General features: G+C 46.0%; 1 protein-coding gene across 1 annotated transcript; it reads right to left on the bottom strand.

The window, feature by feature from the left end:
* Nucleotides 1-39719: 39719 nt before the first annotated feature.
* Nucleotides 39720-50265, bottom strand: IL26 (interleukin 26). Its single transcript, XM_086937818.1, has 5 exons — nt 50083-50265; nt 49300-49356; nt 48595-48726; nt 41083-41148; nt 39720-40993 (listed from the first exon to the last, which is right to left on the bottom strand). The coding sequence occupies exons 1-5, from the start codon at nt 50263-50265 to the stop codon at nt 40898-40900; spliced, it is 534 nt and encodes a 177-aa protein (XP_086793944.1). The 3' UTR covers nt 39720-40897.
* Between the last annotated feature and the right edge of the window lie 21824 nt (nt 50266-72089).

Genomic DNA, 72089 nt, shown 5'->3' with positions numbered 1-72089 from the left:
AAGCCCGTCTGCGCCCGTCCGCGCCAGGCCGGGCCCTAGGGCACGCCACGCCGACCATCCTATTTCGTACTCATCTCAATCCCTCAGAGATCTACAACATATTGCCACCCCGCCATCCCCAACTGCCATCCGCCGCATACTCACAGCCGGCCTTAAGCGCCCTGACCAACACCATCTATGCGGACGCACACCATTAGCTACGCGGATCAGGAACACCACGTCCATCAGGGTGTCATATCTGAACACTCGCTCTTTAGTGAAACACTCTGAGGACATCTTCATCCTGTTATCTAATACCAATCCTGACATGCTCCTGCTCACGGAAACTTGGTTAACATCAGAGTCCCTCCCAGATATCCTGGCTGCCCTCCCCCCTGATTATTACATTCTTCACGCCAATCGCCCCGGTGATCGGCCCGGGGGTGGGGTGGCAGCCATCATATCTAAACGCTTGAACTCTATCTCCTCTTATTCCCTCCCCCTCCCTGAAGTGGAGAACTTACTCTTCAGTGTGCAAACCGATACTGGCACCCTTACCCTCCTCCTCTTATATCGGCCTCCTCATCCCATGCCATCCTTCTCCACCATAATGAGTGAACAGCTGTCTAATCTGCTAACGCTGCACTCTAGCTTCGCCATCTTCTGCGACCTAAACTATTGGTTCAACGACACCAACGCCGGCCCCCATGCCATAGAGCTCTTCGAGACTCTTAATAATCTGAATCTTACTCAACAGCTCACCCAACCCACCCACAATAAGGCCATATCCTGGACCAGATTTGGACTTGCAATCTGGCCTTGTCTCCTCCAGACATACTCCCCTGTGTCTGATTCGACCATTACCTAGTTGACACCACCATCACTGTCGCCGGTCAGATTCCTGCCCCCCTGATGGCTGGTGGCCTCTCATGGAAATGGAGTACATATGACTCTCAGGGCTTCCTCACTGCCCTGGCCAGCACCCGTCCAGCCCTTCACCCCTCTAATGACATCGACGGACTAGAACACAACATCCGCTCATGGCTGGAATCGGCCAGTGACCTGTTTGCTCCCCTGGTCAAATTCCCCCGCACTAGGCATCGTAACTCCCATAGGTGGTTCTCTGACGACCTTAAGGTTCAGAAATTAAAAACGCGCCAGTTAGAACGCACCTGGAGACGCGATTATTCCGATTCAGCCAGACAGTCCTATCTGGCCGCGCGTAAAGAATACAAAGCCGCCATCAGACTAGCTAAAATGGAACACTTCTCCAACAGGATCTCGTCGGCGGTCGACAAATCTAAGGAGGTGTTCAGAGTCTTGAACGAACTTACTACAGATGACAGAACCCTCCCAGCCCAGACCCCCACTCAAGAGGCATGTGACACCCTCAACTCTTTCTTCTTGGAAAAAATCACAAAAATTAAAAAGTCTATCCCTCCTCCTCCCCAGTCACACCCACCGGATACTTCCTCTAACAACCCCTCGACTTTCACCACTTTCCCCGCTCTAGACCCCATTTCCTTAGCGGAACTCGCCACCCGCGGGAAATCTGGCTCTCCGAACGACCGCTGCCCGCCCTTTGTCCTGCAGAGTATATGCCTCAACCTGCCAGATTGTATCCTACCTCTACCTAACGGGTCACTCAGCAGCGGCATCGTTCCTACTTCTTTCAAGGAGGCCATCCTAGTGGCCCTCCTTAAAAAACCCAGCGCCGACCCCGCAGAGCCGTCGAATTATCGCCCCATTTCCCTCCTCCCGTACTTCTCAAAACTAATGGAGGCCCACGTCACCCGGTGTTTGTCAAACTTTATTGAATCTTCCTGTCATCTTGAGCCTAATCAGGCTGGCTTCAGACCTGCCCACTCTACTGAGGCCGTCATCCTGGCAGTTCTGGACACACTCAGGAGCAACGCGGACGCTGGGTCTCCCCAGGCCCTCGTTCTCCTGGACTTGTCGGCCGCCTTCGACACGGTGGACCACAACATCCTTCTCCACCGTGTCGAGCAGGCAGGCATCCAGGGGACCGCTCTTGAGTGGGCCAAGTCCTTCCTCACTGGAAGAACACATGCGGTCCGCCTGGGACCCTACACTGCAAAAAAAACTCCCATGTCCTGCGGAGTCCCTCAGGGCTCCTCCCTCTCGCCGCTCCTATTTAATCTATACCTCCGGCCACTGATCCAATCTCTCCAGAAATGGAACATCATCGTCTACAACTACGCCGACGATTTACAGATCATCCTTTCACTCAATTCACCACATGCCATCAATACGTTCCACGCAGTCATGATCCACATCCAACTCTGGATGAACCAGAACCAATTGAAGCTAAACCCCGGGAAAACTGAGCTCCTCCTCCCTGGACTCAGTCACACTCACTGGGGCCCGCAGTTCTGGCCTCCGGAGCTAGGCTCTCCCCCAGTCCCGGCAAAAGCAGTAAAGAGTCTGGGAGTGATCATTGACGCCGAACTCTCCCTCAGAGCCCAAGTGGGAGCGGTAGTCTCATCCTGCATGTACCAGCTTCGGAAGATCCGTAAAGTCCACCACTTACTTCCCCCGGCTGCACTTACCCAAGCTGTCATCTCACTTGTGCTCTCCCGTCTGGACTTTTCTAATTCTATCTACCACGGTCTTCCACAATTCCTGTCACACCGCCTCCAAGTTGTTCAGAATCAAGCGGCCCGCTTAATTCATAAAACCCCCAGATAGCAATCGGCCAAACCTCTACTCCACAGCCTTCATTGGCTCCCAATAGACCAAAGGGCAGCCTTCAAGGTCGCATGTCTCACATTCAAAGCCCTCCGCTGTTCCGGCCCCGCATTTCTGAAATCCCTTATCCGTCCTCACTGCCCAATACGAAACCTCCGATCAGCCCATCGTCATCTGCTAGTCACTCCCAAAAACAAAACCAAGAAATTCGGCGGTCGCCGTTTTTTCCTATCTAGCTCCCGGGCTTTGGAACCTCCTTCCTCATTCAATCAAATCCTCCTCTTCCCTTCTGAATTTCAGAAAATTACTAAAAACTCACCTCCCCTTAGCTAGAATTCCGCTACTCACGCTTCCTCCTCACTCACTCTGTCTTTCAGCGCCAGGAAGCTTCGGCATCAGTGCGCTTTACAAATTGCACCTAAGATAAGATAAGAATAAGGTAACTTCAATGTTATCCTACTGGAGAAGCAGGACTTGCAGTAGTAAAAAATTAATTAAGGAGCTCTTCGCTACCAGGACATTACACCTTGTCGTGTGGGCTGTTTAGAGACTACCATCGGGGGTTACTTATATGTATTAAAAAGGGAGGTTTGAGCCTGGCAAAAAGTTTATTTTTCCAGCTTGAAATGGCAGTTTAAAACTGCACACACACGTTGCAATGGCAGGCCTGATGCAGGTTTGCAAAACTACTTAAGTGGGTGATGCAACAAGTACTGCTGGCCCACTAGAAGCATTTAATGTACAGGCCCTGGGTACATTTAGTACTACTTTGCTATGAACTTATAAGTACATAAGAAATGCCAAGTGGGTGTGAGCCTCTTCGACCATGGTCAGAGGAGAGAGCCAAGCACCTGTTAGCAGTGGTAAAGTGCACAGAGCCTTAAGGCAAAAAAACCGAATTCAGCAAAAAGTAGAGAGCAAAGGCAAAATGTTTGGGGTAACCCTGCAAAGAGGGCCAGATCCAGCAGTTTTGCTATGTAAACTTGCACCATGTCAACACCTAAGAGTGAATTGAACCTTAATATGGTCCAATTTACATTATTTATTTATTTATTATTTCTGCTTGTTTTTGTTAACTGTAACCATACATCACGTGTAAGGACAGACATATGCATCTTCACAGTGGAGCCGGGGAGTTATTGAGACTCTGAGTCCCTGCAGCAGCCCTGATTGTTCCTCTTCCAAGCCTTAAGGTCATGTAATTGTACCAATAGACTCAGATTTGTATGCCACAGAACTTTAGCGATTGGTTTGAAATGCACAAAATCCCCAACATGATAGCTGCTGTCCATGGTCTCTCCTGAACTGCCACCCAATCATCCCTGTAGTACATTCAGGCAGTAAGGTGGGCTTTATGGAGGTACTGGGAACAATGCCAAACTGAGCATAACATTGATCTAGAGACAGGTACATTTTAATTTGGCGTAGCAACAGTACTTCATTTTAGTTATAGTTAGTGCTTCATGTTTTCCGCAGTGAGATTCTGATTTGCTGTGACAATGGGTGTTCCTAGTCCCCTATGGTGTGAGGTAACTCGGTGGATAATACTCATGTTGTAAGCAGAGAATTTTGTGTAAAATCAGTGGGTGTCTGTTTTATAGGTTGGAGGGTTAATGCACCTGGTCTATGCCATTGCATCTAATATAAGTCATTTGTGCTCTTTATGATAAGTAACCCTACAGCACCCAAGGCATCAGCATCCTGTTCTTACTGTATCTAATAAAGTCTATATAACATGTACCTGCAGCCTGTGAGGTGCTATATATTATATCTGTACTCTGAGGTGACAGGGCCATGTATTTGCAATTTCGTGTGTCTCTGTACACAATGCTTCATGTTGTGTATGTATATTAATCCAAGAAGTGCGTGCACTTTCTGTGCAGCCTATAAGATTCCTGTATACATCAAATGCCTGTATACCACCTGCAGCCTGCTAGACGTGCATACATTGGGACCAAATAAAGCACAATTAGGGTATCTATCATCTGAGAAAACTGTGTTATCACCTGAGATCATTCTCTAGGGAAGGATATTCTTGTACTGCTAGTCAATCCATAACCTGGGTTTGTAACTCTCACCCACCCATGGGTGGCATGTTTCATCTTGCGGCTCCTCCTTGCTCCAGAACCAAGGGTTCTGTGTGTGGGCTACTATAACCCCTTAAATCTGAGATGAGCTCTTGGGGGTGTTTTTAAAAAGAATAGAGGTCCTATGAGGGTCAAAGGAGAAGGTGAGGTATGCAGAGAGTGGGGAAAGATAAAACAACTTCTTGGTGGGCTGAACAAGTTTTATTCTGGTGCTCCCAAGGGATAAGTTATTACTCAGAGGGGAGTGAACTTTAGCCCAATTGGAGAGGGGTCAGCATGCTTCCATCTTGCTCGTGACTTTACACGCAGGTTCTGGGCATTCTTCAGGACCATTAATTTAGGAGAACAGTCACTCTGACAAATACTGGAGTTGAAGTGTGGTGTGAAAAATTAAAAGGTATTAACGCCAGTGATCCACAATAGTTGTGGTAGATGTCTACTGTCGTATTTACCCACAGAGGTTCAGTATTGTTGGGTACTTAGCCTCAAGTCAAGTTTACTTCCACGAACCAGAAATCAAGGCTGCTACTATCCGTTGATGATCCACTGGTGGATTGTGCCACGAGGTCTCCAGCCCCTGTGGGTAAATGCGATGGTGGGCACCATTCAATCATTACGGGGTGAACTTTGTTGTTTGTCCCAATGTACCTCTCTGGCCGCACTAGGTCCTACTGGTGAACTATTGTAAGCCTTGCTGCTGTATTCCTTATGATTTCCTGTGAAGGAAGAATTTAGTATATATCTTGGAATGAGTGTTTTCTCTGAAAATGTTTTTTCAAATTGTCCACTCTGAAGTAACTTAATGACCCACCTAACACATTATTAAACTCCTAAAAAAAAAATCACAATACACATTTTTGCTGTATAATGTAGAATTGTTTTGTTTTTCATTTAGTCGAGAGATCAGCAGTTGAGGCATAGGACTAGGAACTGAGGCATGTACATTGTGAAGGTATGTGCCTCAGTCTTGGAGGCACTTTCAGTCTTCTATGTAAGAGGCTTCCGAAACTCAGTCTGTGGATCAGTGGGATTCATTCTTTGGGTAATGCTACACACAGAGATATTGACATGAAAACTACCAATGGTCTGCAGTAAAAGGACATACTTCTTGAATGCTTCAACCATCAGCTTACACTTAGAGCACCTGAATTTCTGAAGTTATTTAAACACTGCATCCTTGGTTGTGGTCCATCATGAGTTCTTTCAGCTACAACAGAATTTACTCTAAACCCTTCATATGTGTTTTCCGTAGAGTATATATGTAGTTGCAGCCTAGCCTACTGATGGATTCAGTTCAGATTGCAAGCTACTCTTCTATGAGGCTATTTAATGTCTCAAGTAGTTGAAAAAGTGGCTTTTGTAATTATCATTGTCTTTGCCCTAAGCAGAGGAATGCAACAAGAGATTTGAATAACAATACAAACATAGATGTTTGAATGGCCTTGGTCTGCAGAAACCTGACAACAGAGTAATAAATGACTCCTTTCAGGTAAAGTCGAAAACCACAGGGACCAGTCTTGATCCAACCAATAGCTTCTACCCCAGGAAGTTACATCACTCAGACGATCTGCCATATCTGGGTTTAGTTACTAGTTTAGGGACAGGTGTCTATGAGAAGTCGCTCCTTACTGTCTACAAAAAGGGAGAGGGAGGAATTTATTGGACACTAACTTCAAGATGGGGGACAAAGGCCCTGAATCTGCTCCTTTAGGTGTTTCACTTCAGATGGAGTGAAGGGGGAGGGAGAAGAAGGGTCTTGTAGGGGTTTTGTCCCTATTATTATGAAGAGGTTCAAAGAAAGTATTGGGGGATATTCTTACAAGCTTAGGAGAGTGTGGTGTCCAGTGCCTCAGAAAAAGCAGGGGAGCCCAGCAGTCTTAAAACAGTGACTTTTCCATGCATGGAGATCTAGCTCAGCTGAAGCAGAGGAACAAGACAGGATCTTCTTGACCAGATTTGGAAGATTATAGCTCAGATAGTGCACATGGACAGACAGGTCTTGAAAAACAGGGAGAAGGTCGATTTGGTTTTTAAATAATATTTTGGTTTCAAATTACTCAAAACTAACACCTCTAATGCATCCCTGTTAACCACCCAATCAGCTGTACCAGCTGCATCTTGCTCTTTTAGTTGGGTACACCAAGTACCTTGCTGGGAAATCTCAAACTCCCAAATCCCCCTCCCCCGTCTTCCCCACCCTCAGCAATATTGCCTAAGATACGCTCTGCCTTTGCTCACAGACATCAAGTAACAAACGTTTCGATTAGTTTTCCTTAGAACGGGTGTTGTATTCATTTCTGAGAACAGAGCAGTGCAGGCTGTACTGAGGAGGAGGTTGACTCTTTGAGCTTTATTAGGTCTCGCAGAGAGACCTATTGCAACCAAACCACAAAACTGACTTTTTACGATGAGGATTTCCAACAGTTCACTTAAATCACGTGACCACAAGCTCCTCGTGCACGAGCTCGCATTCGATCATCAAAGGCAGCCCAGCCTCCCTCACACAAGCTTCTCCCAGCAGGCCGTCCACCCCCCTTCCTCTCCATATGGTCGCTCGAGTTGCAGGCAGCCCACCCCCTCCCTCTCCAGCGCCTGCCTTCCGTGACTCGCATTCCATCATCAAAGGCAGCGAGAGCTTCAAAGGCATCATGATTCCCCGCCCACTGCTTCACACTTCACGGCCGCCAGGCCGTGACTTGTTTTACTTGTTTAAGCTTTGCACTATTTAGGTACTTGTGAATAAAAAAAATATCAACGTAATGTTGCCTCAAAGACCCTCTGATATGTCAAGGTGCCTTCCTGTTATTTCACTTTTTAAAAGTAGACATAAAGCATTTTATCCACATTTAATGTAACCAGCAAAAACCCTCTGTGCTCCATGTTTTCTTTGGTGCACTACCACTTCGGAGCCTCGTCTGGCGTGTATGCACCTCACTCTGCCAGCCAGTGTGGGGGTGCCAGGGTGTTGGCCAAACATTTTCTATCCACAGAGCTTGTCCACCCTCATCCCTTTCTTACCAAGTCAGTGCTTTGAAGCTGTCTTAGTGTTAGAAGAGGCGCTATAAAAACTACACCAATAACAGTAAACAGTGGCCCTGTTCTGTATTACACAACTTTCAAAAATTGTGCAAGGATTTCCACTTTATTGCACCAGTGTAGAGTTTCTGTGATACAGAGTCGACCCTTGCTTACAATTCCTTCTTTTATTAGTTGTCACGTGCCTCTGGATTCATTGGCTGCTGGGCCCGGGGCGCCTATATTGCGCTTAGAGTCACTGGCGTGTTTCCCCGCGCTACAGTTTTCACTGTGTGCTAAAGGCGCATTGCTTGTTATTGCTCCGGAGGAATGGCATGACTTCATATTTTCCAAAACTCCGAAAGTGGATTTTTGTTGTCATTCCGTGACTTTTTAAAGCGCAGTTCTTCAAAAAAAGGTCAGAGTGCTGGTTTTCCGTGTGTGTTCTCGCAGTCCTTGCCTCCCGTGCTTCCCACCCGAGCATCTGTAAATAAACACTGCCCGTCTCTATGTGATCAGTGAAACTATAAACAGTGCATGAAAGAAGCGCTGAGCAAGCTGCACAGTGAGCTGGGGATGTTCTCGGACAAGAAACACGCCTATTTCTGGCATATCTGCAGAGGCATGCGTGGCTGTGTGACCTTGTGCTCTGTTGTGCACACTGCATAGTGATAACACTCTCCCGCCCCCGCTCGTACTCAGGTTTTCCCTCTCACTCGACTGTAATGAACCCGCCTCCCTCCCGGAAGGCACCTGTCATTCTTTGCATATTACCGAGGGATTCCCTACTCCCACGGGTGCCCAGAGTCCGCAATCTGGGAGCTATGTATATTACCGTATGTCTCTGGGGCTGCCGCATTCGAATGTGTCAGACAAGGCTCGGCAGAGACCCTACACACAGAATGATGAAAGTGAAGTGAAACATTCTTTATTGTATAGTTAATTAAAACCATCACAATGTTCCAATACATAAGATCCAATTTCTCTGCATTTTAAAAATACCCCAATGTTAAAAAGGTAAGGTAAAAGGAGGGGTGAGTGTTAACAAATAGTACACCGCATCTTTCTACAATACATTAAAATTTTGATTCATTATTCCTTTTTACAACTGTCTAACTCTTAAAAGACTGAGAGGGGCAGCTAAGTGATGGTTGTGGCCTGTATCATTCTTTCATTAAGTTCTCAAAACAGGTTAAAATGTTTATCAGTTGGCAGATTATTCGTGGATCCTTTAAGTCCAAACTTTTTAGTATTGCGGATCTGCAGGTGCGGATACCTCTTTCATTAAACTCCGCAAATACCGCCGGTGGTACCCTAACACGGGGCAAATACAGAATGACGGAAGACCACATGTTCAGGAAAGCGCCGCCCCTCAACCTCACTTCTTTCCTTGCCAAGGACCACTGGGGGTTCACACCTATTATGAGATTTGCATTTTTAATTTCTTCGGTAATACATCAAATTAAAACATATTATATCCTCAGTGAAGCCATGCCGGTCAAACATAAATGGGACTGGACTGTTAAGTGCATCACTCACAAGAACAGCAAGCATTTGCAATGCAGTAGGTCTCGCATTTGCAAGAGTTTGAGCTATTGGCATTGCCATCCCAGGATGCTTGTTTCCTGTCTGGGGAGGACCTGGCTTGGCATTTCGGGCTGTACTGTTCCCATGAGGCACAGGTTCAAGACTAAGTAAAACCACAATAACCAGTTTGTAGCTGGAATGCCAGAATTGAAACACCTCACATCTACAATTGGGACAGTAGCAGAATTCCACTATATGGTTGACTGGTAATGCGTGACAACGTCAGCCTGGCTTTAAGCCAGCAGCAAGTTGAGGTCTATTACTTGCAGTTTTACTTTTAAAATAACCAGTTTGCTAAAATATTGAAAGGTCTGACTGAAAGTGCCATTTACAGCTTTTCGGCTATCACTGGGCCAAGCGTGTTCCTGAATTAAAGGGTGTGCTCCTTTAATTCTAGACACATCTTCAGCGCCTGGATACCCTACTGGGTGATTAGCCGCTATGCCGTCACTCCACCACCTTCACTCTACCACTCTACCGCCCTCACTCTACCGCCCTCACTCTACCACTCTACTGCCCTCACTCTACCACTCGACCTCCTCACTCTACCATGCTCACTCTCCGCTCTACCGCCCTCACTCTACCGCCATCACTCTACCGCCCTCACTCTACCACTCTACTGCCCTCACTCTACCACCCTCACTCTACCACTCTACCGCCCTCACTCTACCACTCTCACTCTACCACTCCACCGCCCTCACTCTACAACCCTCACTCTACCACTCTACCGCCTCACGCCCTCACTCTACCGCCCTCACTCTACCATTCTACCACCCTCTCTCTAGCACTCTACTGCCCTCACTCTACCGCCCTCACTCTACCGCCCTCACGCTACCACACTCACTCTACTGCCCTCACGCTACCACCCTCACTCTACCACCCTCACTCTACCACCCTCACTCACTCTACCGCCCTCACTCACTCTATCGCCCTCACTCACTCTATCGCCCTCACTCACTCTATCGCCCTCACTCGATCCATCGCCCTACCTCTATCTATCTATCGCCCTCCCTCTATCTGTCGCAATCCCTCTATCTGTTGCACTCCCTCTATCTATTGATCACCCTCCCTCTATCAATCGCCCTCCCTCTTTCTATCTATCGCACTCACTCTATTTATCGATCGCTCTCCCTCTATCGCCCTCCCTCTATCTATCGCCCTCCCTCTATCTATCTATCGCACTCACTCTCTCACATCACCACAGCATCACTCAGCACCACCACAGCATCACTCAGGGGCACAACAACATCACTATGCGCTACCACAGCATCACTGAACGCCACAGCATCAATCGTCGCCACCACAACATCACTCATCGCCACCACAGCATCATTCTGTGCAACCATTCAATAACAACTGGTTCAAATATGTTCTCTTAATGTTTCAAGCTTTATTACAAATGCCACAAAAATATGTTAATATTTAATTTCTGTTCTTGGATTTTCGTCAGAATAAAATACACTGAACATAATCTTCACAAAAGTTATTTACAAAAGTTTAAGCTATTGCCATTATAAATTACAAGAACTTTTATTTAAGTATTAATTATTAAGAAAAATGAAAAGCCATTGTTATTTGTAATATCAATACATCTAAGTCACGTAAATACGACACATATTGCATTACAAATGCTATAGGTGTCACATTTGCGAAAGTTAAAACTATTGGAAATGTAAATGACAAAGCTATTAATTTAGCTATTTTCAAAACCAACACATAAATACAATATTTGTCATTAACAATACCAATAGCTCAAACTTTCCTAATGCGAGACCTATTGCATTGCAAATGCTTGTGATGAGAGGAGCCATGCGTCTTGTTTTCTGGTGAGTGATTCTAAAATGTTCTACGGTGTAGCACAATCGAAAAGGCTTACAGGCAAGTTGTTGGTCCCGGTTAATCCTGGACAAACTAGAATCTGTATTTGTGTATTTCACAATTCTACAAGCCACCGCCCAAAGGTTCTGTCAGACTGCCATAGGAGATTCATAGCAAGATGTGAGAAAGATTATAAAAGTGCTTGCTGTCCTGCCCCCCCTCGTTGCTCGTGGTTGCTGTCCTGCCCCCTCGTTGCTTGTGCTTGCTGTCCTGCCCCCCCTCGTTTCTCGTGCTTGCTGTCCTGCCCCCTCGTTGCTTGTGCTTGCTGTCCTGCCCCCTCGTTGCTTGTGCTTGCTCTCCTGCCCCTGCCCCCTCGTTGCTTGTGCTTGCTCTCCTGCCCCCTCATTGATTGTGCTTGCTGTCCTGCCCCCTCGTTGCTTGTGCTTGCTCCCCTGCCCCCTCGCTGGTTGTGCTTGCTCTCCTGCCCCCCCTCGTTGCTTGTGCTTGCTGTCCTGCCACCTCGTGCTTGCTGTCCTGCCCCCTCGTTGCTTGTGCTTGCTGTCTTGCCCCCTCGTAGCTTGTGCCTGCTGTCCTGCCCCCTCATTGCTTGTGCTTGCTGTCCTGCCCCCTTGTTGCTTGTGCTTGCTCTCCTGCCCCTGCCCCCTCATTTCTTGTGCTTGCTCTTCTGCCCCCTCGTTGATTGTGCTTGCTGTCCTGCCCCCTTGTTGCTTGTGCTTGCTCCCCTGCCCTCTGGTTGCTTGTGCTTGCTCTCCTGCCCCCCCTCGCTGGTTGTGCCTGCTCTCCTGCGCCCCCCCTTGTTGCTTGTGCTTGCTCTCATGCCACCTCGTGCTTGCTGTCTTGCCCCCTCGTTGCTTTTGCTTGCTGTCCTGCCCCCTCGTTGCTTGTGCTTGCTGTCATGCCCCCTTGTTGCTTGTGCTTGCTGTCTTGCCCCCTAGTTGTTTGTGCTTGCTGTCCTGCTCCCTCGTTGCTTGTGCTTGCTCTCCTGCCCCCCTCATTGCTCGAGCTTCCTGTCTTGCCCCCTCGTTGCTTGTGCTTGCTGTCTTGCCCCCTCGTTGCTTGTGCTTGCTCTCCTGCCCCTCATTGCTTGTGCTTGCTCTCCTGACCCCTTGTTGCTTGTGCTTGCTCCCCTGCCCCCTCGTTGGTTGTGCTTGCTCTCCTGCCCCCCCTAGCTGGTTGTGCTTAATCTCCTGTCCCCCCTCATTGCTTGTGCTTGCTCTCCTGCCACCTCATGCTTGCTGTCCTGCTCCCTCGTTGCTTGTGCTTGCTGTCTTGCCCCCTCGTTGCTTGTGCTTGCTGTCCTGCCCCCTCGTTGCTTGTGCTTGCTCTCCTGCCCCCTCGTTGCTTGTGCTTGCTGGCCTGCCCCCTCATTGCTTGTGCTTGCTGTCCTGCCCCCTCGTTGCTTGTGCTTGCTCTCCTGCCCCTGCCCCCTCGTTGCTTGTGCTTGCTCTCCTGCCCCCTCATTGATTGTGCTTGCTGTCCTTCCCCCTCATGGCTTGTGCTTGCTCCCCTGCCCCCTCGTTGCTTGTACTTGCTCTCCTGCCCCCTCGCTGGTTTTTCTTGCTCTCCTGCGCCCCCCTTGTTGCTTGTGCTTGCTCTCCTGCCACCTCGTGCTTGCTGTCTTGCCCCCTCGTTGCTTGTGCTTGCTGTCCTGCCCCCTCGTTGCTTGTGCTTGCTCTCCTGCCCCCCCTCGTTGCTTGTGCTTACTGTCCTGCCCCCTTATTGCTTGTGCTTGCTGTCTTGCCCCCTCGTTGCTTGTGCTTGCTGTCTTGCCCCCTCGTTGCTTGTGCTTGCTGTCTTGCCCCCCCGTTGCTTGTGCTTGCTGTACTGCCTCCCTTGTTGCTTGTGCTTGCTCTCCTGCCCCACCTCGTTGCTCGTGCTTACTGTCCTGCCTCCTCGTTGCTTGTGCTTGCTGTCTTGCCCCCTCATTACTTGTGCTTGCTGTCCTGCCCCCTCGTTGTTTGTTCTTGCTGTCCTGCCCCCCCTTGTTGCTCGTGCTTGCTGTCCTGCCCCCTCATTGCTTGTGCTTGCTCTCCTGCCCCCCCTCGTTGCTCATGCTTGCTGTCCTGCCCCCTTGTTGCTTGTGCTTGCTGTCCTTCCCCCTCGTTGCTCGTGCTTGCTGTCCTGCCCCCTCGTTGCTCGTGCTTGCTGTCCTGCCCCCTCGTTGGTTGTTCTTGCTGTCCTGACCCCCCTCGTTGGTTGTGATTGCACTCCTGCCTCCCCCATCGTTGGTTGTGCTTGCTCTCCTGCTCCCCCTCGTTGGTTGTGCTTGTTCTCCTGCCCCCCTCGTTGGTTGTGCTTGCTCTCCTGCCACCCCATCGTTGGTTGTGCTTGCTCTCCTACCCCCCTTGTTGGCTGTGCTTGCTCTCCTGCCCCCCTTGCTTGCTGTGCTTGCTCTCCTGCCCCCCACGTTGCTTGTGTTTGCTCTCCTGCCACCTCGTGCTTGCTGTCCTGCCCCCTCGTTGCTTGTGCTTGCTGTCCTGCCCCCTCGTTGCTATTGCTTGCTGTCCTGCCCCCCCTCGTTGTTTGTGCTTGCTCTCCTGCCCACCTCGTTGCTTGTGCTTGATGTCCTGCCCCCTCGTTGCTTGTGCTTGCTGTCTTGCCCCCTCGTTGCTAGTGCTTGCTGTCCTGCTCCCTTGTTGCTTGTGCTTGCTCTCCTGCCCCCCTCATTGCTCGTGCTTGCTCTCCTGCCCCCCCTTGTTGCTTGTGCTTGCTGTCCTGCCCCCTCGTTACTTGTGCTTGCTGTCCTTCCACCTCGTTGCTGGTGCTTGCTGTCCTGCCACCTCGTTACTTTGTACTTGCTGTCCTTCCCCCTTGTTGCTTGTGCTTACTGTCCTGCCCCCTCGTTGCTTGTGCTTGCTCTCCTGCCCACCCTCGCTGGTTTTGCTTGCTCTCCTGCGTCCCCTCGTTGCTTGTGCTTGCTCTTCTGCCACCTCGTGGTTGCTGTCTTGCCCCCTCGTTGCTTGTGCTTGCTGTCCTGCCCCCTCGATGCATTGTGCTTGCTCTCCTGCCCCCCCTTGTTGCTTGTGCTTACTGTCCTGCCCCCTCGTTGCTTGTGCTTGCTGTCTTTCCCCCTCGCTGCTTGTGCTTGCTGTCTTGCCCCCTCGTTGCTTGTGCTTGCTGTCTTGCCCCCTCGTTGCTTGTGCTTGCTGTACTACCTCCCTCGTTGCTTGTGCTTGCTCTCCTGCCCCCCCTCGTTGTTCGTGCTTACTGTCCTGCCTCCTCGTTGCTTGTGCTTGCTGTTTTGCCCCCTCATTACTTGTGCTTGCTGTCCTGCCCCCTCGTTGTTTGTTCTTGCTGTCCTGCCACCCTCGTTGCTCGTGCTTGCTGTCCTGCCCCCTCATTGCTTGTGCTTGCTCTCCTGCCCCCCTCGTTGCTCGTGCTTGCTGTCCTGCCCCCTCGTTGCTTGTGCTTGCTGTCCTTCCCCCTCGTTGCTCGTGCTTGCTGTCCTGCCCCCTCGTTGCTCGTGCTTGCTGTCCTGCCCCCTCGTTGGTTGTTCTTGCTGTCCTGCCCCCCCTCGTTGGTTGAGATTGCACTCCTGCCTCCCCCCTCGTTGGTTGTGCTTGCTCTCCTGCTCCCCCTCGTTGGTTGTGCTTGCTCTCCTGCCCCCCTTGTTGGTTGTGCTTGCTCTCATGCCCCCCATCGTTGGTTGTGCTTGCTCTCCTACCCCCCTTGTTGGCTGTGCTTGCTCTCCTGCCCACCTCGCTTGCTGTGCTTGCTCTCCTGCCCCCCACATTGCTTGTGCTTGCTCTCCTGTCACCTCGTGCTTGCTGTCCTGCCCCCTCGTTGCTTGTGCTTGCTGTCCTGCCCCCTCGTTGCTTTTCCTTGCTGTCCTGCCCCCCCTCGTTGTATGTGCTTGCTCTCCTGCCCCACCTCGTTGCTTGTGCTTGATGTCCTGCCCCCTCGTTGCTTGTGCTTGCTGTCTTGCCCCCTCGTTGCTTGTGCTTGCTGTCTTGCCCCCTCATTGCTAGTGCTTGCTGTCCTGCTCCCTTGTTGCTTGTGCTTGCTCTCCTGCCCCCCTCATTGCTCGTGCTTACTCTCCTGCCCCCTTGTTGCTTGTTTTTGCTGTCCTACCCCCTCGTTGCTCGTGCTTGCTGTCCTTCCCCCTTGTTACTTGTGCTTGCTGTCCTTCCCCCTCGTTGCTGGTGCTTGCTGTTCTGCCCCCTCATTACTTGTGCTTGCTTTCCTTCCCCCTTGTTGCTTGTGCTTACTGTCCTGCCCCCTCATTGGTTGTGCTTGCTCTCCTGACCCCTCGTTGATTGTGCTTGCTGTCCTGCCCCCTCGTTGCTTGTGCTTGCTCCCCTGCCCCCTTGCTGGTTGTGCTTGCTCTCCTGCCCCCCCTCGTTGCTTGTGCTTGCTGTCCTGCCACCTAGTGCTTGCTGTCCTGCCCCCTCGTTGCTTGTGCTTGCTGTCTTGCCCCCTCGTAGCTTGTGCCTGCTGTCCTGCCCCCTCATTGCTTGTGCTTGCTGTCCTGCCCCCTCGTTGCTTGTGCTTGCTCTCCTGCCCCTGCCCCCTCATTGCTTGTGCTTGCTCTCCTGCCCCCTCGTTGATTGTGCTTGCTGTCCTGCCCCCTTGTTGCTTGTGCTTGCTCCCCTGCCCTCTGGTTGCTTGTGCTTGCTCTCCTGCCCCCCCTCGCTGGTTGTGCTTGCTCTCCTGCGCCCCCCCTTGTTGATTGTGCTTGCTCTCATGCCACCTTGTGCTTGCTGTCTTGCCCCCTCGTTGCTTTTGCTTGCTGTCCTGCCCCCTCGTTGCTTGTGCTTGCTGTCTTGCCCCCTTGTTGCTTGTGCTTGCTGTCTTGCCCCCTAGTTGTTTGTGCTTGCTGTCCTGCTCCCTCGTTGCTTGTGCTTGCTCTCCTGCCCCCCTCATTGCTCGAGCTTCCTGTCTTGCCCACTCGTTGCTTGTGCTTGATGTCTTGCCCCCTCGTTGCTTGTGCTTGCTCTCCTGCCCCCTCATTGCTTGTGCTTGCTCTCCTGACCCCTTGTTGCTTGTGCTTGCTCCCCTGCCCCCTCGTTGGTTGTGCTTGCTCTCCTGCCCCCCCTAGCTGGTTGTGCTTAATCTCCTGTCCCCCCCTCATTGCTTGTGCTTGCTCTCCTGCCACCTCATGCTTGCTGTCCTGCTCCCTCGTTGCTTGTGCTTGCTGTCTTGCCCCCTCGTTGCTTGTGCTTGCTGTCCTGCCCCCTCGTTGCTTGTGTTTGCTCTCCTGCCCCCTCGTTGCTTGTGCTTGCTGGCCTGCCCCCTCATTGCTTGTGCTTGCTGTCCTGCCCCCTCGTTGCTTGTGCTTGCTCTCCTGCCCCTGCCCCCTCATTGCTTGTGCTTGCTCTCCTGCCTCCTCATTGATTGTGCTTGCTGTCCTTCCCCCTCATTGCTTGTGCTTGCTCCCCTGCCCCCTCGTTGCTTGTACTTGCTCTCCTGCCCCCCTCGCTGGTTTTTCTTGCTCTCCTGCACCCCTCTTGTTGCTTGTGCTTGCTCTCCTGCCACCTCGTGCTTGCTGTTTTGCCCCCTCGTTGCTTGTGCTTGCTGTCCTGCCCCCTCGTTGCTTGTGCTTGCTCTCCTGCCCCCCCTCGTTGCTTGTGCTTACTGTCCTGTCCCCTCATTGCTTGTGCTTGCTGTCTTGCTCCCTCGTTGCTTGTGCTTGCTGTCTTGCCCCCTCGTTGCTTGTGCTTGCTGTCGTGCCCCCTCGTTGCTTGTGCTTGCTGTACTGCCTCCCTCGTTGCTTGTGCTTGCTCTCCTGCCCCACCTTGTTGCTCGTGCTTACTGTCCTGCCTCCTCGTTGCTTGTGCTTGCTGTCTTGCCCCCTCATTACTTGTGCTTGCTGTCCTGCCCCCTCGTTGTTTGTTCTTGCTGTCCTGCCCCCCCTTGTTGCTCGTGCTTGCTGTCCTGCCCCCTCATTGCTTGTGCTTGCTCTCATGCCCCCCCTCGTTGCTCATGCTTGCTGTCCTGCCCCCTCGTTGCTTGTGCTTGCTGTCCTTCCCCCTCGTTGCTCGTGCTTGCTGTCCTGCCCCCTCGTTGCTCGTGCTTGCTGTCCTGACCCCCCTCGTTGGTTGTGATTGCACTCCTGCCTCCCCCCTCGTTGGTTGTGCTTGCTCTCCTGCTCCCCCTCGTTGGTTGTGCTTGCTCTCCTGCCCCCCTCGTTGGTTGTGCTTGCTCTCCTGCCCCCCCCCATCGTTGGTTGTGCTTGCTCTCCTACCCCCCTTGTTGGCTGTGCTTGCTCTCCTGCCCCCCTTGCTTGCTGTGCTTGCTCTCCTGCCCCCCACGTTGCTTGTGCTTGCTCTCCAGCCACCTCGTGCTTGCTGTCCTGCCCCCTCGTTGCTTGTGCTTGCTGTCCTGCCCCCTCATTGCTATTGCTTGCTGTCCTGCCCCCCCTCGTTGTTTGTGCTTGCTCTCCTGCCCCACCTCGTTGCTTGTGCTTGATGTCCTGCCCCCTCGTTGCTTGTCCTTGCTGTCTTGCCCCCTCGTTGCTTGTGCTTGCTGTCCTGCTCCCTTGTTGCTGGTGCTTGCTCTCCTGCCCCCCTCATTGCTCGTGCTTGCTCTCCTGACCCCCTTGTTGCTTGTGCTTGCTGTCCTGCCCCCTCGTTACTTGTGCTTGCTGTCCTTCCCCCTCGTTGCTGGTGCTTGCTATCCTGCCCCCTCGTTACTTGTACTTGCTGTCCTTCCCCCTTGTTGCTTGTGCTTACTGTCCTGCCCCCTCGTTGCTTGTGCTTGCTCTCCTGCCCACCCTCGCTGGTTTTGCTTGCTCTCCTGCGCCCCCTCGTTGCTTGTGCTTGCTCTCCTGCCACCTCGTACTTGCTGTCTTGCCCACTCGTTGCTTGTGCTTGCTCTCCTGCCCCCCCTTGTTGCTTGTGCTTACTGTCCTGCCCCCTCGTTGCTTGTGCTTGCTGTCTTGCCCCCTCGTTGCTTGTGCTTGCTGTCTTGCCCCCTCGTTGCTTGTGCTTGCTGTACTGCCTCCCTCGTTGCTTGTGCTTGCTCTCCTGCCCCCCCTCGTTGCTCGTGCTTACTGTCCTGCCTCCTCGTTGCTTGTGCTTGCTGTTTTGCCCCCTCATTACTTGTGCTTGCTGTCCTGCCCCCTCGTTGTTTGTTCTTGCTGTCCTGCCACCCTCGTTGCTCGTGCTTGCTGTCCTGCCCCCTCGTTGCTTGTGCTTGCTGTCCTTCCCCCTCATTGCTTGTGCTTGCTCTCCTGCCCCCCTCGTTGCTCGTGCTTGCTGTCCTGCCCCCTCGTTGCTTGTGCTTGCTGTCCTTCCCCCTCGTTGCTCGTGCTTGCTGTCCTGCCCCCTCGTTGCTCGTGTTGCTGTCCTGCCCCCTCGTTGGTTGTTCTTGCTGTCCTGCCCCCCCTCGTTGGTTGAGATTGCACTCCTGCCTCCCCCCTCGTTGGTTGTGCTTGCTCTCCTGCTCCCCCTCGTTGGTTGTGCTTGCTCTCCTGCCCCCCTCGTTGGTTGTGCTTGCTCTCATGCCCCCCATCGTTGGTTGTGCTTGCTCTCCTACCCCCCTTGTTGGCTGTGCTTGCTCTCCTGCCCACCTCGCTTGCTGTGCTTGCTCTCCTGCCCCCCACATTGCTTGTGCTTGCTCTCCTGTCACCTCGTGCTTGCTGTCCTGCCCCCTCGTTGCTTGTGCTTGCTGTCCTGCCCCCTCGTTGCTATTCCTTGCTGTCCTGCCCCCCCTCGTTGTTTGTGCTTGCTTTCCTGCCCCACCTCGTTGCTTGTGCTTGATGTCCTGCCCCCTCGTTGCTTGTGCTTGCTGTCTTGCCCCCTCGTTGCTTGTGCTTGCTGTCTTGCCCCCTCATTGCTAGTGCTTGCTGTCTTGCTCCCTTGTTGCTTGTGCTTGCTCTCCTGCCCCCCTCATTGCTCGTGCTTGCTCTCCTGCCCCCCTTGTTGCTTGTGCTTGCTGTCCTACCCCCTCGTTGCTCGTGCTTGCTGTCCTTCCCCCTTGTTACTTGTGCTTGCTGTCCTTCCCCCTCGTTGCTGGTGCTTGCTGTTCTGCCCCCTCATTACTTGTGCTTGCTGTCCTTCCCCCTTGTTGCTTGTGCTTACTGTCCTGCCCCCTCGTTGGTTGTGATTGCTCTCCTGCCCCCCCATCGTTGGTTGTGCTTGCTCTCCTACCCCCCTTGTTGGCTGTGCTTGCTCTCCTGCCCCCCACGTTGCTTGTGCTTGCTCTCCTGCCACCTCGTGCTTGCTGTCCTGCCCACTCGTTGCTTGTGCTTGCTGTCCTGCCCCCTCGTTGCTATTGCTTGCTGTCCTGCCCCCCCTCGTTGTTTGTGCTTGCTCTCCTGCCCCACCTCGTTGCTTGTGCTTGATGTCCTGCCCCCTCGTTGCTTGTGCTTGCTGTCTTGCCCCCTCGTTGCTAGTGCTTGCTGTCCTGCTCCCTTGTTGCATGTGCTTGCTCTCCTGCCCCCCTCATTGCTCGTGCTTGCTCTCCTGCCCCCCCTTGTTGCTTGTGCTTGCTGTCCTGCCCCCTCGTTACTTGTGCTTGCTGTCCTTCCACCTCGTTGCTGGTGCTTGCTGTCCTGCCACCTCGTTACTTTGTACTTGCTGTCCTTCCCCCTTGTTGCTTGTGCTTACTGTCCTGCCCCCTCGTTGCTTGTGCTTGCTCTCCTGCCCACCCTCGCTGGTTTTGCTTGCTCTCCTGCGCCCCCTCGTTGCTTGTGCTTGCTCTTCTGCCACCTCGTGGTTGCTGTCTTGCCCCCTCGTTGCTTGTGCTTGCTGTCCTGCCCCCTCGATGCATTGTGCTTGCTCTCCTGCCCCCCCTTGTTGCTTGTGCTTACTGTCCTGCCCCCTCGTTGCTTGTGCTTGCTGTCTTGCCCCCTCGCTGCTTGTGCTTGCTGTCTTGCCCCCTCGTTGCTTGTGCTTGCTGTCTTGCCCCCTCGTTGCTTGTGCTTGCTGTACTGCCTCCCTCGTTGCTTGTGCTTGCTCTCCTGCCCCCCCTCGTTGTTCGTGCTTACTGTCCTGCCTCCTCGTTGCTTGTGCTTGCTGTTTTGCCCCCTCATTACTTGTGCTTGCTGTCCTGCCCCCTCGTTGTTTGTTCTTGCTGTCCTGCCACCCTCGTTGCTCGTGCTTGCTGTCCTGCCCCCTCATTGCTTGTGCTTGCTCTCCTGCCCCCCTCGTTGCTCGTGCTTGCTGTCCTGCCCCCTCGTTGCTTGTGCTTGCTGTCCTTCCCCCTCGTTGCTCGTGCTTGCTGTCCTGCCCCCTCGTTGCTCGTGCTTGCTGTCCTGCCCCCTCGTTGGTTGTTCTTGCTGTCCTGCCCCCCCTCGTTGGTTGAGATTGCACTCCTGCCTCCCCCCTCGTTGGTTGTGCTTGCTCTCCTGCTCCCCCTCGTTGGTTGTGCTTGCTCTCCTGCCCCCCTTGTTGGTTGTGCTTGCTCTCATGCCCCCCATCGTTGGTTGTGCTTGCTCTCCTACCCCCCTTGTTGGCTGTGCTTGCTCTCCTGCCCACCTCGCTTGCTGTGCTTGCTCTCCTGCCCCCCACATTGCTTGTGCTTGCTCTCCTGTCGCCTCGTGCTTGCTGTCCTGCCCCCTCGTTGCTTGTGCTTGCTGTCCTGCCCCCTCGTTGCTTTTCCTTGCTGTCCTGCCCCCCCTCGTTGTTTGTGCTTGCTCTCCTGCCCCACCTCGTTGCTTGTGCTTGATGTCCTGCCCCCTCGTTGCTTGTGCTTGCTGTCTTGCCCCCTCGTTGCTTGTGCTTGCTGTCTTGCCCCCTCATTGCTAGTGCTTGCTGTCCTGCTCCCTTGTTGCTTGTGCTTGCTCTCCTGCCCCCCTCATTGCTCGTGCTTGCTCTCCTGCCCCCTTGTTGCTTGTGCTTGCTGTCCTACCCCCTCGTTGCTCGTGCTTGCTGTCCTTCCCCCTTGTTACTTGTGCTTGCTGTCCTTCCCCCTCGTTGCTGGTGCTTGCTGTTCTGCCCCCTCATTACTTGTGCTTGCTTTCCTTCCCCCTTGTTGCTTGTGCTTACTGTCCTGCCCCCTCATTGGTTGTGCTTGCTCTCCTGACCCCTCGTTGATTGTGCTTGCTGTCCTGCCCCCTCGTTGCTTGTGCTTGCTCCCCTGCCCCCTTGCTGGTTGTGCTTGCTCTCCTGCCCCCCCTCGTTGCTTGTGCTTGCTGTCCTGCCACCTAGTGCTTGCTGTCCTGCCCCCTCGTTGCTTGTGCTTGCTGTCTTGCCCCCTCGTAGCTTGTGCCTGCTGTCCTGCCCCCTCATTGCTTGTGCTTGCTGTCCTGCCCCCTCGTTGCTTGTGCTTGCTCTCCTGCCCCTGCCCCCTCATTGCTTGTGCTTGCTCTCCTGCCCCCTCGTTGATTGTGCTTGCTGTCCTGCCCCCTTGTTGCTTGTGCTTGCTCCCCTGCCCTCTGGTTGCTTGTGCTTGCTCTCCTGCCCCCCCTCGCTGGTTGTGCTTGCTCTCCTGCGCCCCCCCTTGTTGATTGTGCTTGCTCTCATGCCACCTCGTGCTTGCTGTCTTGCCCCCTCGTTGCTTTTGCTTGCTGTCCTGCCCCCTCGTTGCTTGTGCTTGCTGTCTTGCCCCCTTGTTGCTTGTGCTTGCTGTCTTGCCCCCTAGTTGTTTGTGCTTGCTGTCCTGCTCCCTCGTTGCTTGTGCTTGCTCTCCTGCCCCCCTCATTGCTCGAGCTTCCTGTCTTGCCCACTCGTTGCTTGTGCTTGATGTCTTGCCCCCTCGTTGCTTGTGCTTGCTCTCCTGCCCCCTCATTGCTTGTGCTTGCTCTCCTGACCCCTTGTTGCTTGTGCTTGCTCCCCTGCCCCCTCGTTGGTTGTGCTTGCTCTCCTGCCCCCCCTAGCTGGTTGTGCTTAATCTCCTGTCCCCCCCTCATTGCTTGTGCTTGCTCTCCTGCCACCTCATGCTTGCTGTCCTGCTCCCTCGTTGCTTGTGCTTGCTGTCTTGCCCCCTCGTTGCTTGTGCTTGCTGTCCTGCCCCCTCGTTGCTTGTGTTTGCTCTCCTGCCCCCTCGTTGCTTGTGCTTGCTGGCCTGCCCCCTCATTGCTTGTGCTTGCTGTCCTGCCCCCTCGTTGCTTGTGCTTGCTCTCCTGCCCCTGCCCCCTCATTGCTTGTGCTTGCTCTCCTGCCTCCTCATTGATTGTGCTTGCTGTCCTTCCCCCTCATTGCTTGTGCTTGCTCCCCTGCCCCCTCGTTGCTTGTACTTGCTCTCCTGCCCCCCTCGCTGGTTTTTCTTGCTCTCCTGCACCCCTCTTGTTGCTTGTGCTTGCTCTCCTGCCACCTCGTGCTTGCTGTTTTGCCCCCTCGTTGCTTGTGCTTGCTGTCCTGCCCCCTCGTTGCTTGTGCTTGCTCTCCTGCCCCCCCTCGTTGCTTGTGCTTACTGTCCTGCCCCCTCATTGCTTGTGCTTGCTGTCTTGCTCCCTCGTTGCTTGTGCTTGCTGTCTTGCCCCCTCGTTGCTTGTGCTTGCTGTCGTGCCCCCTCGTTGCTTGTGCTTGCTGTACTGCCTCCCTCATTGCTTGTGCTTGCTCTCCTGCCCCACCTTGTTGCTCGTGCTTACTGTCCTGCCTCCTCGTTGCTTGTGCTTGCTGTCTTGCCCCCTCATTACTTGTGCTTGCTGTCCTGCCCCCTCGTTGTTTGTTCTTGCTGTCCTGCCCCCCCTTGTTGCTCGTGCTTGCTGTCCTGCCCCCTCATTGCTTGTGCTTGCTCTCATGCCCCCCCTCGTTGCTCATGCTTGCTGTCCTGCCCCCTCGTTGCTTGTGCTTGCTGTCCTTCCCCCTCGTTGCTCGTGCTTGCTGTCCTGCCCCCTCGTTGCTCGTGCTTGCTGTCCTGACCCCCCTCGTTGGTTGTGATTGCACTCCTGCCTCCCCCCTCGTTGGTTGTGCTTGCTCTCCTGCTCCCCCTCGTTGGTTGTGCTTGCTCTCCTGCCCCCCTCGTTGGTTGTGCTTGCTCTCCTGCCCCCCCCCCATCGTTGGTTGTGCTTGCTCTCCTACCCCCCTTGTTGGCTGTGCTTGCTCTCCTGCCCCCCTTGCTTGCTGTGCTTGCTCTCCTGCCCCCCACGTTGCTTGTGCTTGCTCTCCAGCCACCTCGTGCTTGCTGTCCTGCCCCCTCGTTGCTTGTGCTTGCTGTCCTGCCCCCTCATTACTATTGCTTGCTGTCCTGCCCCCCCTCGTTGTTTGTGCTTGCTCTCCTGCCCCACCTCGTTGCTTGTGCTTGATGTCCTGCCCCCTCGTTGCTTGTCCTTGCTGTCTTGCCCCCTTGTTGCTTGTGCTTGCTGTCCTGCTCCCTTGTTGCTTGTGCTTGCTCTCCTGCCCCCCTCATTGCTCGTGCTTGCTCTCCTGACCCCCTTGTTGCTTGTGCTTGCTGTCCTGCCCCCTCGTTACTTGTGCTTGCTGTCCTTCCCCCTCGTTGCTGGTGCTTGCTGTCCTGCCCCCTCGTTACTTGTACTTGCTGTCCTTCCCCCTTGTTGCTTGTGCTTACTGTCCTGCCCCCTCGTTGCTTGTGCTTGCTCTCCTGCCCACCCTCGCTGGTTTTGCTTGCTCTCCTGCGCCCCCTCGTTGCTTGTGCTTGCTCTCCTGCCACCTCGTGCTTGCTGTCTTGCCCACTCGTTGCTTGTGCTTGCTCTCCTGCCCCCCCTTGTTGCTTGTGCTTACTGTCCTGCCCCCTCGTTGCTTGTGCTTGCTGTCTTGCCCCCTCGTTGCTTGTGCTTGCTGTCTTGCCCCCTCGTTGCTTGTGCTTGCTGTACTGCCTCCCTCGTTGCTTGTGCTTGCTCTCCTGCCCCCCCTCGTTGCTCGTGCTTACTGTCCTGCCTCCTCGTCTCTTGTGCTTGCTGTTTTGCCCCCTCATTACTTGTGCTTGCTGTCCTGCCCCCTCGTTGTTTGTTCTTGCTGTCCTGCCACCCTCGTTGCTCGTGCTTGCTGTCCTGCCCCCTCGTTGCTTGTGCTTGCTGTCCTTCCCCCTCATTGCTTGTGCTTGCTCTCCTGCCCCCCTCGTTGCTCGTGCTTGCTGTCCTGCCCCCTCGTTGCTTGTGCTTGCTGTCCTGCCCCCTCGTTGCTCGTGTTGCTGTCCTGCCCCCTCGTTGGTTGTTCTTGCTGTCCTGCCCCCCCTCGTTGGTTGAGATTGCACTCCTGCCTCCCCCCTCGTTGGTTGTGCTTGCTCTCCTGCTCCCCCTCGTTGGTTGTGCTTGCTCTCCTGCCCCCCTCGTTGGTTGTGCTTGCTCTCATGCCCCCCATCGTTGGTTGTGCTTGCTCTCCTACCCCCCTTGTTGGCTGTGCTTGCTCTCCTGCCCACCTCGCTTTCTGTGCTTGCTCTCCTGCCCCCCACATTGCTTGTGCTTGCTCTCCTGTCACCTCGTGCTTGCTGTCCTGCCCCCTCGTTGCTTGTGCTTGCTGTCCTGCCCCCTCGTTGCTATTCCTTGCTGTCCTGCCCCCTCTCGTTGTTTGTGCTTGCTCTCCTGCCCCACCTCGTTGCTTGTGCTTGATGTCCTGCCCCCTCGTTGCTTGTGCTTGCTGTCTTGCCCCCTCGTTGCTTGTGCTTGCTGTCTTGCCCCCTCATTGCTAGTGCTTGCTGTCTTGCTCCCTTGTTGCTTGTGCTTGCTCTCCTGCCCCCCTCATTGCTCGTGCTTGCTCTCCTGCCCCCCTTGTTGCTTGTGCTTGCTGTCCTACCCCCTCGTTGCTCGTGCTTGCTGTCCTTCCCCCTTGTTACTTGTGCTTGCTGTCCTTCCCCCTCGTTGCTGGTGCTTGCTGTTCTGCCCCCTTATTACTTGTGCTTGCTGTCCTTCCCCCTTGGTGCTTGTGCTTACTGTCCTGCCCCCTCGTTGGTTGTGATTGCTCTCCTGCCCCCCCATCGTTGGTTGTGCTTGCTCTCCTACCCCCCTTGTTGGCTGTGCTTGCTCTCCTGCCCCCCACGTTGCTTGTGCTTGCTCTCCTGCCACCTTGTGCTTGCTGTCCTGCCCCCTCGTTGCTTGTGCTTGCTGTCCTGCCCCCTCGTTGCTATTGCTTGCTGTCCTGCCCCCCCTCGTTGTTTGTGCTTACTCTCCTGCCGCACCTCGTTGCTTGTGCTTGATGTCCTGCCCCCTCGTTGCTTGTGCTTGCTGTCTTGCCCCCTCGTTGCTAGTGCTTGCTGTCCTGCTCCCTTGTTGCTTGTGCTTGCTCTCCTGCCCCCCTCATTGCTCGTGCTTGCTCTCCTGCCCCCCCTTGTTGCTTGTGCTCGCTGTCTTACCCCCTCGTTGCTCGTGCTTGCTGTCCTGCCCCCTCGTTACTTGTGCTTGCTGTCCTTCCCCCTCGTTGCTGGTGCTTGCTGTCCTGCCCTCCGTTACTTGTGCTTGCTGTCCTTCCCCCTTGTTGCTTGTGCTTACTGTCCTGCCCCCTCGTTGCTTGTGCTTGCTCTCCTGCCCACCCTCGCTGGTTTTGCTTGCTCTCCTGCGCCCCCTCGTTGCTTGTGCTTGCTCTCCTGCCACCTCGTGCTTGCTGTCTTGCCCCCTCGTTGCTTGTGCTTGCTGTCCTGCCCCCTCGTTGCTTGTGCTTGCTGTCCTGCCCCCCCTCGTTGCTTGTGCTTGCTGTCCTGCCCCCTCGTTGCTATTGCTTGCTGTCCTGCCCCCCTCGTTGCTTGTGCTTGCTGTCTTGCCCCCTCGTTGCTTGTGCTTGCTGTCTTGCCCCCTTGTTGCTTGTGCTTGCTGTCTTGCCCCCTCGTTGCTTGTGCTTGCTGTACTGCCTCCCTCGTTGCTTGTGCTTGCTCTCCTGCCCCCCTCGTTGCTCGTGCTTACTGTCCTGCCTCCTCGTTGCTTGTGCTTGCTGTTTTACCCCCTCATTACATGTGCTTGCTGTCCTGCCCCTCGTTGTTTGTTCTTGCTGTCCTGCCCCCCCTCGTTGCTCGTGCTTGCTGTCCTGCCCCCTCATTGCTTGTGCTTGCTCTCCTGCCCCCCCTCGTTGCTCATTCTTGCTGTCCTGCCCCCTCGTTGCTTGTGCTTGCTGTCCTTCCCCCTCGTTGCTCGTGCTTGCTGTCCTGCCCCCTCGTTGCTCGTGCTTGCTGTCCTGCCCCCTCATTGGTTGTTCTTGCTGTCCTGCCCCCCCTCGTTGGTTGTGATTGCACTCCTGCCTCCCCCCTCGTTGGTTGTGCTTGCTCTCCTGCTCCCCCTCATTGGTTGTGCTTGCTCTCCTGCCCCCCTCGTTGGTTGTGCTTGCTCTCCTGCCCCCCATTGTTGGTTGTGCTTGCTCCCCTACCCCCCTTGTTGGCTGTGCTTGCTCTCCTGCCCACCTCGCTTGCTGTGCTTGCTCTCCTGCCCCCCACGTTGCTTGTGCTTGCTCTCCTGCCACCTTGTGCTTGCTGTCCTGCCCCCTCGTTCATTGTGCTTGCTCTCCTGCCCTGCTATTGGCATTGTAAATGACAATGCCATTTATTTATGTTAAAAAAAAAAACATAAATAAAAATAATGTCATGAGCAATGCCAATAGCTCTAACTTTAGGAATGCCGAGACCATTGCATTGTAAATGCTTGTTTGATTTTGAGCACGCACCTCACCTAAAAGAAGAGAGATACAGCAGGAGACTGGTGCACGCACAAAATGCCTCACCAACCATACTTGCTGCTCACACCTCTCCTCTGTTGGTATCTCGCATAAACTATTAAATGCTAGTTTCATGCCTGAGTAACAAAAGTGATGTGAGAAAACAGCAAACCACATTTTGCTACGAAATAAAATTTTCACCAAACCTATTCACAAAATTACACGCAAATGTTGCATTATTTCACACACACACCTCACTTAAAGCAAGGTATACAGGTCATGGTTGATTTGTTGGGTCATGTAGCAATGAACAAAACAGAGTAGATTCAATATGTCAGTGAACTACTGGATGCATACCACAACATATATTTTGACTTCCTGTGGCACTGCAGGAAGAGGACATACTGTATGCAAATACGCTTTTGCCTGCCCCAAAATGGGTCACATGTCTTCTGAAAGGAAACTCTGACACCCACACAATTGTCTCAGAGTTATTGTGCCTCCTTGAGGTACTGCTTGAGCCTCAATGTGACCACATCTGGGCAGGCCCATGCCACTTAAGCAGTCACACTGACAAAAATAAACACGTGCCGATGAGAATGCTTGAAATAATGTATCCCACTGTTAATTTTTTTGAGCACATTTTACTCCAATTTTTCTCATTACTATCACAGAAGAGACTAACTATATGCAGTTTAGCTTTAGCTAGATTTTTGATGCCCAAAACATGGGATTCCTTTACCTCTAGCTGCGGGACAGAACGGCAGACGGGGCTTCAAGGGGTCTTGAAAGTTACCATTCACTGTTCTCAAACACGCAGCTGGAGTCATTAAGATTGGGGCCCCCCAAACCCCTGCGGTGCACATTGACCTATTACTTCTGCTCCAAGGCATGCTGGCAGTAGAGTGCTCACTGCCCTCCACAGGGGTAGCAATTCCGGTGCCACTCATCTGTCTCCAGACGGGTAGTGGCACAGCACATTCACAACGTTTGTAGCGCCTCAGCTTATGAATATGTGGATGATGTGTATGATGCAGTAGAATGCTGAGTGAAAGAAAGTAAGAATGTGATGCTGGAATAGTAGTTAGCTTGGACTGGTAGAGGGAAGCGGATTATTTACAGTTAGGGAAGGACACATCTCTGACAAAACCTAAGCTTTGTTGCTTGGATTTATAGGTTTACCCCTAAATAAAAATGCTATTATTCACGCTACCCTGTGGTATGGATCTTTCTTAAGAGGACTTCCACAACTAGCTTTAACAATTTAGCGACAGCAGGGCCAGCTTACGCGCTTGTGGTGCCCAGCACCACAATGTTTGTTGGCACCCCACCATGACCACCTCCGCCACAGATTCCCCTCACTACCACTCTTAAAGAGACTCCCTCCAGTCATCATAACCACTCTCTCTCAAATGCATTTAATTAGTTTTATAGCGCCACTCATACCAGTGTAGAGTGTCATAGCACATAACATCACACACATATTACACAGAGACAATCAATTATACGTGTGTAAATCAGTTTATAGGAAATATTACATAAGGCAGAGGACTACAAGGTGTAGAAGTAACAAGTCATCCATACTGGTAAGAAGTATATTTAAAGAGTGCTTGGTCCAGAGAAGCACACACTCAGAATTTAAAACAGAGCACCATGGTTGGAGGTTCTCTTTAATAATAAGAATTGATTTCCTTTTTGCAACATAAGGATGATGAAAGATGGGAAAAATTACAACACTAATCTATACCATGCAGTGTGCATGTAGCTCTTTGATGACAGTTAATAGCTCATTATTCTATGTTAGGATTTTAACTTATAAACTGTTAGTCACAAAAGGATCTCTCTGACAAAAGCAGTAGCGCACTGACCTATTTACCTTAAATGCCCTTTGTTATCTTTATGGTACACATTCTTTGCAATAGGCATATTAACTCTTTGAGCTACCTTACTATGAGTCAAAACGTCCACTAGATAAAACTCCGATCTCTGTCCAGCAAGAACATTATTCACCATAGTTATCTTGACGGTAAACAGTCTAAATATCGATTTTTTTTTTCGACCTACAAGAATATCTAGTTGGAAATATCGGAGGGACAGAATATCAAAATCAAGAATATCGACGACCAGAATATCAACCTGCAGTTAACAAATGTCGTTTTTGTTAATATCGAAGTTAGTAATATCAATAGCAAAAATATCCATGTTACTAATATCGATATTAATTAAAGGGTTATGCATTTTATATTTTAGTTTTTATAATTTTTGTTTATTATTGTACTAGTTTTAAAATATATGTATTACAAGTTAGTAATCATTTTTTAAACTAAATTTTGTGTTTTAATACCGTAGTGGGTTGTGGGTTTAAAGGGGAATAGGGTGGGAAGTAATTTAACTATGGGAAATTAATTAAATATTTTTTAGGAATTATTACATATTTGTAAGTAAATTTTGCGTTTTAGTTCTGTAGCGGGTTGTGGGTTTATAGGGGAATATGGTGGGAAGTAATTTACTTGTAATTAAGTAACTCTTTAATCTTTATTTATTAGTATTGAGAATTAATTTAATGTTAAATCATTATTAATAGGTAATTAATTTGTATTAATTGGTTATTCATTTTTATGAATTGATTAATATTACTTGGTAATTCATTTTTATTCATTGATTAAACGGTAATTATATTATGTGTATTAATTTATTATTGAAGTGTGTTGTGAGGTTTTAGGGCAATAGGGTGGGAATTAATTTAATTGTATTTAAGTAATTAATTATTTTAGTGTTGAGTATTGATACTTAAATTATTGTTAATCAATTATTAATTGGTAATACATTTTCAATAACTAATAATAAAACAATTAATTTATGCATTGTTCATTCATTATTAATTGGTAATAACATTTCATTATTTATAATTTATTGGTATGTATCAATAATTTATTCTTAATTAAGTATTAATTGCTAAATGTTTTTTAATAATGAATGTTTTTGGGTATTGATTTTTTTAATTATTATTATGTAATACATTTGTTATAATTATTATTTACTTGTATTTATTTTAATTGTTAATTAATTTTTAATTGGTAATTTTTAAATAATTATTTATTAGTATTGTTAATTAATTTATTGTAATTTAATAATTACATCATTATTTTTAACAAAAAAAAATATTTTAATTATTAGTAAGTTATGTTGACCTCTACGCTATCCAGCACTTTCTCTACTGTTGCACTCTCTGGAGTTGAAATAGTAATTTTCACCCCTACGCTATGAACACTTTCCCCACTGTTGCACTCTCTGGAGTTGGAATAGTAATTATAAACCCTACGCTATCCAGAATTTTCCCTACTGTTGCACTCTCTGGAGTTGGAATAGTAATTTTAACCCCTATGCTATCAACACTTTCCCCACTGTTGCACTCTCTGGAGTTGTAATAGTAATTTTAACCCCTACGCTATCCAACACTTTCCCTACTGTTGCACTCTCTGCATTTGGAACAGTAATTTTTACACCTACGCTATCCAATATTTACTGCTTTAGTCAATGTAGTGTATAATGTATTTAAAATTATATTTCTTACAACTATATATTCTTTCCGATATTTTTGTACTTACCTTAATGTAGATAGGACTTCGATATTCTTGACATCGATATTCCACCTCCGATATTTTTGACATCAATATTTTTGATGTCGATATTATGTCAGACATTTATCTTGACTGACATTTTCATTGTTGCCTGTAAATTGCTGGAGGCAAGGAACGTAGCAGCAGGTGCTTATAAAACCATATTATATTTGCAAACAGGGCACCCCCATCCAAAGTCAGCACCCAGTCCTGTACGACAGTTACTGAAGAGCGTGGATGTGCAGAAGGTCTCTGTGGGAATACATAGGCTACATTTGGGGTGACACAAAGGGGAAAGCTCCTCTGTCCTGCAGATTCGAAATGCCATTTGTGCACCCTTAAATCTGTAATCTAGAGACATTGGCATCCGCAGCTGGGCCAGAGGAGCCCCGTGAACCCAATGAGGAGGGTGGGTAAGTATTTATTCTCAGTTGGGCAGCAGGCTTCTGAACATGTATATGTTTTACAAGAACAATGGAACCCAATTTATGGTAAGTGACCTTGGGTGCAGAGTATTTTACAGGAACAATGGTCCCTATCAATGAAATAATTTGTAAAAAAAGATTTAGATAGAGATACAATGATATCTACATGTAACTGTTCAACTGGAGAAGATTGTTTACTGTAAGCAATTAAAAGAACAACTTAAAAGTGGGAACATGTGCAGCATTTAAAAGGAAAAGGAACTCAGGCATTTGATGAAGCGTAGCCCAAACAATACATCAGTTAGGCCAGCAGAAATTACATTACAACACTCAAGTACATCATAATAAGGGGTATACGTTTGTGTCCGAGATGAGGAGTCGACGATGTTTAGATCCCTTTAGCACAGTTCTGGGATCATCTTCAAGACAATACAAGTGATACCTGAGACCTGTTAAAGCCAGGAGCCTGTATGTCGTATAGGTGCTCAGGGAGCGAAGGCCATGGCTCAAACATGAAAGTCCTATGTGCGGTTTAGGCAAGGCGGTTGCAGTTAGTGGAGCGATATGCAAGCCTGAGGGAATGAAGGGATCCACGTTGATGATGCTGTCAGTGCTAAGAAGAAAATTGGAGGTTGCCACCTCTTTAGGGCGAGGTCACAATGAGTAGAATGTGAAGACAAGGGATGTGAGACTGTGCCGAAGCAACGAGGAATGGGAGGGAGTCAATACCCCAAGTAATGGAGGAACCGACCAGAAGAAGGCTAATCGCGACAAGTTTAAGCAGACTGTGTGCTTTCAATTGATGTTATTAGTAAGTGGTGCTGTGGGGCACAGTTTAATCTTCTGGGGCTACTGAACAGAAGATACCTCTGGCTAGCAAATGGTGCTGCAAGTAGTGTTGGCTCTACAGTTGTCAAGCAGGCAAACTGTCAATGTTTACCCGTAGTGCAGCCTTTTCTTATAAGAGAGAAAAGGGAGTGAAAGATTGGACTGTTTCAAATCTGCTTCAAAGGGCTGCATGGAGTGAGATCTAAACTGCTCTGAGCTGTACCAGTCAGACGGTACAGAGCAGGAATATCGCCGCAAAAATATCGCCTAACATAAATATCGCCGCAAAAATATCTACAGGAAGAAATATCGATGACAAAAATATCGTCTGACCAAAATATTGACAGACAGGTAAGTAATATCGTTAACATTAATATAGTTGTAATAAATATCGTTTACAAAAACATAGTTTACAATAATATCGTTTTTTAAATAATTATAAGTAATGTAGTGTTTTTAATGATTATTTTTAGTCAAAGTACTATTTTTAGTAGTATATTATTATTTAATAATGTATTTTCAGTTGAATTTAGTATTAATAGTTCCGTAGCGGGTTGTGGGTTTATAGGGGAGTAGGGTGGGAAGTAATTTAAATATAATGAAATAATACATTAATTAATGTTTTAAATGAATATAAATAGTGTAATAAATAATAGTTAATTAATTTCAATTAGTTAATTGAATAATAATTATGTAATTAATTATGTTAATTTTTTTATTATTTTTAGGTGTGTGTACAGGATTTTTTTAGTGAAAATGTTTTTGGGTAAAGGGGTATTTTTAGGGTTCAGGGTCAGTTTTCAGTTTTTGGGTAAAGGGGTATTTTTAGGGTTCAGGGTCAGTTTTCAGTTTTTGGGTAAAGGGGTATTTTTAGGGTTCAGGGTCAGTTTTTGGGTAAAGGGGTATTTTTAGGGTTCAGGGTCAGTTTTCAGTTTTTGGGTAAAGGGGTATTTTTAGGGTTCAGGGTCAGTTTTCAGTTTTTGGGTAAAGGGGTATTTTTTGGGTTCAGGGTCAGTTTTCAGTTTTTGGGTAAAGGGGTATTTTTAGGGTTCAGGGTCAGTTTTTAGTTTTTGGGTAAAGGGGTATTTTTTGGGTTCAGGGTCAGTTTTCAGTTTTTGGGTAAAGGGTTTTTTAAATATAATGAAATAATAGATTAATTAATGTTTTAAATAAATATAAATAGTGTAATAAATAATAGTTAATTAATTTTAATTAGTTAATTGAATAATAATTATGTCATTAATTATGTTAATTTTTTAATTAATTTTAGGTGTGTGTACAGGATTTTTTTGTTGTTATATAAAGTAATGTGTAAAATTAATTTATATGTCCACATTTATTAAGTTTATAATTAAAAAGTGTAGTAAATTTGTTTGAAATAGTTAAAAAATAACAGTAATGTAATGTATTTTGTTAATAGTACTTATATTTATTTATTATTTAATGTAATTTTAATTATTTTAAAAAGTCGATATTTTTTACATCTATATTAATTACAACGATATTTTGGAGTCGATATTTATGTACTTACCTGTTTAAGTATAGGGTGTCGATATTTTTGTAAACGATATTTTTGCAACGATATTTATGTCAGCTATATTTTTGTTATCGATATTTTAACACCCTACCAGTCAGACATTGGTGTGCGAATGATGGTCCCACATAAAGCTGCTTGTGCACTTTTAAGTGCATGCTGATGACACATTGTGATAGGTGCTCGATTCACCAGGTGGATGATAAAGTTGTGCCAATGTGTGAGGAATATGTTCCTGGCTGCTAATGAGTCGCTAGTGATCTACTTTGGTGTAAGTAGAGTGAGCAAACTTCATGCATAGTTAAGACCTAGTGTAAGAAAGTCCCCTTTTAGTATGGTCACCTCCCACATTTTACTCCATTGCTGAAGGTTATGACTCCGACAGTGCGGTGAAGTGTGATGCCCATACCGCAGTGCAAGGAATCTCTCCCTAAAATTGTTGTGTGTGATTTGTCAATCCCAATTGACAAGGACTTTACCTCCACCCCTTATAAGTGCCTGGTATATGATGCCAGTGGTACCAAGGGTATGGGAGGTAAAGAGGGGTGCCCAGGGCTTGCAGCACTGTTTGTGACCAAATAAACTATTGACAGCCGGCCTGATATTGCAGACTGCAGGAGCAGTGCAAACTGTTCAAACTCTACTTTACCCTCACTATGTGTGGCAAAGTCAAGGGAGCGTCCCTTGACCCTGCTCCAGGCAGGTCACTCTACCCACACCGCACATCTCCACCTTTCTGTGCCCGTGTCCCTGCTCCTGGCTCTCGCTGCTGCTGTGAGTTCGAGGCCCTCCTCCACCCGCAGGCTCTCGCCTGCACCTCATCCCTGGTGGCCCAGTGGCACCGTAAGTAACTGTTGTTCGCTCTGTAATTGTAATTGTACTGTATCCTTTGTATTTCTTGCATTGTATTGTATTTCTTTCTTCTGTATTTTTTCAGCTGTAACTGCATTGTTGTGGTAACTGTATTTGTTCCTATGACTGCGCTGTAGTTCGTTTCCACTGCCCCTGTACTTCGTTCTCTGCCCGTTCTCCCCTTCAGGCCCTCTCCTCTTCTGTCGCTGCATCCCCTGTGGCCCCGCCCCCTCCCTCATCCAATCACTCCTGCCTCCCAGCTGCTCCTCCCTCCCACCTACCCTTTTTATGGCGGCCGCTGGGCGGGCACGCAATGGACGCACGCAGTGTGCACGCCACTGGCACGACGAAGGCAAGCCTAAGGCAAGCCCGTCTGTGCCCATCCGCACCTGGACCACGCCCAGTGCCAGACCCCCTGGCCCCCGCAAATGCCACGACACCTGACGCTGCAACAATGCCAGCACCCTCCATGCACTCAATGCCTGCCGATCACACACCTGCCTCTAGGCCAGCCCGAAGCGGACCCATGGACCCTTCTCCTGCTGGATCTGCCACTACACCAGCCTCCAAACCACCACCACCCCCACCGGAGTAGGTCGCAACAGCCTCCGATGCCTTCTACTCAACACCCACTCCGCCCGCAAACACGCCATCAAACTCTGGGACCTGCTTGACTCCACCTCCCCGGGCATCGCCTTCCTGGCGGTGACCTGGTTGAACCCCTCCTCAGCACCCGACATCGCCATAGCCATCCCTGATGGCTACAAGATCCCCCGCATGGACCGCGCCAACGGAACAGGAGGAGGAATCGCAATCATCCACAGATACAGCCTCAGAATCTCGACCATCACCAACGACATGCTGATCACCGCCTAACACCTGCACTTCCAGATCCACACCAACCCCAACACCACCCTCAGAGGAGCCTTTATCTACAGACCTCTCGGCCCCCGGCCGCAGTTCAGCGACTTCGTGAGCACGCACGCCCTGGCGTCCATGGACTACATCCTCCTCGGAGACCTGAACTTCCACCTCGAGAACACCAACAATAGCAACTCCACCACCCTGCTCGACAACCTCGGACTCAAACAGCTCATCAGGACTCCCACCTACTCCGGCAGACACACGCTTGACCCCATCTTCTCCGCCAGCACCAACGTCACCTTCAGCCACCACCGAACTCCACTGGACCGACCACCGCTGTGTCCACTTCACCTTCGAGAAGCCAACCACACACCATTGTACAAAGTGAGCCCCCACCGCAGCTGCAGCAAAGTCACCCAAGACCAGCTGGCCACCACCCTCGCCCGAAACCCACCAAAGGACACTACCAACACCGACTCCGCTGCTCTCAACCTCATGCAAAGGGTGAACGACTGTGCCAACACTCTTGCCCCGATCAAGAAGTTCTTAAGCAGACACACCGACCGAAATGCCATCTGGTTCCCCGCCGACCTCCAGGCATCCACACAGGCCTGCTGCAGGCTCGAGAAGAAGTGGCACCACGAACAGACAGCAACACCGCATACAAAAACGCCATCCGCAGACACCACCAACTCATCCGGACCACCAAAAGGCCTTCCTTCAAAGAGCGCATTGACAACAACGCACACAACAGCAAAGAGCTCTTCAACATAGTGAAGGAACTCCCCAACCCAAGCTCCAACTCCAATGACATCCCGCCTTCACAAGACCTCTGTGACTCCCTAGCCACCTTCTTCCACGGCAAGATCGCAGACATCCACGACAGCTTCAGCAACCAGGCCCCTCCGACAGACACAGACACCTCAGACACACGGCCCCCAGCCACATTGACATCGACCCCCTGCTCTCCTGGACTCACGTCAACGACGAAGACACCATCAATATCATGAACACCATCACCTCCGGTTCCCCATCCAACCCCTGCCCGCACCACATCTTCAACAAAGCAAGCTCCTCCATCGCACCCCATCTCTGCAAGATCATCAACAGCTCCTTCGAGACCGCCACCATCACGGAGAGCTTGAAGCACACCAAGATCAACGCCCTACACAAGAAACCCAAAGCTGACCCCAGGGACCTAAAGAACTTCCGGCCCATTTCCCTCCTCCAATTCCCGGCGAAAGTCATCGAGAAGATCATCAACAGGCAAATGACCTCGTTCCTCAAAGAGAACAACATCCTGGACCCGTCCCAATCCAGATTCCGCAGCAACCACAGAACCAAAACAACCCTCATCACCGCAACTGACAACATCAGGGCCATGATAGACAACTGAGAAACCGAGGAAGGTCCTCATCATTGGATCCACCCCCTCCGCCTGGGATGACTCATGGTGACCGGCCAAAACTGGGGGATGCACCGACACCCACTAACCACACATGCAACCTGGGAGTCATCCTGGACTCCGCTTTGTCAATGACCCAGCAAGTGAACACCGTCTCCTCCTCCTGCTTCAACACCCTCTGCATGCTCCCCAAGATCTACAGATGGATCCCCACCGGTACCAGAAGGACAGTCACCCAGGCCCCCCTCACCAGCAGACTGGACTACGGCAACGCTCCCTACGCGGGAAAATCAGCCAAACTCCAGAAACAACTACAACGCATACAGAACGCCTCTTCACGCCTCATCCTTGACATCCCCTGCCACAACCACATCACAGCCCATCTGAAAGACCTACACTGGCTCCCCGTCAACAAAAGGATCACCTTCAAGCTCCTCACCCACGCTCATGAGGCCCTCCACAACGCAGGGCCAGCGTACTTCAACAAATGCCTCACCTTCTACACTCCGAACTGCCAGTTTCGCTCCGCTGACCTCGCCCTCGCAACCGTCCCCCACATCCATCAAGTGACAGCGGGGGCGGCAAATCGTTCTCCCACCTCGCCGCAAAAACCTGGAACACCCTCCCCATCCGCCTACAACAGACCCAGGACCTGCTGGCCTTCAGGAGACTTAAGACCTGGCTGTTTGAGCGGTAGCAGCACCCCCGCCCCCAGCACCTTGACACCCTCTTGGGTGAGTTTTGCGCTTTACAAATGGATTGATTAAATACACTATCTCTGAATATGACAGTCAATCCCTGAGGAAGGCTTGCTAAAGTCCAGGAGGGAGGGTGCATTATATCAAAAGTGTGAACATGTAAGTGCAAGGTTTTATGACCCTGTTAAGCCCTTTACCATCAAAGGACACTATAAATGATAGGCGGTCCATAGGATAACATGGGCTGGCACCCGAGCAAACACGAGGTTGGAAGCTCCATTGTTGTGCCGCCTAAATATGTCATGTTTGGTATCAAACAATGTGCCTTCTCAACCCTGACATGAATCTCATCTCAAGTGTGATGTGGAATGCACCCAGGTAGCTAACTTAGTTTAGGTTGCCCCGGTTTCTCTGTGCTCTGGCTGGCAAGCCTGTGGTTCTTGAACTTGCTTCGCTTGCTGCCATCAAGACAGGATTCCAACCTCTTGCCAGTTAGTGCAATCACTCCCACGAACCAGAAACACAGGCCTGGGTGGGAAGGATATCACACCTCCTCTCTCTCAGGTAGGCTAGTGAAATGGCACATCAAGGCAGTGAGCTTCAAAGGCTACACCACCTCTGATATGCATCAGGGCTGCCTTCCAGAGGAGAAAACATCCCTTTCCCTACCCCAAAGGCATTTGTACACCCGCAGAAGGCTAGCCATACCTCCAGGGTGAGCAGCCCAGTCTGTACACAGGAAGAGGGGCACTGTCAGTTTTAGAAGTGGCAGAATAGAGGGTTCAAGGTAGAAAAAGTGACCCACAGCCCTGGAAGTGATCATCTCAGGGGCAGACTATCTGTAGGGACTAGCAGCCCATTGACTACTTGTTCCCACACCCGGATCTCCCCTAAATCCAAGATTTAAGGGATACCCCTGACACCAGAACCTCTGTTCTGAACAACCTGCATCAAAGAGGACAGAAGAAGGGACCTGTGTCTGCGACAATAGCGCTTGCACAAAGCAAAAGAGGGATATCCTGTACCTTTGGCAAGGTTCCTGGAAGTGCCTGATCGAGACTTATGCTAGGCTAGCTCTCCATTCCCCCAGACAGAGGAGCCACTTTGGAAGCCTGAAGCACCCTGAGACTCTCGTGGACTAATGGCACTTTCCCCCTGCAAACTGCATGTAAAACAATGCTAGGATCTGAAGAATTGCTGGTCATCGGACCCTGCAAGGAATTGCCCAAATCCAGATAGTCTAGTAGTTCTGCCTTCCTCAAACTTACAGTGAGCTACTGTGTACCCCGGACCACCCGACGTCGAAGTAACTTTCTGCTCCACTTATTGCTGCCAAGACTTGTTGGTTGCCAGTCAGGCAACTGACCCCTTCACTCGATGTTGTACCTAGAGGGAACTCTATATGATTTTTGACTAACATCAGCAACTACTCCATTGTTGTGTTTTTGCATCTGCCCCCCTCCCCCCCCACAACACTGTTTCGGTGGTCAAAGCATTTCTTCCGCAGCTCCCGTTCAGCACCAGGGACAGCCAGGACATCTCTTCACCTGGACTCCATAGGCCAGGTAAAATCGAAATGACTGTAATGGCTTGGTCCTGGGACTGGCATCACCTTTACCCTCCAAGGGTACCAGCAACTCTATCTGTAAGTGACCGATTGTCACTAGTGGGGTTTCCTATTGACCACAATGATGAAGTTTCAATGTATTATTTTTGCACAAATTTTATAATCCTTTAAAATCTAAGACTCCAGCTATATGTATGGTATTCCGTTTATTTTGGTGTCCAAGTTAACATGAAAATACACTCTATTTTTATAAAATGCTGCCACATTTCTCTTGAGTCGTGTCAATTATCCTCCATATTGGTACTCTGAAATGCTTAACACATGTCCCTCTTGTAAAGCCTGAGTACTCTTTTCCACACTACCAAGACTGAGCTAAGGATTTATTAGTGTGAATTCAAGGACCATCTTCGGGGTTTGTGACAGTATTACATGGTGAAGCCTAACCAGCATCACCACATAATACTCCACCTTCCTACAACTAGCAGTTAGAGAAATCAGTTGTATGTTAGGTCCCAACTGACACTGCCCTCATGCGTAGTTTATGTGCCTAATGATGACTCAGGAAGAAAGCGACAGGGTTTCTTCTGGGCACTGTCACACACCGCATGACAGTGGAAACCGGGGGTCAACATCAACTGCCACCCCATCAGTGTATGCTTCCACACTGGCCCCTCTCACAACTTACTCTGACATAATTAGCTGTAGCTTCATTATTTGTAACACCAAATGCCACCAATACGTTTTAATCATAGAGAAGAATTCTGGAAAAAACATTGTCCCGTGGTGGAAACTCAACATTAGTGTTCAACAACAGAGTTGGTCATTTAACCAAGTATGTATGATAGAAGCTGTATTATGCTTAACGGGGTACAACATTTTTGCATTAACAGTTCTTGCTTTGAGATTGTTTGAAAAATGTAGTCTTTTCTAGTGAGTCTTTACATTGGTGAATATTAGAAAAGCAATGCCTACCCCTCTGCCCGCCCTCATCCTTTCCTCTGTGTTATTAAAAGTCACCTGTTGCACATTTGACATCCTAACTAAAGTTCAGATGGGATCACCTGATGATAGGTACTGTACCCCATGTACTTGTTACTGGAATTTTTAATGCAAATGTTTGCGTATTAGTATTTCCTTGGTTAGAGGTGCTGACTGACACTAACCAATGTGATATGGGATTCCCAAACCAATTTTCCCTGAATTGATTTTTAAAGCCATTTTGCCACTCTTCTGCTTTGATAAGTGATCAAAAGTTGTCATTGCTGATAAAAATAGAAACTCAGACAAAGATAAAGTACATGGTATTTATTCGTATTCCAATGTTGACAAGTAATTCCATTTCAGGACTAAATATTGTTCCTTTTAATTAATAATTACATATTGACACAGTTAACAATAACAATTGTAAAACAACCATGATAAATATGACACATGCACAGCATTTTGTATACAAGAAAATAAATATCGGAAACGCTGGCATTTCCTGTTAAACCTGGCTAAAAACAGGTAATGATAAGTGCTGGTACCAAGAAAATCATGAATAAAAGCGGACACTAAACATATCTGAATAAAATAAATAATGTGCATTTGAGGTTTCAGGAAATTCAACAAACATAAACGTAATTCACGTGCTCATTGCTTCAATGTAAACATGCTACAGGCATAGTGCCTTTTGATTCCATAGCAAATATGCCATTTTTAAATGTCTTGGCTAGACCCGAACATTTGTAATAGAGGAAGACTCTTCCCACATTCGTGCAGTGTAAGTTCAATCAGAGATGAGACTAGATCGGTTCTTGGTTTGTCACAGGGCGAAAGCAAACCTCCCTCACACAAGACGGAAGTGACCCTCCACTCATGACTCTTGTGAAGGCTGTCCAGCATACAGTGTGTCATGACCTAACATCCTCAACTCAGTCAGGTTGTCCACCGGATGATAAACACACGTCTAACAAAGCAGTAATAGTTGCACTAGTCGACAGGATCAGCGAAAGGTGAAGGATTCAATATATTCGAAATATGGGCTGTCATTACACCTGGTATACAGGTTTTACTCCAAGGAACAGTCCCCTATTCTTTCTCCGTGTTTTCTTGTATTGCCCGTTGTCTGTTAGTCGTCTGGGTAATGCAGTTTCGTAAGTTCCTCCTCATCTGTTGATACTTCTTTCTCTTGCTTTCGTTCATTTCTTATTCTTCTCATTTCCACGTTCTATTCTTTTTCTCACCAATCACTCTGTTTTCCACACATCTACGTGTGCATACATACCCATACATATGCATATAATGCCATACACACATTAAGGCGGATGCACGCGCACACACACACACACACACATGCACATACTAACATAATATATTCCACTAAACGATTTGCAGTACTATATAAATGTAACCTTCAGTAGCCTGTGCCTAGTACTGCATGTACTGCAATGATCTTATTGGAGCTGGGAGGCTCATTTCCTTGTATCCCTACTGACTTAAGAATGTGTTGAGCCAGCCAATCAAAACTGTGAGTTCACTGATGGCTTTGTACTTCCTTCTTTGCAGTTGTCCCCGATCTTTGATCTGCAAAAAAAAGCATGCAATGTATTTACTTTAGAAATATTGTTTAGTGGAAGTTATTTGTGTCTAAAACAATTTTATTTGATGATTACCTTTTCAAATCTATCCTTCAACTGTCTGATTACGCTGGACTCTGTGGATGCTCCAGTGCATGATATCTAAAAAATAAAAATATATAATTCAATAAAAAATATCACATGAACAAGAATTAATAATGTCACAGAACGTTCCCATAGAACGTATAAACTTTCACCGACACTATGCCTGATTTTCTCAAGACTAAGATTAATTTTCTTATGCAGACAAACAACTCTTTGAAGGCCACCACAGTTTTATAAATCATGGGTTTGTTGCAAAGGGTCAATCAATCCTAATCCTCCTCTTTCATTTTAGATTTTCACATACATGTCCACATGATTTGAGTGGAGAGGGCCTGTTTTAGCATGTCATCAGACATCTTTGTTGAATTAAATATAAGAAAAATTGCCCATTGTATAGGAGCACTCCCAAGCAGTTAATGGCCAATTATTGTTTATTACACAGAAAATCAAGTTTTATCTAAACATTTCCTCATCTGTTCTGTATCTGCTGAGTTGGTCATACCCTTTCTACCTTTCTACAGCATTTTCTGATGATGTGGTCCAGATCAGGTCTAGGTATGGCTGAATTAGCACTGTCAACATGTTTTTTGTATGTGACAGCTTTTTGTAGCAGCTGATGCTAACATCTAGAGTTCAAAAGAAGTCAGAGTAGGCTTGCATATCCTGTTCTTCTGAATGGGTGATCTTAACTTATTCTCATATATATCGTTGGGTTGTTGAAGTTTACAACAAGCATTGAGTAACCACTTTTTTTATTATACAATGTTTTGTTGTACTAATAGAAAAAAGTCCAGGTTTATCTAAGTAACTTGTGAACAGTTACTAGAAACCAGAATGAGTCTGCATTTTCAGAAGTTAGTAACTTTGTGGCAAATGATGGAATGAAAGGAATTTGAGCATTTTGCACGGAATCAGACAATTCCAGAACTATTCGTGTGTAGCAAGACTAATAATGATAATTATACTGAATACTTAATTATTTTCATGTTTGTTATTATTCCGTGAAATATCCTCATTTTCATACCAATGGATTTATTTTTTATCCATTGATATTAAAATTGTCATATAGAAGTGCAGAACAACTCTGTAAATTGACACATTTCAATAAAAAAAGTATGGTTGGTGATCCTTAACGGTTTCATTTAGACGTATGAAGTAAAGGTAGGTTCATCAATGCCCTCGTGGAAATAATATTAGAACTGAATAAGGCTGTATTTTTTCACTGACTATCCGCTCAGTGTTTAGTTCTGGGGAATAGCATGGAAAGGGTAGTTGTGTGCATAGTTTTGGTGTATTATGGCACCACAACTCCCCTTTTGATCAAAAAAAGATCTGTTGTGGCTACCTTTAACTGATTTCCTTTCTAGATAAGCTCCCTGAATCCCTACCCACAGTTTATGAATTGTTTGCCTTTCCCCCTTCTCCTCCCTCCCTTTCTTTTATTTCTCTTTTTCCCATTCTTTCTCTTTCTTCCCCACCCCCCTTCCCCCCATTTCAAAATAAATTTAAAAAGCATTTTCCCTTAGTATAATTTCCTATTAATCCCTTTTTGGGATTTCTTTTTGACTCTAGCATTATATTGTGTAATTTTTTGTTTTGACCTGTTTTTATTGCTCATTTTATTGTAATGCTATATTTGATTCAAAAAAGCTTTCTAAACTTTTTTTTTTTAAAGACAAGATAAAGGTGTCCGGTGCTTGTTTCCAAAGCATCTAGGCCTGTTTTTGACTTTCATATTTGTAAACTCCTCATGTATTCCAAGATTATAAAGAACATGCCCATGACACACTTAAGAAAAGAAATCAGGCCAACCATATGTTGGAAGTCTGATTAACCTTTTCCCATGTTACTCCATATTGTTAACCTGGTATTTCCCATAAAACCTCTGCAGCAAGTCACAAATTGTAAACAAGGCTGCATGCATGGTCTTTACTCACTATACTGCTCGCTTTCCATTCCTTTCACTGGGTAGTCTACTTTTGTCCATAATGAAATACCCCTTTGAGATGCGATATAATGAATATATCGAACTATAATGTATTGTTCATTTGGGAACACATAGTGCATTGGTACCATTTAGGTAAGGGGAATATTTTCAACATGGCTCCGGCAGGTCAAATGAGGAGGCATCCGTTTATCCATGAAACTGTGTTTTTTAAGTTCTATAACTTATCTTCTAATAAATCTACAACTCCTATGTCTTTCTTTATTTTCCCAAAAGAGGTATGACGTTGTAAATTATATCACCATTCCAGCCAAAAAATAATTTTAAAAGTATTATCATTCAGGCAGCCAGAAAGAAAAATCTAGTCACTCCACACAGAATAATGTTCATAAATATATTATCGCATTTCTCAAAGTTATTTTAAAATCACGTAAGTAAACAGGAACAAGACAAGGAAACACCATAGGATATCCATAGAGGCAAGAATCGTCACACTCAGGCAAAACCACTAGTTGTACAGGTTTCAGAGCAGATGTCTCTCTTTAATGGAGGGCGGGGAACATTATAAAAAAAACTTCTTTTTCTTTTCTCAGTTTTTTTAATAAAATCTGTGGTTCAAAAGGACTGAAGACCTGTCACTGTGATAAAAACTCTTTGTACAAAGTCCACACGTCCCATCCTAGTGCCTAGAGGAATTCATGCTCAATTATTAATTAGATAGTTCAAGTAGGTGTGAATTGGTGGTAGTCTTATTATTATTATCGAAATGTGGTGCCCCAGCCTACCATAAAACATGCCCTAACAGAATAAAATATAACCGTCATGCAAATTAGCCGATAAAAGTGGCCAATTACAATCCAACCATGAAAGCCTATTGGCTTTTACATATGTTTTTCACAATAAATAAGTTAGCATGCAGCCATTGTTCTAACATTTCCTAATAAACAGGTCAGGCCTATGGCCTTGATGAAGGACTTGTCAATATAGCAATCACACTGTGCTGCGTTGAGCATAAGCTTTCTGAAAACATGTGCAGTACAAGCACCGTTTTCAGCTGGAAGTACGCAATTTCTATCCGTTTTGTATCTATTCTAAAGAAAATAACCATTTGGGTGGAGGCAAATCTACTCTCTCAATTGTGCTTTTTAAAGCTTTTTTTCTATTGAATACATAAGGTCAGGTGACAGACACAGAGGTCAAGCCAGATCTAAAAATGTCACTTGCAATAACACTGACATTCAATATCACCATCTTCGTTTAGCTATTTTCTTGTAACGGTAGCATAAAACACGTGGTAGGCGGTTTGAGTTTGTAAAGTTCCAGTTAAAAGTAAGGCTGGGTTTATTCCATTCACTTCCAGTTTTTAAGTAAAGTACAAGAAGCACCAGATTCTACTAATTTGGGGTAATGTTCCGATAGGGTCCAAGCACTAAAATAAATATTCAGACATGTTTAGTTACTATGGGGAGTGTTTTGCAGTTATTGAATTACTAAAAAATTCATGGAGTCTGGTTTGGCAAAACATGATTAACAAAATCAAAGTACAACATTATAACATTTAGAATAGTGAGCGCATATTTATCATGTTTTTTTGTCTCCCTTACACCATGCAAGGGGATGCAAGGGCGACGCAAAACCTAAATGGGATTCATCAAACCACGCAAGGCCACCTTAAGTGCCTCGGAGTAGCTTGATAAATCTATGTAACACTCCTCTTCAGGGAGGTGTTACATCGGTGGAGACTGGGTGTTCCCGATCATCCACCCTGGGATTCTGATACATTTCCATATTTACAAACATTGATAGACCGGGGAATGTGTCAGAATTGTACGCCTCCCCATCAGCAGCACGAGGAGAAATATCTTTATTTCTCCTTGTTATTTCCTATTTCTAAGTGTGCTGCATTCTGGAGCACACTTAGAAAGAGGAAAAGGCCTCTGAGTATTGTTTTACTGTAGCAAGGTGTCCCTTCCTGCACAAAAACAATCCTGCCTGCCACACAGGCACCCTCGCAACATAACGCAAGGATGCCTCCATTGACGCTAGGTAGCCAAAAGTGCGCCACTGCTGGCAAAGGAGAGGAATGCGCCGCAATATGATAAATACTACAGATTTCGGACCTTTCCCCTTAATTCAGCACAGCAAGGAGGCTTGCCGTGTTACACTGCATGAAAGAATGATAAATCCGCCCCTGAATTTGAAACTAATAATAGAACAGTTATACCCTTTTACAGAGGGATTTAACAGGTTTAGCGCTGGTAGTGCCCAGTGCAGCAAAGTTTGTCGGTGCCCCCCCCCCATCCTTAGTGGAGGTGCTCATCATCACCTTTTAACAGTACCTCTCAAGTCTCCATAACTACTCTCTTTCATATACATTTATTTAGTTATATAGTGCCACTCAGATCACTGCACGGTGCCAGAGCACTTTGCATCAAACACATATTACACAGAGACAATCAACCATATGTGTGTAAATTAGTGTATAGGAAATGTTACATAAGCCAGAGGACTGCAAGGTGTTGTTGTGAATTGTCATCCGTACTGGTAGACAGTATAGTTTAAGAGTGTTTGGTCTGGAGAAGCACAAATTCAGAATTGGAAATGGAACACCATAGCTGGGGATTCTGTTTAATAAAAATAATTGATTTCTACCCAAATGAACCCTTTTGCAACATTAATCTATGCGCTAATCTATAATTTGCGGTGAGCAAAGACATAGAAATTCATGGAGGCTGGAATTTTTCAGAACGATTACTGGAGACCTGAGAAATAGAGATCTTATTCAAATAAACAGTCAATGGTAACCAAAAGAGATCTCTATTATTTTGTGGATTACAACAAGAGGCAAAAGTGGTATCCAACCTATGGTAGTGGCATACAGTGTTCCACCAAGACTTGACCGATAGCTTGTTTGAGCATTTCCAATTGAGTGTAATATGTTGAAAAGCTATAGTTAACATGATGTAAAACAATTCTCGCTCATGAGACAATAACCCAAGTGACTCTGATAAACTTCCCGTAAAGAGAAGGATTTTGGATAGAGGAATATGTAGATCAAAAAAATTTGAGATACTTGACCAAATTTGTGACCAAAAAGAAGCTGTGGGGGAGCATAAAAATACGAGTTGGAATAGATACCTCAATGGGTGCCCGCAAGACCAGCAGGTCTTGTTATTAGAGTGTGTAAAATTGGCAATGGAGACGGGGGTAAAAATAGTCTGTGATATAGATAAAACATAGATCGAGTAGTGAGATGAAGATCTAGACATTTTTTACGATCTTGTCCAAATCTTGCTCCAGCAATCAGTGCTCCATTCACAACCCAAGTCAGTCTCCCATGCAAGTTCCACCTTAGTCTTAACACGCTCCTGATCAGCGGAGTTGAAAAATGTATAAATGAGAGAGGCCTTTGGAGATACCAACAAAACTCTGATAGGCGGCTCTTGATGCACGCAGTTCTTTGATGACAGTTAATAGCTCACTGTTCTTTATTAAGATTTTAACTCATAAACTGCAGGTAACAAAAGGATGCCTCTAAGAAATTCTGTAACCCACTGACCTATTTACATTATATGCACTTTGTGATCTGCAAGGTAGACTTTCTTTGCAGGAGGCATATTTATTACTCCTCTGTGCTACTTTATGTCCAGTCAAAACCTCAACTAGAAAAAACTCCACCTCTCTCCAGGAAGAACATTAATCACTGGAGTTACCTTGACAGGACGGGAGCAGGGGCTTTTAAAACCGAAATTTAATTGCAAACTCGGCACCCCCGAAGTCAGCACCTGGTGCGCAGGCACCAGTCGCACTGCTCTAGGGCTGGCCGATTTAAAGAATCATTAAGGATGACTAATTTAGTTTTGCTGAATGCTAAGGGGTATTTGGGAGTGTGAATTAGTCAGTAGAACATCTTTTAATACAATATTACAGTGCAAGAATCATACATATAGAAAAAAGTTTGACCCACTTTCGAACACATGCAAAATTCTTGCACAATATTGTTCAATGGCAAAACCTGCTTGCTCCATTTCTTTCTAAGGCAACAGGAAACAATGCCACAAAGAGCACATATTAAAACCTTATGCAGCCAATTCACAAATGTCAGATCAAAAAGTCTATAACCTTTTCGTTTAAGAAAACTCCCACGTTTGAAGCGCAAGATGGACTTTTTGAGAATGCACATATGATAATCTAAAGAGCTATGGGCTAAATGTATGAACTATAGTAATCATGATTAAAAACATTTTTGGGGGGTGAATCACTATTTTGGTAAACACTATCACTAATGTAAAAAGGTATTATCTAGCCCTTCTTCCCTGAATAGTGATTCATATTGGGTTGGTGATAGACCTACCTAATAAATATTAATGAGGTAGGTCACAATTTGTGGCCCACTAGGATTCACTGCCATCACAGAGATGGTGGTCTGCTGGGGTCAGAAGACCACCATCTCTGTGATTGCTTCTCAATAATGCATTTTTTTCATGCAGTCAATTTTTTAAGTTAAAGAAAAACGGAATGAATTTTAAAATAAAACCAAAATGTTAATTTTTATTTTCTGAGTGCACATCGGTCCGTGTAACCACTGATCTTAGTTTTTTTGATGTTCTCACGGAGAAGGGGTTGTTTGAGGATCCTTCCCCATTTGCGAATGTATTACCACCAACTTTGAGTTGATGGTAAAGTGTGAAGGTTTTGGCAATCGGATTTCAGTCACAAAATATTGTTACATACCAATCAGATTCCCTATTTGGGAAGGACATCCTGAACACACCCCTTCCAAACTGCAATTCGGTAACAAGTTACTGAATCGCAATTTGGAGTTTGTACATTACAAAAAAATATTATTGGCTGTTGCAAATGACCCAATTCTGTGAATCAAGTCGTTTGCAACAGCATAAATGGTTTGTGAACCCTGCTCCAATTTCCTAAAATGTTTTCATTTGGACTTATATCTTTTAAACTTTTTCCTCAACAAGGAAAATTACTTTCTCTATGCCTGAAACTCTTTGAGTATTCACTTCCCTTTCCTGCTGCGGAAAATGAGTCGAACCTGATTTTCAGAAACATACATTTGGGAGTTGTGAATACACTCAATGGTTTTTAAATTCAAGCAAATGCAAGCAAACTACATTGTTGCAGGGTGAACTCACATCTAACATCAAACAGTGGAGAACCCATCATGCTGGTGGATTTCATTCATTGAACTTACAAGGCACAATTTACCTAGCACCAATATGCTAACCAGGAGTAGTAGGAGTTACTAATGTAAATGAATGTTCCTTTGCATCTAAGCCCTATTTCAATGTGCTAACAAGTATGTAAACCGCGCTCTATGCACTGTCTTACATTTTCACACTAGTTGGTAGTTTACACAAGTTAAATACAAAGGAACAAGTAACTCTGGACAGAGAGCTGTGATTGCCAGTGCGCCTTCATTGTTTACATGACAGTCAGGCAATACAGCTTTCAGATTGGTAATTGTAAGAGGATTCATGCTACATGTTTTAAATTACTACAAATCAATCCATTTGTACAAGTGAGAGAATCCTACTTACACATTTGCGCAGGTTTCTCCTGATTTCGTCAAAGGTATTCAATATGATCTGTGGAACGGATGCAGCTTGGAACCCACCAAAAACCTGACTTTGGTAGAATGAGAGCAACTCATCCTGGACAGTGCAGTTTACCTGTGGGAGATAAACAGAATGTTGCTTTGCTCAGTGGTCAGTCTATTGTACATGGGGACCAATGGCAAATGGCTGGTGTTTCCGTACCTGGATTTCCCGTATGTGGGATTCTACTGGGCCTAATTTTACTAGCTGAGAAATCTGGCTGGTAAAGCGCACATACAAACCAATCAGGCCCTTGCTCCCTGCTTGACCACCCAGTGACAGCCCTAGAGATAGAATGCTCATCCCTGCCTAGCATCAGCCTCCCTGTCCACTGACTGCCCCCCAACCACTAGTCCCCCGCCCTGTACAGCCCCCCTTCCCACTTACCACTTGCTCAAAGCAGGTGGCCTATGGAAGCAAGTTCGTCCCTGCAAGAGAGACTCTGCATGTACATTGGGACTTGTTAATTCTGGATCTGCAAGTTATTCCCCATTCCATTGACAAACCCACAATCGCTTGATTCCGGAATATGTGGTAAATCTGTCATTCTGGCCGACACTTAGATCAGTCTCAGTCGTAGACAGAGCTTTGGTCTTTGCTCCCACTCCTTTGGCCTGTTTTGTTCAAACCCCAAAACTTAAATCTTACCATGAACTGTGCCCGGAGCTCTTTGTCCAACAGTTTTTGGTGAATGATCCGGTCTTTCTGCGAAATGCAAATAGGTCAAAATGTATTGGTTTTCAGAGCACACATGGGGTTCAATATTAATTGAACGAGTCACATTTATGTGTGAAGCAGACACATAACAAGCACAATGTACAAAAGGTCACAAATGTTTTTACTGCATTTGAGTTGGGGAGGAAAAGGAATATTGGGAGTGGAGAGAAAGGAACCACCTTTGAAGAATTGGTACCACCCAGGAACTCTGGAAGTGAAAACGTCCCATTACACCACACACGTGCTCCTGTAGAAGCCCCGGGACCCTGCTTATTTTTGCAGCATTCTAGGTAAACAAATTAGCACTTAGCATTGCCTTAAAATGCACAGTGCAACAAAGTGGCATGCAGGTTCTCCACAGACCCCCACACCTCAAAGTCCCTCACTACAGACAACTTCTTTTCCCCAGCAGACTGCATACGTTTGTGTCACTTAAACTGGTCTCTGAAATACTGACCTAAACGCAAAACCATACACACCTATTGCTCGTTTGCATGAAAATTAGCTTATGGACCCAAACTGTGCAAAAGTTAAAGTTCCGTAAATAGGCTTGAAAGCTGGGTAATAGCCAAGTCTGCCATTACTGCTGCAAATAGTGGTACACTCACAATTTTCTAATTGTGCAAGAGATGTTTGAGACAGCATACATACCACCACAACTTTCAGCATTAAGCACCACAGTGATCTGATTGTCTGCACTTTGGGTACACTTACCGGAAGATTATGTCTCCAAGTGACTGTCTTGTTGTGAAGGCTGCCAATCGCCTGCAGCATTGCTGCCTTTGGACACGGTCTTTTTGCCTCCGCTGCTTCACCTGAGACGGGTTTTGCTTCTGCAATGACAAGGCTGAGAAGGACTCCTAGCAGACAGGAAATAAAAGCTACCGCCACTTGCATCCTGCAGGCCTGACCTAGGGCAGCGCGAGAGCAGTTTGTGAACAAGGGTAAAGGTTAACCTCCTTTGTCCACCTCCAAGAATCCTCGTCACTGTGATTTTGGTCTCACCCAACCCACAGATGGTCTGCTGAGGGTTTTCGTTGGTGATTTTATAGTTGGTGTCCCACTTTGCGAAGTTCCCTTCTCACCACCTCCTTTTCATTTGTGACGTGATGATGAGGTATCCTCCTATTTACTGGCAGCAAAGGTCGCAGGTCTTCCTAGAACCGAGACTTTACTTACCACAAAAACATTTTGGTTACGTGGCTATCTGTATAGTATTAAAATAGGAAATGTTACAGGGCCACTATCATGCGTAAGAACCTCGACAGGTCTCTGTAAAACTTTCTAGTATGTTGAATGCATCTATTCCTAATAATGTGCATGCTTCAATGCAAAAACTTTGTTTGAGGACAAAATGAATGCAATTCTCATAGTGCAAAAAAGGAGCACTAGGGGGTATATTTACAAGTTCTGGCGCATCTCTGCAAATCAGCAGGGATGCGCCAGAACTGATATGTCACTCAATTCCCTCCTTGCACCACCACAGATGCGCCGCATTTAGAATGCAGCGCACCATGGTGCAAGGAAGGGCAGATGTGTGACGCATCTTGTGGTGTACAGGCAGCGCATTGCTGGAGTCGCGTGGCAAGCGCGACGCAACTCCTGCAATACACAGGGGCCACCCATACATAACGTGGTGTATCACTCCTTACGCCTGCTTCATGCAGGCGTAAGGATTTGACGCAGCAGCATTGTAAAACTGACTCAGTGAAATCTTGTAGATTTCACTGCGTCAGTTTTACGGGGCTTTCCTACGAGGGAATGCCCACCCTGCGAAAGAACGCCCACATGAAACTGATGCAGGTTTAATGTGGCGCAGGGCTTTACAACGAGACGCATCTGCCTAGATGCGTCACGTTGTAAATAAGTCGCAACATGGCGCATTGTTTACGCCGCTGCGTCACAAAAGTGGCGCAACGGCGGCGTAAAAGTGTCGCAAGGGGCTCGTAAATCTGCCCCTAGATGTGTACTGGTCAATATTGTCAGCCATGTTAGAGGACAGTAGACTGCAACAGTCACAGAAGAATTGTCAATGCAGTGGGTCATCATGCTAAGGATTTGCATGATGACACTCTGCTTTACACTGATAAATCTGTTTTCGACATTGTGTATTAATTTATTTTTCCTCTTTCGTATTCACATTCACTTGTCAAATTTTACCACCTGTCATGGTTACAGAGATGGCTCAAAGAGATTTGTTTGCTCATCCTTGTGGTGTAATAAAGCTATTTGTATTAATAACAGAGTTATTTTTTGGAAGAATTGAAAGGAAAAATAATTGATTTGGGCCTATCAGTTATTTTCGGATGACGCTCTAATTCCTTTTATTCAACATCAAAATTCATATAATTTATCTACTTCATACCAATATGATAAATTTGAAATATTATTAGGCGATATCTCCGACCTTAATTCAGTTGATATTGGTCTAACTACTAGTACCTACATTAATTTACAGCCTAACCCTATATCTCATAAGGTTTCTAACATTTGACAAGCACTACGTATTGAAATGTGAATTTATTTGTTTATTTTTGGGGAGATGAATATAGCGTGCACTCGACCGGAAGTATCAGAACACTTTACAAGAGCACCAGTTGTTACAGACTGACACAGTCACTATATGCAGAAGAAGCCATTGTGCCTCAAGGTCAGCAAGAGCTTCTTAAAACATTATATTTTTCCTTAATTGAGCTTTTATTACCCAATCATCAGTAAATAAAATCAATTATGCTTCAAAACATTAGTCATGTAGTACTGAGTTTGGCCCTTTTTCACTTCTTTTTTAGAGTTATTAGTTTGGAACACGATTTATGTAAAAGTGACTCCAGGAAACTTACTTAGGAGGCAGAACTCTGGGTCAGCTCTAGAATGTTCCCAAAAGGTATTGGGTGTGGGAGGGGACTCCCAAAAGTGTGGTCAGGGTTCCCACCAGAAGAAGGAGAGGGAGATAAAAAACTAAGTTCTCTAAAGGTCCTCAAAACAACTCACAGGGGAAAGGGTCTGGTTCACATTCCCAATCTGACCCCCAGAAGAAAATTTACCCTGAAAAAGCCCATCAAGTGCTATGAGTGCTAGGTGTATGGATCCTACAAGGGGAGTCCCAAGTGTCCTAAGAGAGCACCACCTCCCACTGGAGGAGAGGTTCCAGAGGTGACTATTGTAGTTCTGGGGGATGTGTTTTTCCCAGGTAATGGTGGAGCAGTTCACAGGGGTTACCCTAGTGTCTCTGGGTGATAGTGAGATGGTGCCTAAGGTCCATGTGCCCTCAAATACTACAAAGTATAGACAATGGGTCACCATCAATTGGCAAGGTGTGGAGGCTCTGAGGGGTACTGGAGCCAGTACGACCAAAGTAAAGAGTCAGCTGGCTTACTCAGAGCAGGTAACTCCTAATGCATTCCACTAGGTTGTGGTGCCTAACAACAGAGAGGGTAACTATCATGTGGTCCTTGTTGCATTTGAGTGTGGGGGGTCAGGTATTCTGAAAGTTATAGTGAACCCCATCATGCCTGTAAACAGTTTGTTAGGTAATGACCTAGAGCACACTACCTGGAAGGAAGTGGAGTTCAAGGCTCATGTTAAGATATAAGATTTACATGAGTGGATCTGTGGAATGACAAGGTCGATGGCTGCCCAGTAAGGGAGACAAGAAGGGCTGGAGCCTGGAACAATGGTCTAGCTAATTGATAAGAAGCAGAATGGCAGAGGGTGTGGTAAACCAACCCCTAAATGTACCTCCAGTGAGCTTAATGAGGCACCTGCAGTGGCTGCCCCAATGTCAACTAAGAGACATTGCTTTCCTTCGTGACCTACCAGAGCTTTTCAGATTGCATGCGGATATAGGACATACCAAGGAGGAGTTCTGTAGGGCACAAAGGGAGTGCCAACCCTTGTGTGTATGAAGTAACAGGCTGAATCCCAAGCATCAGGTGATGCCTCTGATAGTCCCTACGTTTACTGGGTGGACAACCTCCTGTACAGTGAGCCTAAGGCTCCTGGGCTTGGGACATTAAGGCCCTTAGTGGTCCCCCAATGCTACAGGACCTTCCTGCTGCAGCTGGCTCACGAGATTCCCCCGGCAGGACACCTAGGCCAAGACAAGACCTTTGCATCACGTGCCCCTCATTTCTATTGGCCTAGGATAAAGAATTCCTCAAATGAATTCTGTAGGAGTTGTGTGATCTGCCAGGCCAGCGGGATGTCAAGGCCTGTCATTAGCACCCCCTTTGAGATGTTGGGTATCGACATTGTAGGGCCTATGGATCCCCAGACTGTATCAGGCAACAGGTTCATCCTGGCTATGGTGGATCACGCCACTGGGTAGCCAGAGACATTTCCTCTGAGGATTTCTACTGCAACTGCAATGGCAAAGGCCCTGATCAGGATTTTTACCCTAGTGGGTTTCCTCAAGGAAGTTGTGTCTGACAGAGGCATACACTTTATGTCTGCTTATATGCATTGAATGTGGAAGGAGTGTTGGGTAACGTACAGGTTCTCCACCCCTTATCATCTACAAACCAATGGGCTTTTTGAGAGGTTCAACAAGACCCTGAAAGGCATGATCAGAGGCCTGCCAAGCCCCTGCGGAAAATGTGGGATATCCTCTTTCCATGCCTTTTGTGTGCTTACAGAGAAGGGCCACAGGGAGGAGTGGGTTTCACCCTGTTTGCATTAGTGTGTGGGCACCTAGTTAGAGGACCTCTGAGTCTGGTGAAAGAAGGGTGGGATTAAGCTCCTAGAAAGGCAGCTCAGGATGCAATGAGCTACTTGCTGGCCTTCAGAAGCCAGGTGGCTAAGTTAAGGAAGCAAGCGTCCAGTAATCTTGAAGCCAGCCAGGAAGTCCTGAAGGAGAGGTATGACAAAACGTCTACCACTGTGGAATTTCAACCTCTCAGAAAGTGTGGGTGATGGAGCTAGTAGATATAGTAGATATGGAAGGACTAGAAAATGACTTTACTCAAGAAGAACTAAAACTAGCAATTTTTTCTCTTCCCTCTGGGAAGGCTGCGGGGGATGACACTTTGCCGATTGAAATTTATAAAATTTGTTGTGAGGAACTACTCTCATTATTTTGCTCAGTCATTAACCAGATAAGTACAACAGATAGGGCCCCGACCTCTTGGAACACTGCAAAAATTATCTTTTTCTTAAAAAAGAACAAACCACCTACGGAGTGTGGGTCTTACCGTCCAATTTCCTTGATTAATGCCGATGCCAAGGTATTTGCTAAATTAATTGCCACAAGACTCTCTCCCCTCATGCCTAAGCTGATTAGTGAACACCAACATGGCTTTGTAGTGGGCAGAGATACAACTCAACATGTAAACACGGCTATAACCTTGTTTGACATAGCCGCCATTAATCCCTCCCCACTCGGAATGATATTACTCGACGCTGAAAAAGCTTTTGACCGAGTGGGGTGGGATTATCTCTGGGTAACCCTTAAAGAAATCGGGTTTAAAACTAAGTTTTTAACAAAAATCCAAGCACTTTATGAGCGCCCTAATGCTGTAATTGGGTATGATTGTTTACTTTCTCCTAAATTTCCAATCTTGAGAGGGACCCGGCAGGGATGCCCGCTATCACCCCTATTATTTGCCCTTGCCATGGAACCGTTTATTAATGCTATACAGGCGCAGGTGATGATAAAACCATTTACAACTGGGACAAATTCGCTTAAAATTACTGCTTACGCGGATGATTTGGCAGTTTATACAACCGATGTAATTGAAGCTATGGCAGGAATTATCAAAGAAGCAGATGCATTTGGCGAAGTTTCAGGATATAAGTTAAATTTAGGCAAGACCCAAATTATAGCCAATTACAAACCACAGATACAGGTAACCGGAATATGCCACGCTGCTACCTATCTAGGTATTAAGATAACATCGAATATCAAGGACATTTTGGCATTGAACTATGATGCTTTATTAAAAGAAACTCAGATTCTCCTTAAAAAATGGCATAAGGTGCCTTTAAATCTTATTGGGCGAATCAATCTTATTAAAATGAACATTTTGCCAAAATTTTTATATTTATTTAGATGCATTCCTTTGAAGATAAATAAAATATTCTTTAGGAAACTTGACGGCATATTGGGCAGTTTTATATGGGGCTTTAAAAAGAATCGTAGAGCAATCTCATCCTTGAAATTACCTTTCATTAAAGGAGGGCTTAACTTTCCAGATTTCAGACTGTATTACTTTGCCTCATTTTTGGGACGGTTACAGAGCTTGTTTAATTCTAGAGATCCATATTTTTTCCACCAATTTATTTTAGGATCAAACTCCTTACAATTCTTGGCCAGAAATAATGACCCGAATTACTTTAAAAGAGTTAAGTTCAAGACAGCGAAAGATATAATAAACATATGGAAGACAGTCATGACTCATAATAAAGCATCATTCTATCACTCTCTCTTAACTCTTTGGAATAACCCGGGATTACCAAGTATTTTTAGCGATTCAGGATGTAAGATATGGGCGAACCGAGGCATAACAAGATTGGGGGACCTATATGGGTCAGCAGGATTCCTTGATTTTGATACACTCAGGCTATTATATAAACTGCCGGCAAACACTTATTTTAAGTACTTACAAATACGCGACTTCCTCATAGGGAAATTAAACCTTAAAGAGATTGTTGATTCAGACTTTTGGCTATGTATGTATAAAGGAACGGGGAACAAGAAAAACACTATAAGCCAAGGATACAAATGTTTTATTGAATGCAAGATAGATGACTGTCCCAAATTAGCACTGAAATGGGCTTCACGGTTTGCTACCGGTATTTGTTCAAATGATATTTCCTCCTTTTTAAACAAAATCGATACATTAGTCCACTCTTCAAGCTTAAAACTACAAGCATACAAAACGATATGTCAACTTTACTATACCCCTTTACAAATAAGTAAATGGGCCCCCAACAACGCTTTCAGTGATCGTACTAAATGCCCAAAGTGCCATACTCAAGCTGCCGATTTAGAACATATGCTAGTTCTTTGTCCTGTTCTTGTTCCCTTTTGGGACAACATAGAAAATATTCTGAGATCGAAACATCTAATTGAGCTTACATTATCATCAGATATGATTCTCTTAGGCCTGCAACTTAACACTTTATTATTTCAAGATCTAATTTTTATTTTATTAGCATGCGCAAGGCTGGTTATAGCCCGAGCATGGATAGTGGAACAACCACCTCATGCAAACGAATGGTGGTGCTTGGTGACAGAGATTCACCACATGGAACTACTGGTTGCCAGGAAAAGAGGTGCAAAAGCATTGGCCAAAATAGATAGAATATGGGGCTGCTTGTTCCCTAACTGTGAATTGAATTAATGCGTAACTAAGCCCTGTTCTATCTTATTACTTCGCAATTCTTTTTACTTATTCTATTCTTGTTTCTTATTTTTATCTTTACTTTTTTTTTTGTTGTTTTCTTTTTGCTTCAATTGCTTCTCGTAATATTCACATAGATGATAGAAGCTTTGTTAAATGAAATATTCTGTATGTGCTTCAATTGCTTGTGCCACCTTTAAATAAAAATGTTTAAAATTAGGAGCTAGTAGAGCCCATGGCCCTCCAGGACAGATGGAATGGACCACATGAGGTGATTGAAAGAACATTGAGGCCACATACCTGGTGGAGCTCAAGACCCCTAGGCAACCCCACATGGTGCTCCATGTAAATCCTCCAAACCACAGTTTGAGAGGTCTGAGCTCACCATGCTGTCTGTGACTTATGAAGAAGATGAAGAGGAGAGTGAACCTCTCACTGACCTCTTGGACTCTAAAGAGTAAGATGGCTCTGTGGAAGGAGTAATCCTTTACCCTACTCTTACTCCTGAACTACAAAGAGACTGACACTAAGTGTTGGGGTGATACTATTCTCTGTTCCCCCTTATTCCTGGGACTCTCCACCTGTATACCCATGATGTGGACACAGGGGGCAAATTGCCTGCTAAGAATAAATCATACAGGTTGTCAGCTAAGGTAAGGTCTAGAATTAAGGCTGAAGTGTCCAAAATGCTAGAGTTGGGGGTGATCTTACCCTCCAGTAGCCTCTGTTCCAGTCCTGTGGTTCTGGTACCAAAAGCTGCCATACCGGGCACACACCTGAAGAAAGGTTCAGTGTTGATTACAGAGGGCTACATTCTGTGACTAAGACTGTTGCTCATCATATCCCCAGGGCTGATGAGCTGATTGATCGGTTAGGGGCTGCCCAGTATCTCAGTTACTTTGATCTTACATCAGGGTACTGGCAGGTCACCCTAACAGAGAGAGCAAAATAGAGGTTAGAATTCTTCATTCCAAAGGGTCACTGTCAGTTTAGGGTGATGCCATTTGGATTAAACAATGTCCCTGCCACCTTCCAGAGGCTGGTGAACCGGGTCCTTGCTGGAATTAAGGCCTTTTCCGCTGCTTATCTGGATTGCACAGCTGTCTTCAGTAGCAGCTAGAAGGGCCACCTTTTTCACCTCTATGAAAGGTTTCAGGCTCTTCAATAGGCAGGCCTTCAAGGGAAGTAAGAGCCAGAAAGGGCAGGGGCCTGTGGTGTTCTTGGGTGCCTGATGGGCACGGGAAAGGTGCAATCCCTTCTGACCAAGATAAAAACCATCATGGCATGGCTGCCCCCTAAATCCAGAATAAGGTTAGAGCATTCTTGTGCCTCACTGCATAATATAGGAGGTTTATCTAGGGATATGGCACCATTGTTGACCCCTTGATTGAGCTGACTTCGAAGAAGCAGCCTAGGATTGTGATTTGGACGAGGCATGCCAAACTGCATTTGACTCCCTAAAGCAAGCTATGTGCACAGCTCCTGTGCTCAAGGCCCCTGATGTTTCCCAGGAGTTTATTCAGACAGATGCCTCAGAGCATGGCATAGGGGCAGTACTATCCCAGCCTAATTAGGAGGAACCAGACCAACCTGCACTCTTTATCTTCATGAGGCTACTGCCCAGTGAACAGAGGTGGAATGATATCGAGAGATACGTTTTTGCTGTAGTCTGGGCACTAAAGAAGCTGAGGCCATACCTGTTTGGCACTAATTTTCTGGTTCAGACTGACTACAGGCCCCTCAGGTGGTTTATGCACTGTTGAGGCGGTCAATTTCCCTACAGGGTATGGACTTCAGAGTGGAACACAGACCTGGAGTAGACCACACCAATGCAGGGGTTATCTAGGTTTTTCCCCCTTAGTGATGAGAACTGCATAGAGATTGAGTAGATCTCCCTACTTTCCACAGGGGAGACACATTTTAGACATGGCATCCTTAGGGTGGTCTTCCCCAGGACTTTTTGCCTCCATATTTTGCTGATTCTTTTTTTGACTGTTGGGCTCTGAGCACTTTCTCCTGGGCAGCCCGACGATGATTCTCTGTGCAGCTCGAAGAAGACACATTACCTTCACCTCAGCGAAGGTCAATGGCGATGCAGTGACCAAATTGCATGGAAAAGATCAACGTATCGTGTCCTAAGGGTCGACGCTTTGCTCCATCCATGGAACTTTCACAACAGGCCTTGTATGGGTCCTGTAGCCACCCTGCCCTCCATTGAGGTGGGTGTGAACTTCGGATTTGGACCGGACCCTCATGACCTCAAGTAACCTTTTGACCGCTAATGACTTCTAAGCACTATTTTTGCACTTAATCTTCCAAAATTCTTATCTAGAATTCTACTGATAAGATCTTTGTTGTTTTGGTCTCCTTTTACTCCGATAAATTTTGTCTATATTTCCAAGTCGTTTTGTGGTGTATTCATTGTGTTACTGTTTGTGTGCATTGCACAAGTACTTTACACATTGCCTCTTTAGATAAGCCTGACTGCTCCGTGCCAAGCTACCACATGGTGAGCACGGTATACAACGTTGACAACGCGAGCGTTACAACGAAGTACCATTACCACGCGGTTATAACAACGAAAGTTGTTACAACGAATTGCGCTGGGTGGCGCTCAAGGATAATAAATTATTTAATTTACTATCCCAACACCTTCCCTACTGTCCACGGGGACTGGTATTGGAATAGTAAATTATATTTTTTACATTTGCGCCCCCCCAACGCAAGTCATTGTAACGACTTGCTTTGTTACAACCGCGTTGTAATTGTAAGCGTGGTAATGGTACGCGTGGTAGTGACATACATCCGGTGAGCACAGGTTATCGTTTAATGTGTATCTAGCTTACTCTGACTAGAGTAATGGTTCCTGCCTGACCTCTGTGCATAAACAGCCAACCAGGAATCCTATTTCTAACACTTGTGGAATGGTATTGGTTTCATTCTTAAAATTGACAAAATCTAGATAAGTATTTGGAGGCCTTTCGGCAAAAAGAGAACCTCTCTACTCTCTACATATTTGTGTGATATGAGCTTTTATTAAATATATTTTTAGCATTGAGGACTTAAACCTCCTTTTGTTCATGGAACTGGGTATATTAGTTTTGATATATAAATAAATTGTTTTGAACATTATGTCTACTCATAGATTGACATTATACTTTATTTCCCCTTCCTTGTTTTTTCTTTCGCTCTTTGTGTTTTATTTTCTCTGTGATTGCCTGTGATTCTTTTTTTATGGTACGCAAATACATTGTTTTATTGCATTGATGTCACAGTGTCATAATCTTAATTAATTTTAATTGATAGGTATAGTTTTTTTAATGTCATTATCATCTTTACTTTATATTGATGGCACATATTGTTCACTTAAAGCTTATTCTTAATAAAAAAATATCAACCTTATCTTCAAACTTTTGTTGCATGTCTGAATACTGCTAGCAAAACTATTGTCTTTCATACGAGTGATATAACAATTGCTACAATGTAATAGATTTTCTGGGATTACCTCAAGTGAGATGACATTCTTGAAGAAATATTTGGGACACAATATTTTTGTTACAATATTTTGGTAACATACACCAGCTGTTCTCTACTTCTATTTGACATCCTTCTTTTCCAGGTTTAAAGGCTGAGCTTGGATGGAGGTTGGCCATCTCGGTTTCTACCTTTCAATGCTTTTGGCTCTTTCTATGTATCTATGTCACTGTGCACTGCACTGATAAATCCACTTAATAGGGACATCTTTTATTTGCCCTCTTTCTCATTCAATTTCAGTGGAATCACTGAAAATTAAAAATACGATTACCAGGGTGATAACTGAGATTTTGAATTATAATACTGTATTTTATTCCAGCTGTTTTATATTATGTGATGATGAGCAACCTTGCAAGAAGTAGTTCAAGGGTTGCTGTAAAATGCATGTTAAAAAATTGTAGGAAAATAATCTCAATTTATATTACCAAGAAACGGGCTAAAGTATGCAAAACCCATTTCAAATTTAACACAATGATTTTGATAGGACCTGTAAAACTTATCACCCAACGTTTAACTGGAAGAATTATTAAAAAATAGGCCAAGCTATAAGTAAAAATTAAAAGGGTTCTGTCTCATTTCTAAAACAGAAAAGTGAATGAGCTAGGCATAAAGAACAGGCGAACAAGTAGCATAAATTAGGAGAAGCACAAACAAGTATGATTAAGAATTACAGATTTTGTAGAACAGGACACATCCAGTTTTATCCAGTCTTTACTCTCGGTTTAAGAGGAGCCTTTGCTACCACCAGTGTAGAAGCAATATGAGCGTGTTGTGTCAGGATTAGGGACCCCTTTTACAGTTTGGTGAACTTCCACAAACCTGGCAGACTACTGCCATCCACATTTAGGCATCCTCTTTTGGAGGTGGCTCTTTTGAAGCATAGACAGCTCTTAATAGGGTGGCTCTAAGTCCATTGGGCCGTTAGTCTAGAGGTTCCAGGGGCAGATTAAGTGGGGGTTTCACTGGCAGAAGCATGATGGTGTGCCTGACTCTAAATAAAATGGGTGGACCGTCAGTTTGGCAGACAAAGTACTCTGCCATGTTTATGGTGAACAAGCCTGTCCAATGTTGGTGGATTGCGCGCACTATGATTGTAACACGTTCTGCTGCAAATGTACCGATCAATGTGCTACGTTAGAAATATGCCTGCCTAGCATATGAGTAACTACTCTAAAGTGGCCAGGTCCCCTAGGGTGACTCGGTATATCACGAGATGGTGCAGGGTGCATGATAACATCAAATAGGACTGTTTACACCCCTTCTTTTCTTGAAATCATTCTTATATCGATTTGCACATCCATTTATGCGTTTCCCTTTCATCATTACAGGTTAGCCCCTGACGAAGGGACCTTGCGTCCCGAAATGCATTGGGCATTGTTTTTTGTTTTTTATTCTCGTTAATTCCAGTGTGCAATGTTCAATTGTAAATTATACAGCAAATATGAATTTACTGTACATGTCTAAAAAATTTGAATCATGTCATTTTGAAATGTGAAAATAATTTCAGTAAATATATTTCAGGCATAAAATTGTTATATACGGTTGTATTTTGAGTATTTCACATATAGTTGTGCACGTTAGAGTCCGAGTCACCCTAGGGGACCTGGCAACTTTATAGAACAAGCCTGTCCGCCAGACTCTAACAGAGTCCCTAGAGCTTTATTATCTTAGAATCCAAGAATGCATTAAAACGATTCTCAAAATGTAATCGATATCATGCTATTGCCATAGTCCTTACCTCAGTAGAGAAATATCTCAGTAGTAAGTCATATGAGAGAAGCCCCTAAACTGTGTACTGGGAAGAACCACATTATGTGAGACATGTTTTCTATTGGTAGCGTCATGCACCAAGCAATATTAGAACATTAGAATGATGATTGGTATCATGAAAATAATGTGCTATATTAAGCTATAATGCCTGCTGGAGCCTGCTGTCTTAAAATCATGGTATTGTCTGTGCAGGAGTTAAGCTTCTTTAGTCAAGTAAGAGCCAGCTTTTGCCTCCAGTATCTGCATTTACTGCCAGTCAGTCGCAGCATACTGACGGAAGAGAGTTGAGAGCTGCTTTACACACCTTAAAGGATAATCTCTTTCAAATCAGCTCAGGAGTGTAATACCCTCATGTCTTTCCTAGTGAAGTCTCTCTTTAAGGGATGTCCTGTCACTCAGATGATGAAGGTAAGGATAAATATGTAAGTATAGGGTAACTATACTTAACTCCACTTATTTATATCTTGCCAATGTAATTACCTTCAAGGTATGTCGATGTGATGATAAGAATAGTAAATCTATACTTACCAATGTATACTTACCATCATAATATTCTCCAAGACAATATTTTGTAAGGATGATATTTTTGCCTGAGAAATACAACTATCTGGCAGATCCCTTCATCCCCAGTACTCTCAGCCAGCCAGCTTCCAGTGCTTACCATCTCGTGAATAGCCTCTAGCCTCTGTTGCCCCATACCTTGTAACCACTCTGCCTATGCGGGCACCCAGTCTTTGGTAGTGCTCTCCCCCCCAACTCCAGGTAGTTTCATGGCCTTCGCCTCCACACTTTCTTTACACTTTCTAAGTCCTCCCCAGCACTCACAGGCAGTTCTTCCAGCCTTTTTCACTGGCGCCATTTACCTCATTGCAGCTCTGAAGTACCCCTTATTTTATATGTTAGTAATCACTAATGTCAGAACTCACTACACATTCTTGAGCATCTCTGACCCAATGAGATGTCAGGTTAGAGGTTATCCAGAAAAATAAAACACCTCTACTTTCAACTATACTGTAAACGGCACTTAATAAGTGAGTGAGGAAACCAAAGCTGGTGTCTTTCAAGGAATTGCTTTCCACTGGAGAAATTATGGAATTTCCTCCTTCTATACTTCTGGATGTCTTATTCAATTTGTTTTTCCTTCCTTTCCTCTTTCTATCTATTGTCCATCATCCCATCCTTCTATTATGTCTCTCATGAATGCTTGCTTCTTTTGTATCCATCTATCTTACATTCCTTATTTAATTTCCATCCTTCCACCATCCTTTCATCCACCCACTGATTATCCAATCAATCTAGCCGTCTATCCTTCCTTTTCTATCCATCCATGGCGTCCTTCTTTCTTTCCATCCATCGTTCTCTCCAATGATTCAGCCTTCTCTGCACCCTTCCATCCATCCACACTTCTCTGCATCAATTCATCATCTCATCTCTGCATCAATACATCCTTCTCTACATTTCTCAATGTTTCTCCCTCCCCTTCCTTCTACCATTCTTCTCTCCATAAATTTCTCCATGTTCCTACTCATCCATTTATCTCTGGATCCACCCACCTAGCCGTCAACCATCGTGCAGTTTTCTACCCAACTTCCCTTTTCTCATCCCTCCCTCCCAATATTCCTATCTCCTTTTCTTTGTGATCTTGCTTCCCAGTTGTTATCCAAACACAGGGCTACTTAATACTATCCTCTTACAGTCGTATCTATAAAGCTTCTCTTTAGAGGACAGTTTCTCCCATCAAAGTAAAAGGGTCTGTAAAAAGCAATGTAAACGTTTCATGATACACAGAACTGCCCAGTGGGAATCCACCCCACTAATGCTGCTAAAGTGGCAGGCTCATGACACCTGTGTCAGGGTTGGTCTAAGGTGTTAATGTTGTCAATTAACTCATTCGAAAAGCCTAACTTTTGTGCTAGTTGACAACTCTTAGGGCTCAAATGCGATTCGTAAAAAGCAGATTCATGGGTTTGTTTAGTGAGCTTTCGTTAAGATAAGATCTTTTGAAAGTGGGAATAATTTTGGTTGGTTAGCAATCTAAAACTAATAATTTCAAATTATCTTACCGAAAATCTATACATACAAATTACTGGGCTATCATGATTCCTGTTACTGTTACATATACAGACACAGACGACTATTTATATATTGTTTAAACCAAGATAGCAAAATCCCAAAGGTTAATATACAAATCCAAAATTATTTGATCTAGTAACAGATTTAGTACAGTCCAAAAGATGAAAAAGTTCCTTTTCTTAAGATTAGTTGTTGGGATTTGTCTGTGGCTAGAAAGTTCATCTAAAGCATCCGTATAGTCGTTTACAAATGTAGAGGTACATCTCTTGTATTTGACCATCCTCTGGTCCAATGAACATCCAGACTTTTCAGAATGTAGTGGTACATCAACTATATTCCACATGACAACACGTGTTTCGTTCCAAGAGGACTCTTCCCAAGACTACCATGATTTATTGCCGTGCAGCAGAATTCACTCAAAAGGCAAAGAGATGGCCACTGGCCAAATGGTATTTAGCATCTCACCTAAAACAGCAGCAGATCAAAAGTGGTACTTAAATGCAGTGCTTTAAATGGGCCGGTATGTCTGTTACTAAGTACCAGCACTTTTTTATTTTGAGAGGGAGAGTACCTGCACTTCTCAAGAGTGACGTTATACTTACAATTTGGAGAGTACCAGCACTTCTCAGAAATAAGCAGGTACTCACTTCTATTTTTCCATTTCAAGCACTGCTTAAATGTATAGAGTAATGGGCAACATAAATCCCAAGCTGTCCAAAAGAATGAGGGAAGACGACAACTGTACGTTTTAGAAAGGGGCTAGTTTTGTTTGTTCCAGCACATCAGATGAATGTAGGAACAAAATGAAAACATTTTTGAGGTTGAGGTGATGCGTTGGGGTGGCATGGATAACACATTGCTGCAACCGATGCACTTGGTGCTTGAAACAAACATGATATTTACCTCTAGTCAGTCATATGCTTCTTTGTGCGTAGCAGACAGAGCTGAAGATGTCGAAGGAGTACCATTTCTGCTGCAATGGTTAATGCCAGTCACGGTGTTATTCCAAACTTTTTCCTTAATGTCTAGGCACTTTCCTGGCTTGTAACGCTTTCAATTTTATATGTGTATGTGTGCCACTGACAATTGTCTATGCTTTTGTAAACTGTGGTACTGAGCACGGTTGCATTAACATCTTTTCTCTATGGCATGCATTTATTTTTCAGGAATTTCAAACTGAGAAGCCGAACATGTCCTAATTATTTTCACAGATGTGTGCAAGCTCTTGCAGGAGGTTCATGATGCAGCCTCTGAAACAGTCCCACTTAACTCATCTGAATTTTCAATTAGCAAATGCCATCTTCATTAAAAACGACTCTACAAGTGATTGTGCAGAATGCAGTTGTTAGCATGTCCATAATCTGTGCTTAATTTCAGTTGCTGGTTTCCAGTACTCGGCACCGGCATTTAATTGTCAAGACCAACACTTATGACAGTCAGCCACGTGATGATGATGTTTCTCTAATTTAGAATGTGCACAACAACAGTTGTTTATTCCTTCAAAATCCTTGCGTCACCGGTGCCTCCCTTTTTATGATGATCTGGTGGCCCAAAGCGCAGACCCCTATCTGGGAGGCCTCGCAAATACACTTTGCGTGGCTTTTCATGACCTCGTAGATATGGTGTAAGGCAATTCTGCACATGTTGCTGCATTGCCTTATTCCCCGTCAGGGAGGTGTTCCATGGGCATTGCAGTGGGTGTTCCCACGCAACACCAATGGGTTTGGACACATCGCCAGATTTAGAAGGATCTGTAAACCTGGGGGTGCATTAAAACTGTATGCGTCCCCAGGACAGCTTGTTTTTTCCTCTTTCTATTTGTGCGGCATCTGTTTTTGCGCAGGAAAGTATCCCTTCCTCTACAAAAACAATCCTTCCAACAACGTAGACACCAGTGCACCATGGTGCAAGGGTGCCTGTGCGGGGAATGAGATTTTGATACCGTTTTTGATCACTTAGATATTAATCTCATTCATCAATTTGGATCGCTTGTTTTCTGTCATTGAGTAAAAGACAACCCCCTTATAGGTTAGATAAACCCCATAAACTGACGCAACTCTGAAGGACCACTGACAACTGATGAAGTTTTAAAAGTTTTATATAAAAGTCAAAATTAAATGCAAATACAATCCTCTCAGGATAAATCTCAAAGGTATATAAAGAATACAATTAAGTCAATTCAAGAATCTCCAAATTACAACATCGATATGAAGTGGTTCCTTTGCGTCATCTACAGAAAGAGAAAAGTATCAAGTTAAATCTGTCCCTACTCTATACTAAGTGACATCCCTACTTCGCAAGATTCCTTCACCTAAAAAAGTGTCAGCAGTTTGACTCCCAAAGAAGTTCAAACTCTCTTAGCCTCTAAAGGTAACTTAAGTTTAAGAAGCAGTATCCTCTCTGCCTACCCATCCGCTCTCTAAGGGTCCTCGGCCTACTGCTCTCTCGCTCTGCGCTCTGATCTTCTCTCTATGACTCCTCAGGCCATCTGCGCATCTATTCCACTCTGAGCTCTCTATGATGGCATCTGCTTGGAGCTGGAGCTGGAGCTGTCTTCTCCCCGGGGTACTGTCCCTAAATACACAATCACAGTATGGGTGGAACGCCCCTTGACGCCCACCACGTACTCTTCACATGAGGTCATTTCTTTGCTCTTTCCATGGCTTCCTCTCTTCGCGTCGTCCGTTAAGTTGACCCTTCTCCTTAGACGCCATCTTCGTCTTCTTGCTGGTGACTTCATTCAATATTACAATTGACATTTCAAAGCACAAGTCGACAACCTCAGCAGAACTTTAATCTTTATAGTTATGTATATAACCTTTCTTGGTCCTGTGAATGGTCATTTCAAAACAAGACTCAAATTCCAAGCGTCTCTTATCACGTTTAGACTATAAACTTCTTCCAGCATTGTCACCTTAAATCTAGCAAGAACTAGACTCCTTGTCTCGCACATTCAGTTCAAGCTATTCACGACTCCTGTGAGCCCACTAAATTACACACAGCGGACTACACTCCTGCGAACTCTTGGTCAGCTAGGTTAAAATCACACATGACTAAACCTTTTCTAACATTCCTACAAACTCCCTTCTACACAGTATAACCTTTAACACACATTTATATATTCAACTTTAGTAAAGAAATGCTTTTACGTGAATACATTTTACATAGAATACAACATTTATATTCTCGTGCTTACATCGTTTTATACATTCTCTGCACATTCCTCTTCTACGTTTCGCTGTTTTCTCCATTTAATAATTACACACGTATATTCTGTTTTGCACATTCTACTATTCTTAAGCGTTTCTATACATTTCTATATTAGCCCACTATATATACGGCCTTCTAATGCATTTTCCAAAGTGAATACAAATACATTTCCTATTACATTGATTACGTCAGCTAACTTTACGCTACAAGTGTTAACTTCACGTTATGGTTCCACATTTATGCGATATGCTTGTAAATACGGTCCATACATATTTTTTATTCAAATTGCGCTCTCTCAGTTCCCCCCTTTGATGACTTCTAGGAGTCATCACTAAATGCAATTTGAATAACACTTTACACAGAACTAGTTACAATATTCCCTCTTTTTATCGTTTCAAGAGCTCTTAAGCTTTTGTACTGTTGATCTTGTAAAACAGCTAATCTCCTTTCTTGCTCTCTCATGGATCTTTGTAACCGATTCGTCCTATACCATTTGTACAGTTTCACTAACCCCAATAATGTAATTATGCAAATCAATACTATCAATATAGGTTTTAGTATGTACCACACAATGCTTTTACCAAGATTGGCAAACCAATTTCCAACCTTTCCTACTCCATGACCTACTTTTTCCCAAACATTTGTTTTTGATAAATCTTCTATTTCTTTATGTATCTGTGTAATATTTTGTATGACTTTCTCAAGTGGTTTTGAATTGTCTGGAATGTAAGTACAACATTCCTGGACCTTCAAAGCCTTGCAAACTCCGCCCTCTTTTGCTAGCAGTACATCTAAAGCAAGTCGGTTCTGAAGAACCATTGCTCTAATCGACTGCATCTCTCCCTCTACTAACATTAATGACCTTGCAGTACTTGCAGATAATCTATCTACAACTGTAGCTAGTCTCCTGATCTTAACATCGTTAAGTATCAAACCTAACATAGGAAACATCGCTCCAAATATGTCTCCAACTACTTCTGCATCTCCTACTTCCCTTTTCACTCTTGTCGAAGCCTTTCCCTCTATGATCACTAAATCCTTTGCATGATATATTTTGGGGAAGACAATTGCCAAGTAACACGAACCATACCAATTGTCAGGTAGTTTTACATAGGCATTTCTTCCACATACAAAATATACATTAGGAATCGCTTGCATCCCTTTCATAAAATCTTTCGTATAATACTCTAGTCGAAAAGCATGTTCGCAATTTACTTCACCTACAAATTCACTCTCATAATACGTCTTGCTTCGAGTTAAACATAACTTCCCTTTCTGCGTTCTATCCAAAGCTATTGGACCATTGCTACCTTTCTTCTTATGTGCTTTTTCTTCTTCGGTCCAATCTGTTTTCCACTGTCCTGACATTTTTAGAATCTTCTGCCTTCTGTATCTGTCATCTACTTGTCCTATGAACTTTTTCTCTATTTCTGACACTTTGCAAGTCAGATTATTTCTGCGTGCATATGAAGTATCTAGTATATCCCAAGGAAGAAAGAACTTTGCTAGTCTATCCTCCTTTTTGTGATAGTCCCACTTATTCATTCGTTTATAATTCGGGACTTCAGGTAGTACCGAATCATAATTTGAAAAGTAGTACTCAAACCCTTCCCTAGCATAAAATATACTAAGCAGTAAACTACATGTTATCCCATAAGTCAGTGGGAGATGATGATATCTGATGCCTTCGTCTACAGAAGCCGGCAATTGCATACATACATAGCAATCTTTGGCCTCCATGGCATCGATATACTCGTACAATAGTTTAGCATATGCGTTTGACCTAAAGTTTCCCTGTGACTCGTCTACGTGTAGTCTACGAGCTTCATCTGCCAGTAACGCCTTTTCACGGATGACATTGCTCTCCTCCTTCTTCCCAACAAGAGCAGGTTTCAAAGTCGTTACAGGCTTTATCTCTGCTGTCTCTTTTTCACTTTCATGTCCTACCATGTATGATGTGGTCACTACTGTAATAATGAGAAAAATTACTACCGCTATTAGTGTACTTATTATGCATCTAGCTTTTCGGTTTGGGTTGCCGTTCTCCATGTCATCAAACAGCGTAGCTCCTTCTTTTGCGAAAAGTTTTTCTTTTCCAGTCTCTGTTTGCTTTGTTTGCTTTCTCAGTCCGTAAAGTGCTCTTTATAAGAAAAGTCTCTTTTCGCAACAATGTCTTTTTCTCTTTGACAATAGACAACCCTAACCCTTCTCCGTCCTCTAAATGTAATCCCTAATTTTATTCTTCTTTCCACTCGGCGCTAGGTTATCTTCTTCTTTATAGCTTATATACAAAAGTTCTCATGCATCAACAATTATTCTCGTACCTGCAGCTTTAGCAACAAGTTCCAATAGTTCAAAACGAATGACTTTTTCTTCTTCTTCTGGAATTTGATGACCAAAAGTCGGAAACTGTAATCGATTTAGCACTAGATCTTTGATCCGACTTAGGTATGGGGGTATGGGAAGTGTGAAAGTCAGTAACCCCTCAGTCTCGAGCCCAGGCGTCAACATCCATATCTCCACTGCCACAAATGGATCGAGATCGATTACCTTCACTTCTTTCACTCTCCCAGATTTCTGTCCCCAAGACATCTGCTAGATAAGTCCACTCTGGGGTGGCGTACCTTCTGCAGGGCACACGTACCCTTCTCGATCTTCCTGGACTCTCAGTGCCTGAGTCTGTAGTTTCTTCGTCTTGATCCGACTCTTCAGCGATCGGGACAAGAGCTCTTTCTTGATCTGCTTTTAAGCTTGGCCTTCTCCTTCCCTCCGGCCAACTAGCTTCGTCACTCCTTGTCCTCCCGCTCCCTGTTCTTGGACTTGTCTCTTGGTCACTCTCTGCTTGTTCAGTATCTGATTCGAACTCACAATTACTCTCTTCTCCTGAGGCGACTTCGGTCCCACTGGTGTCCTGACCTTCGTCGACCTGTTCCGTCTCAGTCTCAGCCTCTTCGATCACCTCCACAGCTTTGCTTTCCCCCTTTGTGGCTTCTCCGCTTTCTGCTGGATTCTCATCCGAGAGAGGAGCTGTTTCTTCTAGAGGTGTTGGCACTCTTCGGGTGTGTGAGGCATGTATCCAGTTTGGCAGGCCTCCACACTTTACTGCAGTATTCGTCACAAGTATGACTTGAAACGGTCCTCTCCAGCGCACGTCTAGACAGTTCTTCCTGACATGTTTCTTCACCAGGACCCAGTCCCCTGGACACAAGTCATGGCACAAGTCTTATGCTGATGGAACCTCTGCAGCCTGGACCTGGAGGGACACAGAATTAACGGCATCAGATAGTCCCTTGCAGTAGTCCAAGATCAAATCGTCTGTGATGTTCAACAACGCTGCAGTCGGAACCGATGGCAATCTCATAGCTCTTCCCATTAGCACCTCGTGTGGAGAGAGACCTGTTCTTCTATCTGGTGTGCTACGTATGCTCATAAGAACCAATGGAAGTGCATCAGGCCAACTCAGAGATGTTGCTGAACAAACTTTGGCAAGTCTGGACTTGATTGTACTGTTGATTTGTTCTACGATCCCTGAAGCTTCTGGTCGATAGCTGCAATGTAGTTTCTGATCGATACCCAAAGCTGAACACAGCATCTTCACTATTTCGCTGTTAAAATGAGTTCCTCTGTCCGATTCCAAAGAGGATGGCACCCCAAACCTCGGTATTAACTCTCTAAGTAACAATTTTGCTACCGTAAGTGTATCGCACCTACGTGTAGGGTAAGCTTCAACCCATCTAGAAAATATACAGACAATCACTAAAACATATCTGAGTCGATTGCACTTGGGCATTTCGATGAAATCCAGCTGCATTCTATTGAAAGGCCCCCCAGACCTCCCAATGTGACTCAATGTGACTGGTGTTCTCTTTCCTACGTTTAGCTGCTGACAGATCGCACATCGCTGACATACTGCTTCTGCCGCTACTCTAAACTTCGGATTGTACCACGTTTGTCTGAATACTCTCACCATAGCATCTCTACCTATGTGTGCTGATCCATGCAATTTCCTTGCCATTGGACTAACAAGTTCGTTTGGTAAAACTGCTCTCCCATCTGCAGAAATCCAAAATTTCATTTCACTTTTGGTACACCCAGCTGTTTCCCATGCCTTTTTCTCATCATCTGGTGCATTTTCCTGAACATTTTTCAACTCATCCCACGTATCTACAGTGTCTAACAACATTGTCAATTCAGTTCTTTCTTGTATTCCCCCCACTTCTACATTGGTGTGAGAATATCCTTGTTCTGCGCAATAACGTGCTACCTCGTCAGCATAACGGTTGCCTTGCGACACAAAGTCTACATTCTTCGTGTGCGCGGTACATTTGACAACTGCTATGGCTGACGGACCTTGCAATGCCTCTAACAATAGTCTCACGAATTCTCCATTCCTAATTGGAGAACCCGAGGAGGTCATGTAGCCTCTTTGAGACCATAACTGCCCATAATCGTGAACTACCCCGAAACCATACTGGCTATCGGTGTATATGGTGACTCGAATTTTGTTACCTGCTAAACAGGCACGGGTCAAAGCAATGATTTCAGCTACCTGAGCGGAATGTACTCCTTCCAGGCAGGCGGCTTCCACAACTCTGGTAATAGTACAAACTGCATAAGCTGCTCTCAGCTGACCGATATCGTCTCTTACGCATGAACCATCAACAAAGAAAATTTCATCGGGGTCAGTCAATGGCTCATCTACGATATCTGGTCTCGGTTTGGTGCATAGTTCAGTCACATCAAGGCAGTCATGATCTGTACAAATTTCATCATCCATCTCATTTGGAAGTGGCA

The sequence above is a fragment of the Lissotriton vulgaris genome, chromosome 1_1, assembly GCF_964263255.1.
Source record: "Lissotriton vulgaris chromosome 1_1, aLisVul1.2, whole genome shotgun sequence".
NCBI lineage: Eukaryota > Metazoa > Chordata > Amphibia > Caudata > Salamandridae > Lissotriton > Lissotriton vulgaris.
The sequence above is the reverse complement of the archived record's forward strand: the minus strand, read 5'-3'. Positions and strand labels throughout refer to the sequence as shown.

Coding starts and splice junctions, on each gene's coding strand:
- IL26 (XM_086937818.1), bottom strand. CDS start 50,265: ATGCAAGTGGCGGTAGCTTTTATTTCCTGTCTGCTAGGAGTCCTTCTC. Junction 49,357..50,082: donor CTTGGAGACATAATCTTCCG/GTAAGTGTACCC, acceptor TGCATTTCGCAG/AAAGACCGGATCATTCACCA. Junction 41,149..48,594: donor GGAGAAACCTGCGCAAATGT/GTAAGTAGGATT, acceptor TTTATTTTTTAG/ATATCATGCACTGGAGCATC.